This window comes from Osmia lignaria, unplaced genomic scaffold (genome assembly GCF_051020975.1).
Source record: "Osmia lignaria lignaria isolate PbOS001 unplaced genomic scaffold, iyOsmLign1 scaffold0005, whole genome shotgun sequence".
NCBI classification, from domain to species: domain Eukaryota; kingdom Metazoa; phylum Arthropoda; class Insecta; order Hymenoptera; family Megachilidae; genus Osmia; species Osmia lignaria.
The window spans coordinates 20,924,453-20,996,541 of record NW_027478162.1 but is presented as its reverse complement, the minus strand read 5'-3'; positions in this window follow the sequence as shown (position 1 = coordinate 20,996,541).

Genomic DNA, 72,089 nt, shown 5'->3' with positions numbered 1-72,089 from the left:
ATATTTTTTGATCAGATGCGTAGTTCTCGAGATATATCAAGATATTTAAAAGTTCCGAAGCTGCACCAACATAATAGAGGTACAGAAACACCGTGGCCTCTTTCTTTGAGATAACTCTGCACTATTGCGAGCTGCAAATGCCACTTCGAGCTTAGCTGTGCAGAAGAAGAACAACAAGAAGAAGAAATATCTCGAAATATGTCCGTCAGACCCCTTCCCTTGAGATGAATCTGCAAATATCTCGGAAACGAAGCGAGCTATGGCAAAATGTTAAGAGACCTTTTTTGTAGAGAATTAAGTTTCCTACCTTTTATGTTCTATGATATTTTTTGATCAGATGCGTAGTTCTCGAGATATATCAAGATATTTAAAAGTTCCGAAGCCGCACCAACATAATAGAGATACAGAAACACCGTGGCCCCTTTCTTTGAGATAACTCTGCACTATTGCGACCTGCAAATGCCACTTCCAGTTTAGCTGTGCAGAAGAAGAACAACAAGAAGAAGAAATATCTCGAAATATGTCCGTTAGGCCCCTTCCCTTGAGATAAATCTGCAAATATCTCGGAAACGAAGCGAGCTATGGCAAAATGTTAAGAGACCTTTTTTGTAGAGAATTATGTTTCCTACAATTTATGTTCTATGATATTTTTTGATCAGAAGCGTAGTTTTCGAGATATATCGAGATATTTAAAAGTTCCGAAGCCGCACCAACATAATAGAGATACAGAAACAGCGTGGCCCCTTTCTTTGGGATAACTCTGCACTATTGCGAGCTGGAAATGCCACTTCCAGTTTAGCTGTGCAGAAGAAGAAGAACAAGAAGAAGAAATATCTCGAAATATGTCCGTCAGGACCCCTCCCTTGAGATAAATCTGCAAATATCTCGGAAACGAAGCGAGCTATTGCAAAACGTTAAGAGACCTTTTTTGTAGAGAATTAGGTTTCCTACTTTTTATGTTCTATGATATTTTTTGATCAGATGCGTAGTTCTCGAGATATATCAAGATATTTAAAAGCTCCGAAGCTGCACCAACATAATAGAGGTACAGAAACACCGTGGCCCCTTTCTTTGAGATAACTCTGCACTAGTGCGAGCCGCAAATGCCACTTCCAGCTTAGCTGTGCAGAAGAAGAACAACAAGAAGAAGAAATATCTCGAAATATGTCCGTCAGGCCCCTTCCCTTGAGATAAATCTGCAAATATCTCGGAAACGAAGCGAGCTACGGCAAAATGTTCAGAGACCTTTTTTGTAGAAAATTAGGTTTCCCACTTTTTATGTTCTATGATATTTTTTGATCAGATGCGTAGTTCTCGAGATATATCAAGATATTTAAAAGTTCCGAAGCCGCACCAACATAATAGAGATACAGAAACACCGTGGCCCCTTTCTTTGCGATAACTCTGCACTATTGCGAGCTGCAAATGCCACTTCCAGCTTAGCTGTGCAGGAGAAGAACAACAAGAAGAAGAAATATCTCGAAATATGTCCGTCAGGCCCCTTCCCTTGAGATAAATCTGCAAATATCTCGGAAACGAAGCGAGCTATGCCAAAATGTTAAGAGACCTTTTTTGTAGAGAATTATGTTTCCTACAATTTCGGTTCTATGATATTTTTTGATCAGAAGCGTAGTTTTCGAGATATATCGAGATATTTAAAAGTTCCGAAGCCGCACCTTCATAATAGAGATACAGAAACACCGTGGCCCCTTTCTTTGAGATAACTCTGCACTATTGCGAGCTGCAAATGCCACTTCCAGCTTAGCTGTGCAGAAGAAGAACAACAAGAAGAAGAAATATCTCGAAATATGTCCGTCAGGCCCCTTCCCTTGAGATATATCTGCAAATATCTCGGAAACGAAGCGAGCTATGGCAAAATCTTAAGAGACCTTTTTTGTAGAGAATTATGTTTCCTACTTTTTATGTTCGATGATATTTTTTGATCAGATGCGTAGTTCTCGAGATATATCAAGATATTTAAAAGTTCCGAAGCCGCACCAACATAATAGAGATACAGAAACACCGTGGCCCCTTTCGTTGAGATAACTCTGCACTAGTGCGAGCCGCAAATGCCACTTCCAGCTTAGCTGTGCAGAAGAAGAACAACAAGAAGAAGAAATATCTCGAAATATGTCCGTCAGGCCCCTTCCCTTGAGATAAATCTGCAAATATCTCGGAAACGAAGAGAGCTATGGCAAAATGTTAAGAGACCTTTTTTGTAGAGAATTAAGTTTCCTACTTTTCATGTTCTATGATATTTTTTGATCAGATGCGTAGTTCTCGAGATATATCAAGATATTTAAAAGTTCCGAAGCCGCACCAACATAATAGAGATACAGAAACACCGTGGCCCCTTTCTTTGAGATAACTCTGCACTATTGCGAGCTGCAAATGCCACTTCCAGCTTAGCTGTGCAGAGGAAGAACAACAAGAAGAAGAAATATCTCGAAATATGTCCGTCAGGCCAGTTCCTTTGACCTGAATCTGCAAATATCTCGGAAACGAAGCGAGCTATGGCAAAATGTTAAGAGACGTTTTTTGTAGAGAATTATGTTTCCTACAATTTATGTTCTATGATAATTTTTGATCAGAAGCGTAGTTTTCGAGATATATCGAGATATTTAAAAGTTCCGAAGCCGCACCAACATAATAGGGATACAGAAACACCGTGGCCCCTTTCTTTGAGATAACTCTGCACTAGTGCGAGCCGCAAATGCCACTTCCAGCTTAGCTGTGCAGAAGAAGAACAACAAGAAGAAGAAATATCTCGAAATATGTCCGTCAGGCCCCTTCCCTTGAGATAAATCTGCAAATATCTCGGAAACGAAGCGAGCTATGGCAAAATGTTAAGAGACCTTTTTTGTAGAGAATTATGTTTTCTACAATTTATGTTCTATGATATTTTTTGATCAGAAGCGTAGTTTTCGAGATATATCGAGATATTTAAAAGTTCCGAAGCCGCACCAACATAATAGAGATACAGAAACACCGTGGCCCCTTTCTTTGAGATAACTCTGCACTAGTGCGAGCTGCAAATGCCACTTCCAGCTTAGCTGTGCAGAAGAAGAACAACAAGAAGAAGAAATATCTCGAAATATGTCCGTCAGGCCCCTTCCCTTGAGATAAATCTGCAAATATCTCGGAAACGAAGCGAGCTATGGATAAATGTTGAGAGACCTTTTTTGTAGAGAATTAAGTTTCCTACTTTTTATGTTCTATGATATTTTTTGATCAGATGCGTAGTTCTCGAGATATATCAAGATATTTAAAAGTTCCGAAGCCGCACCAACATAATAGAGATACAGAAACACCGTGGCCCCTTTCTTTGAGATAACTCTGCACTAGTGCGAGCTGCAAATGCCACTTCCAGCTTAGCTGTGCAGAAGAAGAACAACAAGAAGAAGAAATATCTCGAAATATGTCCGTCAGGCCCCTTCCCTTGAGATACATATGCAAATATCTCGGAAACGAAGCGAGCTATGGCAAAATGTTAAGAGACCTTTTTTGTAGAGAATTAAGTTTCCTACTTTCTATGTTCTATGATATTTTTTGATCAGATGCTTAGTTCTCGAGATATATCAAGATATTTAAAAGTTCCGAAGCCGCACCAACATAATAGAGATACAGAAACACCGTGGCCCCTTTCTGTGAGATAACTCTGCAATATTGCGAGCTGCAAATGCCACTTCCAGCTTAGCTGTGCAGAGGAAGAACAACAAGAAGAAGAAATATCTCGAAATATGTCCGTCAGGCCAGTTCCTTTGAGCTGAATCTGCAAATATCTCGGAAACGAAGCGAGCTATGGCAAAATGTTAAGAGACCTTTTTTGTAGAGAATTAAGTTTCCTACTTTTTATGTTCGATGATATTTTTTGATCAGATGCGTAGTTCTCGAGATATATCAAGATATTTAAAAGTTCCGAAGCTGCACCAACATAATAGAGGTACAGAAACACCGTGGCCTCTTTCTTTGAGATAACTCTGCACTATTGCGAGCTGCAAATGCCACTTCGAGCTTAGCTGTGCAGAAGAAGAACAACAAGAAGAAGAAATATCTCGAAATATGTCCGTCAGACCCCTTCCCTTGAGATGAATCTGCAAATATCTCGGAAACGAAGCGAGCTATGGCAAAATGTTAAGAGACCTTTTTTGTAGAGAATTAACTTTCCTACCTTTTATGTTCTATGATATTTTTTGATCAGATGCGTAGTTCTCGAGATATATCAAGATATTTAAAAGTTCCGAAGCCGCACCAACATAATAGAGATACAGAAACACCGTGGCCCCTTTCTTTGAGATAACTCTGCACTATTGCGAGCTGCAAATGCCACTTCCAGTTTAGCTGTGCAGAAGAAGAACAACAAGAAGAAGAAATATCTCGAAATATGTCCGTTAGGCCCCTTCCCTTGAGATAAATCTGCAAATATCTCGGAAACGAAGCGAGCTATGGCAAAATGTTAAGAGACCTTTTTTGTAGAGAATTATGTTTCCTACAATTTATGTTCTATGATATTTTTTGATCAGAAGCGTAGTTTTCGAGATATATCGAGATATTTAAAAGTTCCGAAGCCGCACCAACATAATAGAGATACAGAAACAGCGTGGCCCCTTTCTTTGGGATAACTCTGCACTATTGCGAGCTGGAAATGCCACTTCCAGTTTAGCTGTGCAGAAGAAGAAGAACAAGAAGAAGAAATATCTCGAAATATGTCCGTCAGGACCCCTCCCTTGAGATAAATCTGCAAATATCTCGGAAACGAAGCGAGCTATTGCAAAACGTTAAGAGACCTTTTTTGTAGAGAATTAGGTTTCCTACTTTTTATGTTCTATGATATTTTTTGATCAGATGCGTAGTTCTCGAGATATATCAAGATATTTAAAAGCTCCGAAGCTGCACCAACATAATAGAGGTACAGAAACACCGTGGCCCCTTTCTTTGAGATAACTCTGCACTAGTGCGAGCCGCAAATGCCACTTCCAGCTTAGCTGTGCAGAAGAAGAACAACAAGAAGAAGAAATATCTCGAAATATGTCCGTCAGGCCCCTTCCCTTGAGATAAATCTGCAAATATCTCGGAAACGAAGCGAGCTACGGCAAAATGTTCAGAGACCTTTTTTGTAGAAAATTAGGTTTCCTACTTTTTATGTTCTATGATATTTTTTGATCAGATGCGTAGTTCTCGAGATATATCAAGATATTTAAAAGTTCCGAAGCCGCACCAACATAATAGAGATACAGAAACACCGTGGCCCCTTTCTTTGCGATAACTCTGCACTATTGCGAGCTGCAAATGCCACTTCCAGCTTAGCTGTGCAGGAGAAGAACAACAAGAAGAAGAAATATCTCGAAATATGTCCGTCAGGCCCCTTCCCTTGAGATAAATCTGCAAATATCTCGGAAACGAAGCGAGCTATGCCAAAATGTTAAGAGACCTTATTTGTAGAGAATTAAGTTTCCTACTTTTTATGTTCTATGATATTTTTTGATCAGATGCGTAGTTCTCGGGATATATCGAGATATTTAAAAGTTCCGAAGCCGCACCAACATAATAGAGATACAGAAACACCGTGGCCCCTTTCTTTGAGATAACTCTGCACAATTGCGAGCTGCAAATGCCACTTCCAGCTTAGCTGTGCAGAAGAAGAACAACAAGAAGAAGAAATATCTCGAAATATGTCCGTCAGGCCCCTTCCCTTGAGATAAATCGGCAAGTATCTCGGAAACGAAGCGAGCTATGGCAAAATGTTAAGAGACCTTTTCTGTAGAGAATTAAGTTTTCTACTTTTTATGTTCCATGATATTTTTTGATCAGATGCGTAGTTCTCGAGATATATCAAGATATTTAAAAGTTCCGAAGCCGCACCAACATAATAGAGATACAGAAACACCGTGGCCCCTTTCTTTGAGATAACTCTGCACTATTGCGAGCTGCAAATGCCACTTCCAGCTTAGCTGTGCAGAAGGAGAACAACAAGAAGAAGAAATATCTCGAAATATGTCTGTCAGGCCCCTTCCCTTGAGATAAATCTGCAAATATCTCGGAAACGAAGCGAGCTATGGCAAAATGTTAAGAGACCTTTTTTGTAGAGAATTAAGTTTCCTACTTTTTATGTTCTATGATATTTTTTGATCAGATGCGTAGTTCTCGAGATATATCAAGATATTTAAAAGTTCCGAAGCCGCACCAACATAATAGAGATACAGAAACACCGTGGCCCCTTTCTTTGAGATAACTCTGCACTACTGCGAGCTGCAAATGCCACTTCCAGCTTAGCTGTGCAGAAGAAGAACAACAAGAAGAAGAAATATCTCGAAATATGTCCGTCAGACCCCTTCCCTTGAGATAAATCTGCAAATATCTCGGAAACGAAGCGAGCTATGGCAAAATGTTAAGAGACCTTTTTTGTAGAGAATTAAGTTTCCTACTTTTTATGTTCTATGATATTTTTTGATCAGATGCGTAGTTCTCGAGATATATCAAGATATTTAAAAGTTCCGAAGCCGCACCAACATAATAGAGATACAGAAACACCGTGGCCCCTTTCTTTGAGATAACTCTGCACTACTGCGAGCTGCAAATGCCACTTCCAGCTTAGCTGTGCAGAAGAAGAACAACAAGAAGAAGAAATATCTCGAAATATGTCCGTCAGACCCCTTCCCTTGAGATAAATCTGCAAATATCTCGGAAACGAAGCGAGCTATGGCAAAATGTTAAGAGACCTTTTTTGTAGAGAATTAAGTTTCCTACTTTTTATGTTCTATGATATTTTTTGATCAGATGCGTAGTTCTCGAGATATATCCAGATATTTAAAAGCTCCGAAGCGGCACCAACATAATAGAGATACAGAAACACCGTGGCCCCTTTCTTTGAGGTAACTCTGCACTATTGCGAGCTGCAAATGCCACTTCCAGCTTAGCTGTGCAGAAGAAGAACAACAAGAAGAAGAAATATCTCGAAATATGTCCGTCAGGCCCCTTCCCTTGAGATAAATATGCAAATATCTCGGAAACGAAGCGAGCTATGGCAAAATGTTAAGAGACCTTCTTTGTAGAGAATTAAGTTTCCTACTTTTTATGTTCTATGATCTTTTTTGATCAGATGCGTAGTTCTCGAGATATATCAAGATATTTAAAAGTTCCGAAGCCGCACCAACATAATAGAGATACAGAAACACCGTGGCCCCTTTCTTTGAGATAACTCTGCACCATTGCGAGCTGCAAATGCCACTTCCAGCTTAGCTGTGCAGAGCAAGAACAACAAGAAGAAGAAATATCTCGAAATATGTCCGTCAGGCCAGTTCCTTTGAGCTGAATCTGCAAATATCTCGGAAACGAAGCGAGCTATGGCAAAATGTTAAGAGACGTTTTTTGTAGAGAATTATGTTTCCTACAATTTATGTTCTATGATATTTTTTGATCAGAAGCGTAGTTTTCGAGATATATCGAGATACTTAAAAGTTCCGAAGCCGCACCAACATAATAGAGATACAGAAACACCGTGGCCCCTTTCTTTGAGATAACTGTGCGCTAGTGCGAGCCGCAAATGCCACTTCCAGCTTAGCTGTGCAGAAGAAGAACAACAAGAAGAAGAAATATCTCGAAATATGTCCGTCAGGCCCCTTCCCTTGAGATATATCTGCAAATATCTCGGAAACGAAGCGAGCTATGGCAAAATCTTAAGAGACCTTTTTTGTAGAGAATTATGTTTCCTACAATTTCGGTTCTATGATATTTTTTGATCAGAAGCGTAGTTTTCGAGATATATCGAGATATTTAAAAGTTCCGAAGCCGCACCTTCATAATAGAGATACAGAAACACCGTGGCCCCTTTCTTTGAGATAACTCTGCACTATTGCGAGCTGCAAATGCCACTTCCAGCTTAGCTGTGCAGAAGAAGAACAACAAGAAGAAGAAATATCTCGAAATATGTCCGTCAGGCCAGTTCCTTTGAGCTGAATCTGCAAATATCTCGGAAACGAAGCGAGCTATGGCAAAATGTTAAGAGACGTTTTTTGTAGAGAATTATGTTTCCTACAATTTATGTTCTATGATATTTTTTGATCAGAAGCGTAGTTTTCGAGATATATCGAGATATTTAAAAGTTCCGAAGACGCACCAACATAATAGAGATACAGAAACACCGTGGCCCCTTTCTTTGAGATAACTGTGCACTAGTGCGAGCCGCAAATGCCACTTCCAGCTTAGCTGTGCAGAAGAAGAACAACAAGAAGAAGAAATATCTCGAAATATGCCCGTCAGGCCCCTTCCCTTGAAATATATCTGCAAATATCTCGGAAACGAAGCGAGCTATGGCAAAATGTTAAGAGACCGTTTTTGTAGAGAATTAAGTTTCCTACTTTTTATGTTTTATGATATTTTTTGATCAGACGCGTAGTTCTCGAGATATATCAAGATATTTAAAAGTTCCGAAGCCGCACCAACATAATAGAGATACAGAAACACCGTGGCCCCTTTCGTTGAGATAACTGTGCACTAGTGCGAGCCGCAAATGCCACTTCCAGCTTAGCTGTGCAGAAGAAGAACAACAAGAAGAAGAAATATCTCGAAATATGTCCGTCAGGCCCCTTCCCTTGAGATAAATCTGCAAATATCTCGGAAACGAAGAGAGCTATGGCAAAATGTTAAGAGACCTTTTTTGTAGAGAATTAAGTTTCCTACTTTTCATGTTCTATGATATTTTTTGATCAGATGCGTAGTTCTCGAGATATATCAAGATATTTAATAGTTCCGAAGCCGCACCAACATAATAGAGATACAGAAACACCGTGGCCCCTTTCTTTGAGATAACTCTGAACTATTGCGAGCTGCAAATGCCACTTCCAGCTTAGCTGTGCAGAAGAAGAACAACAAGAAGAAGAAATATCTCGAAATATGTCCGCCAGGCCCCTTCCCTTGAGATAAATCTGCAAATATCTCGGAAACGAAGAGAGCTATGGCAAAATGTTAAGAGACCTGTTTTGTAGAGAATTAAGTTTCCTACTTTTCATGTTCTATGATATTTTTTGATCAGATGCGTAGTTCTCGAGATATATCAAGATATTTAAAAGTTCCGAAGCCGCACCAACATAATAGAGATACAGAAACACCGTGGCCCCTTTCTTTGAGATAACTCTGCACTGTTGCGAGCTGTAAATGCCACTTCCAGCTTAGCTGTGCAGAAGAAGAACAACAAGAAGAAGAAATATCTCGAAATATGTCCGTCAGGCCAGTTCCTTTGAGCTGAATCTGCAAATATCTCGGAAACGAAGCGAGCTATGGCAAAATGTTAAGAGACGTTTTTTGTAGAGAATTATGTTTCCTACAATTTATGTTCTATGATATTTTTTGATCAGAAGCGTAGTTTTCGAGATATATCGAGATATTTAAAAGTTCCGAAGCCGCACCAACATGATAGAGATACAGAAACACCGTGGCCCCTTTCTTTGAGATAACTCTGCACTAGTGCGAGGGGCAAATGCCACGTCCAGCTTAGCTGTGCAGAAGAAGAACAACAAGAAGAAGAAATATCTCCAAATATGTCCGTCAGGCCCCTTCCCTTGAGATAAATCTGCAAATATCTCGGAAACGAAGCGAGCTATGGCAAAATGTTAAGAGACCTTTTTTGTAGAGAATTAAGTTTCCTACTTTTTATGTTCTATGATATTTTTTGATCAGATGCGTAGTTCTCGAGATATATCAAGATATTTAAAAGTTCCGAAGCCGCACCAACATAATAGAGATACAGAAACACCGTGGCCCCTTTCTTTGAGATAACTCTGCACTATTGCGAGCTGCAAATGCCACTTCCAGCTTAGCTGTGCAGAGGAAGAACAACAAGAAGAAGAAATATCTCGAAATATGTCCGTCAGGCCAGTTCCTTTGAGCTGAATCTGCAAATATCTCGGAAACGAAGCGAGCTATGGCAAAATGTTAAGAGACGTTTTTTGTAGAGAATTATGTTTCCTACAATTTATGTTCTATGATAATTTTTGATCAGAAGCGTAGTTTTCGAGATATATCGAGATATTTAAAAGTTCCGAAGCCGCACCAACATAATAGGGATACAGAAACACCGTGGCCCCTTTCTTTGAGATAACTCTGCACTAGTGCGAGCCGCAAATGCCACTTCCAGCTTAGCTGTGCAGAAGAAGAACAACAAGAAGAAGAAATATCTCGAAATATGTCCGTCAGGCCCCTTCCCTTGAGATAAATCTGCAAATATCTCGGAAACGAAGCGAGCTATGGCAAAATGTTAAGAGACCTTTTTTGTAGAGAATTATGTTTTCTACAATTTATGTTCTATGATATCTTTTGATCAGAAGCGTAGTTTTCGAGATATATCGAGATATTTAAAAGTTCCGAAGCCGCACCAACATAATAGAGATACAGAAACACCGTGGCCCCTTTCTTTGAGATAACTCTGCACTAGTGCGAGCTGCAAATGCCACTTCCAGCTTAGCTGTGCAGAAGAAGAACAACAAGAAGAAGAAATATCTCGAAATATGTCCGTCAGGCCCCTTCCCTTGAGATAAATCTGCAAATATCTCGGAAACGAAGCGAGCTATGGATAAATGTTGATAGACCTTTTTTGTAGAGAATTAAGTTTCCTACTTTTTATGTTCTATGATATTTTTTGATCAGATGCGTAGTTCTCGAGATATATCAAGATATTTAAAAGTTCCGAAGCCGCACCAACATAATAGAGATACAGAAACACCGTGGCCCCTTTCTTTGAGATAACTCTGCACTAGTGCGAGCTGCAAATGCCACTTCCAGCTTAGCTGTGCAGAAGAAGAACAACAAGAAGAAGAAATATCTCGAAATATGTCCGTCAGGCCCCTTCCCTTGAGATACATATGCAAATATCTCGGAAACGAAGCGAGCTATGGCAAAATGTTAAGAGACCTTTTTTGTAGAGAATTAAGTTTCCTACTTTTTATGTTCTATGATATTTTTTGATCAGATGCTTAGTTCTCGAGATATATCAAGATATTTAAAAGTTCCGAAGCCGCACCAACATAATAGAGATACAGAAACACCGTGGCCCCTTTCTGTGAGATAACTCTGCACTAGTGCGAGCCGCAAATGCCACTTCCAGCTTAGCTGTGCAGAAGAAGAACAACAAGAAGAAGAAATATCTCGAAATATGTCCGTCAGGCCCCTTCCCTTGAGATATATCTGCAAATATCTCGGAAACGAAGCGAGCTATGGCAAAATGTTAAGAGACCTTTTTTGTAGAGAATTATGTTTCCTACAATTTATGTTCTATGATATTTTTTGATCAGAAGCGTAGTTTTCGAGATATATCGAGATATTTAAAAGTTCCGAAGCCGCACCAACATAATAGAGATACAGAAACACCGTGGCCCCTTTCTTTGAGATAACTCTGCACTAGTGCGAGCTGCAAATGCCACTTCCAGCTTAGCTGTGCAGAAGAAGAACAACAAGAAGAAGAAATATCTCGAAATATGTCCGTCAGGCCCCTTCCCTTGAGATAAATCTGCAAATATCTCGGAAACGAAGCGAGCTATGGATAAATGTTGATAGACCTTTTTTGTAGAGAATTAAGTTTCCTACTTTTTATGTTCTATGATATTTTTTGATCAGATGCGTAGTTCTCGAGATATATCAAGATATTTAAAAGTTCCGAAGCCGCACCAACATAATAGAGATACAGAAACACCGTGGCCCCTTTCTTTGAGATAACTCTGCACTAGTGCGAGCTGCAAATGCCACTTCCAGCTTAGCTGTGCAGAAGAAGAACAACAAGAAGAAGAAATATCTCGAAATATGTCCGTCAGGCCCCTTCCCTTGAGATACATATGCAAATATCTCGGAAACGAAGCGAGCTATGGCAAAATGTTAAGAGACCTTTTTTGTAGAGAATTAAGTTTCCTACTTTTTATGTTCTATGATATTTTTTGATCAGATGCTTAGTTCTCGAGATATATCAAGATATTTAAAAGTTCCGAAGCCGCACCAACATAATAGAGATACAGAAACACCGTGGCCCCTTTCTGTGAGATAACTCTGCACTAGTGCGAGCCGCAAATGCCACTTCCAGCTTAGCTGTGCAGAAGAAGAACAACAAGAAGAAGAAATATCTCGAAATATGTCCGTCAGGCCCCTTCCCTTGAGATATATCTGCAAATATCTCGGAAACGAAGCGAGCTATGGCAAAATGTTAAGAGACCTTTTTTGTAGAGAATTATGTTTCCTACAATTTATGTTCTATGATATTTTTTGATCAGAAGCGTAGTTTTCGAGATATATCGAGATATTTAAAAGTTCCGAAGCCGCACCAACATAATAGAGATACAGAAACACCGTGGCCCCTTTCTTTGAGATAACTCTGCACTAGTGCGAGCCGCAAATGCCACTTCCAGCTTAGCTGTGCAGAAGAAGAACAACAAGAAGAAGAAATATCTCGAAATATGTCCGTCAGGCCCCTTCCCTTGAGATAAATATGCAAATATCTCGGAAACGAAGCGAGCTATGGCAAAATGTTAAGAGACCTTTTTTGTAGAGAATTAGGTTTCCTACTTTTTATGTTCTATGATATTTTTTGATCAGATGCGTAGTTCTCGAGATATATCAAGATATTTAAAAGTTCCGAAGCCGCACCAACATAATAGAGATACAGAAACACCGTGGCCCCTTTCTTTGAGATAACTCTGCACTAGTGCGAGCCGCAAATGCCACTTCCAGCTTAGCTGTGCAGAAGAAGAACAACAAGAAGAAGAAATATCTCGAAATATGTCCGTCAGGCCCCTTCCCTTGAGATAAATATGCAAATATCTCGGAAACGAAGCGAGCTATGGCAAAATGTTAAGAGACCTTTTTTGTAGAGAATTAAGTTTCCTACTTTTTATGTTCTATGATATTTTTTGATCAGATGCGTAGTTCTCGAGATATATCAAGATATTTAAAAGTTCCGAAGCCGCACCAACATAATAGAGATACAGAAACACCGTGGCCCCTTTCTTTGAGATAACTCTGCACTAGCGCGAGCCGCAAATGCCACTTCCAGCTTAGCTGTGCAGAAGAAGAACAACAAGAAGAAGAAATATCTCGAAATATGTCCGTCAGGCCCCTTCCCTTGAGATAAATATGCAAATATCTCGGAAACGAAGCGAGCTATGGCAAAATGTTAAGAGACCTTTTTTGTAGAGAATTAAGTTTCCTACTTTTTATGTTCTATGATATTTTTTGATCAGATGCGTAGTTCTCGAGATATATCAAGATATTTAAAAGTTCCGAAGCCGCACCAACATAATAAAGATACAGAAACACCGTGGCCCCTTTCTTTGAGATAACTCTGCACTATTGCGAGCTGCAAATGCCACTTCCAGCTTAGCTGTGCAGAGGAAGAACAACAATCAGAAGAAATATCTCGAAATATGTCCGTCAGGCCCCTTCCCTTGAGATAAATCTGCAAATATCTCGGAAACGAAGCGAGCTATGGCAAAATGTTAAGAGACCTTTTTTGTAGAGAATTATGTTTCCTACTTTTTATGTTCTATGATATTTTTTGATCAGACCCGTAGTTCTCGAGATATATCAAGATATTTAAAAGTTCCGAAGCCGCACCAACATAATAGAGATACAGAAACACCGTGGCCCCTTTCTTTGAGATATCTCTGCACTATTGCGAGCTGCAAATGCCACTTCCAGCTTAGCTGTGCAGAAGAAGAACAACAAGAAGAAGAAATATCTCGAAATATGTCCGTCAGACCCCTTCCCTTGACATAAATCTGCAAATATCTCGGAAACGAAGCGAGCTATGGCAAAATCTTAAGAGACCTTATTTGTAGAGAATTAAGTTTCCTACTTTTTACGTTCTATGATATTTTTTGATCAGATGCGTAGTTCTCGAGATATATCAAGATATTTAAAAGTTCCGAAACCGCACCAACATAATAGAGATACAGAAACACCGTGGCCCCTTTCTTTGAGATATCTCTGCACTATTGCGAGCTGCAAATGCCACTTCCAGCTTAGCTGTGCAGAAGAAGAACAACAAGAAGAAGAAATATCTCGAAATATGAGCGTCAGGCCCCTTCCCTTGAGATAAATATGCAAATATCTCGGAAACGAAGCGAGCTATGGCAAAATGTTAAGAGACCTTTTTTGTAGAGAATTAAGTTTCCTACTTTTTATGTTCTATGATATTTTTTGATCAGATGCGTAGTTCTCGAGATATATCAAGATATTTAAAAGTTCCGAAGCCGCACCAACATAATAGAGATACAGAAACACCGTGGCCCCTTTCTTTGAGATAACTCTGCACTAGTGCGAGCCGCAAATGCCACTTCCAGCTTAGCTGTGCAGAAGAAGAACAACAAGAAGAAGAAATATCTCGAAATATGTCCGTCAGGCCCCTTCCCTTGAGATAAATATGCAAATATCTCGGAAACGAAGCGAGCTATGGCAAAATGTTAAGAGACCTTTTTTGTAGAGAATTAAGTTTCCTACTTTTTATGTTCTATGATATTTTTTGATCAGATGCGTAGTTCTCGAGATATATCAAGATATTTAAAAGTTCCGAAGCCGCACCAACATAATAAAGATACAGAAACACCGTGGCCCCTTTCTTTGAGATAACTCTGCACTATTGCGAGCTGCAAATGCCACTTCCAGCTTAGCTGTGCAGAGGAAGAACAACAATCAGAAGAAATATCTCGAAATATGTCCGTCAGGCCCCTTCCCTTGAGATAAATCTGCAAATATCTCGGAAACGAAGCGAGCTATGGCAAAATGTTAAGAGACCTTTTTTGTAGAGAATTATGTTTCCTACTTTTTATGTTCTATGATATTTTTTGATCAGACCCGTAGTTCTCGAGATATATCAAGATATTTAAAAGTTCCGAAGCCGCACCAACATAATAGAGATACAGAAACACCGTGGCCCCTTTCTTTGAGATATCTCTGCACTATTGCGAGCTGCAAATGCCACTTCCAGCTTAGCTGTGCAGAAGAAGAACAACAAGAAGAAGAAATATCTCGAAATATGTCCGTCAGACCCCTTCCCTTGACATAAATCTGCAAATATCTCGGAAACGAAGCGAGCTATGGCAAAATCTTAAGAGACCTTATTTGTAGAGAATTAAGTTTCCTACTTTTTACGTTCTATGATATTTTTTGATCAGATGCGTAGTTCTCGAGATATATCAAGATATTTAAAAGTTCCGAAACCGCACCAACATAATAGAGATACAGAAACACCGTGGCCCCTTTCTTTGAGATATCTCTGCACTATTGCGAGCTGCAAATGCCACTTCCAGCTTAGCTGTGCAGAAGAAGAACAACAAGAAGAAGAAATATCTCGAAATATGAGCGTCAGGCCCCTTCCCTTGAGATAAATATGCAAATATCTCGGAAACGAAGCGAGCTATGGCAAAATGTTAAGAGACCTTTTTTGTAGAGAATTAAGTTTCCTACTTTTTATGTTCTATGATATTTTTTGATCAGATGCGTAGTTCTCGAGATATATCAAGATATTTAAAAGTTCCGAAGCCGCACCAACATAATAGAGATACAGAAACACCGTGGCCCCTTTCTTTGAGATAACTCTGCACTAGTGCGAGCCGCAAATGCCACTTCCAGCTTAGCTGTGCAGAAGAAGAACAACAAGAAGAAGAAATATCTCGAAATATGTCCGTCAGGCCCCTTCCCTTGAGATAAATCTGCAAATATCTCGGAAACCAAGCGAGCTATGGCAAAATGTTAAGAGACCTTTTTTGTAGAGAATTAAGTTTCCTACTTTTTATGTTCTATGATATTTTTTGATCAGATGCGTAGTTCTCGAGATATATCAAGATATTTAAAAGTTCCGAAGCCGCACCAACATAATAGAGATACAGAAACACCGTGGCCCCTTTCTTTGAGATAACTCTGCACTATTGCGAGCTGCAAATGCCACTTCCAGCTTAGCTGTGCAGAGGAAGAACAACAAGAAGAAGAAATATCTCGAAATATGTCCGTCAGGCCCCTTCCCTTGAGATATATCTGCAAATATCTCGGAAACGAAGCGAGCTATGGCAAAATGTTAAGAGACCTTTTTTGTAGAGAATTATGTTTCCTACAATTTATGTTCTATGATATTTTTTGATCAGAAGCGTAGTTTTCGAGATACATCGAGATATTTAAAAGTTCCGAAGCCGCACCAACATAATAGAGATACAGAAACACCGTGGCCCCTTTCTTTGAGATAACTCTGCACTAGTGCGAGCCGCAAATGCCACTTCCAGCTTAGCTGTGCAGAAGAAGAACAACAAGAAGAAGAAATATATCGAAATATGAGCGTCAGGCCCCTTCCCTTGAGATAAATATGCAAATATCTCGGAAACGAAGCGAGCTATGGCAAAATGTTAAGAGACCTTTTTTGTAGAGAATTAAGTTTCCTACTTTTTATGTTCTATGATATTTTTTGATCAGATGCGTAGTTCTCGAGATATATCAAGATATTTAAAAGTTCCGAAGCCGCACCAACATAATAGAGATACAGAAACACCGTGGCCCCTTTCTTTGAGATAACTCTGCACTAGTGCGAGCCGCAAATGCCACTTCCAGCTTAGCTGTGCAGAAGAAGAACAACAAGAAGAAGAAATATCTCGAAATATGTCCGTCAGGCCCCTTCCCTTGAGATAAATCTGCAAATATCTCGGAAACGAAGCGAGCTATGGCAAAATGTTAAGAGACCTTTTTTGTAGAGAATTAAGTTTCCTACTTTTTATGTTCTATGATATTTTTTGATCAGATGCGTAGTTCTCGAGATATATCAAGATATTTAAAAGTTCCGAAGCCGCACCAACATAATAGAGATACAGAAACACCGTGGCCCCTTTCTTTGAGATAACTCTGCACTATTGCGAGCTGTAAATGCCACTTCCAGCTTAGCTGTGCAGAAGAAGAACAACAAGAAGAAGAAATATCTCGAAATATGTCCGTCAGGCCCCTTCCCTTGAGATATATCTGCAAATATCTCGGAAACGAAGCGAGCTATGGCAAAATGTTAAGAGACCTTTTTTGTAGAGAATTATGTTTCCTACAATTTATGTTCTATGATATTTGTTGGTCAGAAGCGTAGTTTTCGAGATATATCGAGATATTTAAAAGTTCCAAAGCCGCACCAACATAATAGAGATACAGAAACACCGTGGCCCCTTTCTTTGAGATAACTCTGCACTAGTGCGAGCCGCAAATGCCACTTCCAGCCTAGCTGTGCAGAAGAAGAACAACAAGAAGAAGAAATATCTCGAAATATGTCCGTCAGGCCCCTTCCCTTGAGATAAATCTGCAAATATCTCGGAAACGAAGCGAGCTATGGCAAAATGTTAAGAGACCTTTTTTGTAGAGAATTAAGTTTCGTACTTTTTATGTTCTATGATATTTTTTGATCAGATGCGTAGTTCTCGAGATATATCAAGATATTTAAAAGTTCCGAAGCCGCACCAACATAATAGAGATACAGAAACACCGTGGCCCCTTTCTTTGAGATAACTCTGCACTATTGCGAGCTGCAAATGCCACTTCCAGCTTAGCTGTGCAGAAGAAGAACAACAAGAAGTAGAAATATCTCGAAATATGTCCGTCAGGCCCCTTCCCTTGAGATAAATCTGCAAATATCTCGGAAACGAAGAGAGCTATGGCAAAATGTTAAGAGACCTTTTTTGTAGAGAATTAAGTTTCCTACTTTTTATGTTCTATGATATTTTTTGATCAGATGCGTAGTTCTCGAGATATATCAAGATATTTAAAAGTTCCGAAGCCGCACCAACATAATAGAGATACAGAAACACCGTGGCCCCTTTCTTTCAGATAACTATGCACTATTGCGAGCTGCAAATGCCACTTCCAGTTTAGCTGTGCAGAAGAAGAACAACAAGAAGAAGAAATATCTCGAAATATGTCCGTCAGGCCCCTTCCCTTGAGATAAATCTGCAAATATCTCGGAAACGAAGAGAGCTATGGCAAAATGTTAAGAGACATTTTTTGTAGAGAATTAAGTTTCCTACTTTTTATGTTCTATGATATTTTTTGATCTGATGCGTAGTTCTCGAGATATATCAAGATATTTAAAAGTTCCGAAGCCGCACCAATATAATAGAGATACAGAAACACCGTGGCCCCTTTCTTTGAGATAACTCTGCACTATTGCGAGCTGCAAATGCCACTTCCAGCTTAGCTGTGCAGAAGAAGAACAACAAGAAGAAGAAATTTCTCGAAATATGTCCGTCAGGCCCCTTCCCTTGAGATATATCAGCAAATATCTCGGAAACGAAGCGAGCTATGGCAAAATGTTAAGAGACCTTTTTTGTAGAGAATTATGTTTCCTACAATTTATGTTCTATGATATTTTTTGATCAGAAGCGTAGTTTTCGAGATACATCGAGATATTTAAAAGTTCCGAAGCCGCACCAACATAATAGAGATACAGAAACACCGTGGCCCCTTTCTTTGAGATAACTCTGCACTAGTGCGAGCCGCAAATGCCACTTCCAGCTTAGCTGTGCAGAAGAAGAACAACAAGAAGAAGAAATATCTCGAAATATGAGCGTCAGGCCCCTTCCCTTGAGATAAATATGCAAATATCTCGGAAACGAAGCGAGCTATGGCAAAATGTTAAGAGACCTTTTTTGTAGAGAATTAAGTTTCCTACTTTTTATGTTCTATGATATTTTTTGATCAGATGCGTAGTTCTCGAGATATATCAAGATATTTAAAAGTTCCGAAGCCGCACCAACATAATAGAGATACAGAAACACCGTGGCCCCTTTCTTTGAGATAACTCTGCACTAGTGCGAGCCGCAAATGCCACTTCCAGCTTAGCTGTGCAGAAGAAGAACAACAAGAAGAAGAAATATCTCGAAATATGTCCGTCAGGCCCCTTCCCTTGAGATAAATCTGCAAATATCTCGGAAACGAAGCGAGCTATGGCAAAATGTTAAGAGACCTTTTTTGTAGAGAATTAAGTTTCCTACTTTTTATGTTCTATGATATTTTTTGATCAGATGCGTAGTTCTCGAGATATATCAAGATATTTAAAAGTTCCGAAGCCGCACCAACATAATAGAGATACCGAAACGCCGTGGCCCCTCTCTTTGAGATAACTCTGCACTATTGCGAGCTGGAAATGCCACTTCCAGTTTAGTTGTGCAGAAGAAGAACAACAAGAAGCAAAAATATCTCGAAATATGTCCGTTAGGCCCCTTCCCTTGAGATAAATCTGCAAATATCTCGGAAACGAAGCGAGCTATGGCAAAATGTTAAGAGACCTTTTTTGTAGAGAATTAAGTTTCCTACTTTTTATGTTCTATGATATTTTTTGATCAGATGCATAGTTCTCGAGATATATCAAGATATTTAAAAGTTCCGAAGCCGCACCAACATAATAGAGATACAGAAACACCGTGGCCCCTTTCTTTGAGATAACTCTGCACTATTGCGAGCTGTAAATGCCACTTCCAGCTTAGCTGTGCAGAAGAAGAACAACAAGAAGAAGAAATATCTCGAAATCTGTCCGTCAGGCCCCTTCCCTTGAGATATATCTGCAAATATCTCGGAAACGAAGCGAGCTATGGCAAAATGTTAAGAGACCTTTTTTGTAGAGAATTATGTTTCCTACAATTTATGTTCTATGATATTTGTTGGTCAGAAGCGTAGTTTTCGAGATATATCGAGATATTTAAAAGTTCCAAAGCCGCACCAACATAATAGAGATACAGAAACACCGTGGCCCCTTTCTTTGAGATAACTCTGCACTAGTGCGAGCCGCAAATGCCACTTCCAGCCTAGCTGTGCAGAAGAAGAACAACAAGAAGAAGAAATATCTCGAAATATGTCCGTCAGGCCCCTTCCCTTGAGATAAATCTGCAAATATCTCGGAAACGAAGCGAGCTATGGCAAAATGTTAAGAGACCTTTTTTGTAGAGAATTAAGTTTCCTACTTTTTATGTTCTATGATATTTTTTGATCAGATGCGTAGTTCTCGAGATATATCAAGATATTTAAAAGTTCCGAAGCCGCACCAACATAATAGAGATACAGAAACACCGTGGCCCCTTTCTTTGAGATAACTCTGCACTATTGCGAGCTGCAAATGCCACTTCCAGCTTAGCTGTGCAGAAGAAGAACAACAAGAAGTAGAAATATCTCGAAATATGTCCGTCAGGCCCCTTCCCTTGAGATAAATCTGCAAATATCTCGGAAACGAAGAGAGCTATGGCAAAATGTTAAGAGACCTTTTTTGTAGAGAATTAAGTTTCCTACTTTTTATGTTCTATGATATTTTTTGATCAGATGCGTAGTTCTCGAGATATATCAAGATATTTAAAAGTTCCGAAGCCGCACCAACATAATAGAGATACAGAAACACCGTGGCCCCTTTCTTTGAGATAACTCTGCATTAGTGCGAGCCGCAAATGCCACTTCCAGCTTAGCTGTGCAGAAGAAGAACAACAAGAAGAAGAAATATCTCGAAATATGAGCGTCAGGCCCCTTCCCTTGAGATAAATATGCAAATATCTCGGAAACGAAGCGAGCTATGGCAAAATGTTAAGAGACCTTTTTTGTAGAGAATTAAGTTTCCTACTTTTTATGTTCTATGATATTTTTTGATCAGATGCGTAGTTCTCGAGATATATCAAGATATTTAAAAGTTCCGAAGCCGCACCAACATAATAGAGATACAGAAACACCGTGGCCCCTTTCTTTGAGATAACTCTGCACTAGTGCGAGCCGCAAATGCCACTTCCAGCTTAGCTGTGCAGAAGAAGAACAACAAGAAGAAGAAATATCTCGAAATATGTCCGTCAGGCCCCTTCCCTTGAGATAAATCTGCAAATATCTCGGAAACGAAGCGAGCTATGGCAAAATGTTAAGAGACCTTTTTTGTAGAGAATTAAGTTTCCTACTTTTTATGTTCTATGATATTTTTTGATCAGATGCGTAGTTCTCGAGATATATCAAGATATTTAAAAGTTCCGAAGCCGCACCAACATAATAGAGATACAGAAACGCCGTGGCCCCTCTCTTTGAGATAACTCTGCACTATTGCGAGCTGGAAATGCCACTTCCAGTTTAGCTGTGCAGAAGAAGAACAACAAGAAGCAAAAATATCTCGAAATATGTCCGTTAGGCCCCTTCCCTTGAGATAAATCTGCAAATATCTCGGAAACGAAGCGAGCTATGGCAAAATGTTAAGAGACCTTTTTTGTAGAGAATTAAGTTTCCTACTTTTTATGTTCTATGATATTTTTTGATCAGATGCGTAGTTCTCGAGATATATCAAGATATTTAAAAGTTCCGAAGCCGCACCAACATAATAGAGATACAGAAACACCGTGGCCCCTTTCTTTGAGATAACTCTGCACTATTGCGAGCTGTAAATGCCACTTCCAGCTTAGCTGTGCAGAAGAAGAACAACAAGAAGAAGAAATATCTCGAAATATGTCCGTCAGGCCCCTTCCCTTGAGATATATCTGCAAATATCTCGGAAACGAAGCGAGCTATGGCAAAATGTTAAGAGACCTTTTTTGTAGAGAATTATGTTTCCTACAATTTATGTTCTATGATATTTGTTGGTCAGAAGCGTAGTTTTCGAGATATATCGAGATATTTAAAAGTTCCAAAGCCGCACCAACATAATAGAGATACAGAAACACCGTGGCCCCTTTCTTTGAGATAACTCTGCACTAGTGCGAGCCGCAAATGCCACTTCCAGCCTAGCTGTGCAGAAGAAGAACAACAAGAAGAAGAAATATCTCGAAATATGTCCGTCAGGCCCCTTCCCTTGAGATAAATCTGCAAATATCTCGGAAACGAAGCGAGCTATGGCAAAATGTTAAGAGACCTTTTTTGTAGAGAATTAAGTTTCCTACTTTTTATGTTCTATGATATTTTTTGATCAGATGCGTAGTTCTCGAGATATATCAAGATATTTAAAAGTTCCGAAGCCGCACCAACATAATAGAGATACAGAAACACCGTGGCCCCTTTCTTTGAGATAACTCTGCACTATTGCGAGCTGCAAATGCCACTTCCAGCTTAGCTGTGCAGAAGAAGAACAACAAGAAGTAGAAATATCTCGAAATATGTCCGTCAGGCCCCTTCCCTTGAGATAAATCTGCAAATATCTCGGAAACGAAGAGAGCTATGGCAAAATGTTAAGAGACCTTTTTTGTTGAGAATTAAGTTTCCTACTTTTTATGTTCTATGATATTTTTTGATCAGATGCGTAGTTCTCGAGATATATCAAGATATTTAAAAGTTCCGAAGCCGCACCAACATAATAGAGATACAGAAACACCGTGGCCCCTTTCTTTCAGATAACTATGCACTATTGCGAGCTGCAAATGCCACTTCCAGCTTAGCTGTGCAGAAGAACAACAAGAAGAAGAAATATCTCGAAATATGTCCGTCAGGCCCCTTCCCTTGAGATAAATCTGCAAATATCTCGGAAACGAAGAGAGCTATGGCAAAATGTTAAGAGATATTTTTTGTAGAGAATTAAGTTTCCTACTTTTTATGTTCTACGATATTTTTTGATCTGATGCGTAGTTCTCGAGATATATCAAGATATTTAAAAGTTCCGAAGCCGCACCAATATAATAGAGATACAGAAACACCGTGGCCCCTTTCTTTGAGATAACTCTGCACTATTGCGAGCTGGAAATGCCACTTCCAGCTTAGCTGTGCAGAAGAAGAACAACAAGAAGAAGAAATATCTCGAAATATGTCCGTCAGGCCCCTTCCCTTGAGATATATCAGCAAATATCTCGGAAACGAAGCGAGCTATGGCAAAATGTTAAGAGACCTTTTTTGTAGAGAATTATGTTTCCTACAATTTATGTTCTATGATATTTTTTGATCAGAAGCGTAGTTTTCGAGATACATCGAGATATTTAAAAGTTCCGAAGCCGCACCAACATAATAGAGATACAGAAACACCGTGGCCCCTTTCTTTGAGATAACTCTGCACTAGTGCGAGCCGCAAATGCCACTTCCAGCTTAGCTGTGCAGGAGAAGAACAACAAGAAGAAGAAATATCTCGAAATATGAGCGTCAGGCCCCTTCCCTTGAGATAAATATGCAAATATCTCGGAAACGAAGCGAGCTATGGCAAAATGTTAAGAGACCTTTTTTGTAGAGAATTAAGTTTCCTACTTTTTATGTTCTATGATATTTTTTGATCAGATGCGTAGTTCTCGAGATATATCAAGATATTTAAAAGTTCCGAAGCCGCACCAACATAATAGAGATACAGAAACGCCGTGGCCCCTCTCTTTGAGATAACTCTGCACTATTGCGAGCTGGAAATGCCACTTCCAGTTTAGCTGTGCAGAAGAAGAACAACAAGAAGCAAAAATATCTCGAAATATGTCCGTTAGGCCCCTTCCCTTGAGATAAATCTGCAAATATCTCGGAAACGAAGCGAGCTATGGCAAAATGTTAAGAGACCTTTTTTGTAGAGAATTATGTTTCCTACTTTTTATGTTCTATGATATTTTTTGATCAGACCCGTAGTTCTCGAGATATATCAAGATATTTAAAAGTTCCGAAGCCGCACCAACATAATAGAGATACAGAAACACCGTGGCCCCTTTCTTTGAGATAACTCTGCACTAGTGCGAGCCGCAAATGCCACTTCCAGCTTAGCTGTGCAGAAGAAGAACAACAAGAAGAAGAAATATCTCGAAATATGTCCGTCAGGCCCCTTCCCTTGAGATAAATCTGCAAATATCTCGGAAACGAAGAGAGCTATGGCAAAATGTTAAGAGACCTTTTTTGTAGAGAATTAAGTTTCCTACTTTTTATGTTCTATGATATTTTTTGATCAGATGCGTAGTTCTCGAGATATATCAAGATATTTAAAAGTTCCGAAGCCGCACCAACATAATAGAGATACAGAAACGCCGTGGCCCCTCTCTTTGAGATAACTCTGCACTATTGCGAGCTGGAAATGCCACTTCCAGTTTAGCTGTGCAGAAGAAGAACAACAAGAAGAAGAAATATCTCGAAATATGTCCGTCAGGCCCCTTCCCTTGAGATAAATCTGCAGATATCTCGGAAACGAAGAGAGCTATGGCAAAATGTTAAGAGACATTTTTTGTAGAGAATTAAGTTTCCTACTTTTTATGTTCTATGATATTTTTTGATCTGATGCGTAGTTCTCGAGATATATCAAGATATTTAAAAGTTCCGAAGCCGCACCAATATAATAGAGATACAGAAACACCGTGGCCCCTTTCTTTGAGATAACTCTGCACTATTGCGAGCTGGAAATGCCACTTCCAGCTTAGCTGTGCAGAAGAAGAACAACAAGAAGAAGAAATTTCTCGAAATATGTCCGTCAGGCCCCTTCCCTTGAGATATATCAGCAAATATCTCGGAAACGAAGCGAGCTATGGCAAAATGTTAAGAGACCTTTTTTGTAGAGAATTATGTTTCCTACAATTTATGTTCTATGATATTTTTTGATCAGAAGCGTAGTTTTCGAGATACATCGAGATATTTAAAAGTTCCGAAGCCGCACCAACATAATAGAGATACAGAAACACCGTGGCCCCTTTCTTTGAGATAACTCTGCACTAGTGCGAGCCGCAAATGCCACTTCCAGCTTAGCTGTGCAGAAGAAGAACAACAAGAAGAAGAAATATCTCGAAATATGAGCGTCAGGCCCCTTCCCTTGAGATAAATATGCAAATATCTCGGAAACGAAGCGAGCTATGGCAAAATGTTAAGAGACCTTTTTTGTAGAGAATTAAGTTTCCTACTTTTTATGTTCTATGATATTTTTTGATCAGATGCGTAGTTCTCGAGATATATCAAGATATTTAAAAGTTCCGAAGCCGCACCAACATAATAGAGATACAGAAACACCGTGGCCCCTTTCTTTGAGATAACTCTGCACTAGTGCGAGCCGCAAATGCCACTTCCAGCTTAGCTGTGCAGAAGAAGAACAACAAGAAGAAGAAATATCTCGAAATATGTCCGTCAGGCCCCTTCCCTTGAGATAAATCTGCAAATATCTCGGAAACGAAGAGAGCTATGGCAAAATGTTAAGAGACCTTTTTTGTAGAGAATTAAGTTTCCTACTTTTTATGTTCTATGATATTTTTTGATCAGATGCGTAGTTCTCGAGATATATCAAGATATTTAAAAGTTCCGAAGCCGCACCAACATAATAGAGATACAGAAACGCCGTGGCCCCTCTCTTTGAGATAACTCTGCACTATTGCGAGCTGGAAATGCCACTTCCAGTTTAGCTGTGCAGAAGAAGAACAACGAGAAGCAAAAATATCTCGAAATATGTCCGTTAGGCCCCTTCCCTTGAGATAAATCTGCAAATATCTCGGAAACGAAGCGAGCTATGGCAAAATGTTAAGAGACCTTTTTTGTAGAGAATTAAGTTTCCTACTTTCTATGTTCTATGATATTTTTTGATCAGATGCGTAGTTCTCGAAGATATATCAAGATATTTAAAAGTTCCGAAGCCGCACCAACATAATAGAGATACAGAAACACCGTGGCCCCTTTCTTTGAGATAACTCTGCACTATTGCGAGCTGTAAATGCCACTTCCAGCTTAGCTGTGCAGAAGAAGAACAACAAGAAGAAGAAATATATCGAAATATGAGCGTCAGGCCCCTTCCCTTGAGATAAATATGCAAATATCTCGGAAACGAAGCGAGCTATGGCAAAATGTTAAGAGACCTTTTTTGTAGAGAATTAAGTTTCCTACTTTTTATGTTCTATGATATTTTTTGATCAGATGCGTAGTTCTCGAGATATATCAAGATATTTAAAAGTTCCGAAGCCGCACCAACATAATAGAGATACAGAAACACCGTGGCCCCTTTCTTTGAGATAACTCTGCACTAGTGCGAGCCGCAAATGCCACTTCCAGCCTAGCTGTGCAGAAGAAGAACAACAAGAAGAAGAAATATCTCGAAATATGTCCGTCAGGCCCCTTCCCTTGAGATAAATCTGCAAATATCTCGGAAACGAAGCGAGCTATGGCAAAATGTTAAGAGACCTTTTTTGTAGAGAATTAAGTTTCCTACTTTTTATGTTCTATGATATTTTTTGATCAGATGCGTAGTTCTCGAGATATATCAAGATATTTAAAAGTTCCGAAGCCGCACCAACATAATAGAGATACAGAAACACCGTGGCCCCTTTCTTTGAGATAACTCTGCACTATTGCGAGCTGCAAATGCCACTTCCAGCTTAGCTGTGCAGTAGAAGAACAACAAGAAGTAGAAATATCTCGAAATATGTCCGTCAGGCCCCTTCCCTTGAGATAAATCTGCAAATATCTCGGAAACAAAGAGAGCTATGGCAAAATGTTAAGAGACCTTTTTTGTAGAGAATTAAGTTTCCTACTTTTTATGTTCTATGATATTTTTTGATCAGATGCGTAGTTCTCGAGATATATCAAGATATTTAAAAGTTCCGAAGCCGCACCAACATAATAGAGATACAGAAACACCGTGGCCCCTTTCTTTCAGATAACTATGCACTATTGCGAGCTGCAAATGCCACTTCCAGCTTAGCTGTGCAGAAGAACAACAAGAAGAAGAAATATCTCGAAATATGTCCGTCAGGCCCCTTCCCTTGAGATAAATCTGCAAATATCTCGGAAACGAAGAGAGCTATGGCAAAATGTTAAGAGATATTTTTTGTAGAGAATTAAGTTTCCTACTTTTTATGTTCTATGATATTTTTTGATCTGATGCGTAGTTCTCGAGATATATCAAGATATTTAAAAGTTCCGAAGCCGCACCAATATAATAGAGATACAGAAACACCGTGGCCCCTTTCTTTGAGATAACTCTGCACTATTGCGAGCTGGAAATGCCACTTCCAGCTTAGCTGTGCAGAAGAAGAACAACAAGAAGAAGAAATATCTCGAAATATGTCCGTCAGGCCCCTTCCCTTGAGATATATCAGCAAATATCTCGGAAACGAAGCGAGCTATGGCAAAATGTTAAGAGACCTTTTTTGTAGAGAATTATGTTTCCTACAATTTATGTTCTATGATATTTTTTGATCAGAAGCGTAGTTTTCGAGATACATCGAGATATTTAAAAGTTCCGAAGCCGCACCAACATAATAGAGATACAGAAACACCGTGGCCCCTTTCTTTGAGATAACTCTGCACTAGTGCGAGCCGCAAATGCCACTTCCAGCTTAGCTGTGCAGAAGAAGAACAACAAGAAGAAGAAATATCTCGAAATATGAGCGTCAGGCCCCTTCCCTTGAGATAAATATGCAAATATCTCGGAAACAAAGCGAGCTATGGCAAAATGTTAAGAGACCTTTTTTGTAGAGAATTAAGTTTCCTACTTTTTATGTTCTATGATATTTTTTGATCAGATGCGTAGTTCTCGAGATATATCAAGATATTTAAAAGTTCCGAAGCCGCACCAACATAATAGAGATACAGAAACGCCGTGGCCCCTCTCTTTGAGATAACTCTGCACTATTGCGAGCTGGAAATGCCACTTCCAGTTTAGCTGTGCAGAAGAAGAACAACAAGAAGCAAAAATATCTCGAAATATGTCCGTTAGGCCCCTTCCCTTGAGATAAATCTGCAAATATCTCGGAAACGAAGCGAGCTATGGCAAAATGTTAAGAGACCTTTTTTGTAGAGAATTAAGTTTCCTACTTTTTATGTTCTATGATATTTTTTGATCAGATGCGTAGTTCTCAAGATATATCAAGATATTTAAAAGTTCCGAAGCCGCACCAACATAATAGAGATACAGAAACACCGTGGCCCCTTTCTTTGAGATAACTCTGCACTAGTGCGAGCCGCAAATGCCACTTCCAGCTTAGCTGTGCAGAAGAAGAACAACAAGAAGAAGAAATATCTCGAAATATGTCCGTCAGGCCCCTTCCCTTGGGATAAATCTGCAAATATCTCGGAAACGAAGCGAGCTATGGCAAAATGTTAAGAGACCTTTTTTGTAGAGAATTATGTTTCCTACTTTTTATGTTCTATGATATTTTTTGATCAGATGCGTAGTTCTCGAGATATATCAAGATATTTAAAAGTTCCGAAGCCGCACCAACATAATAGAGATACAGAAACGCCGTGGCCCCTCTCTTTGAGATAACTCTGCACTATTGCGAGCTGGAAATGCCACTTCCAGTTTAGCTGTGCAGAAGAAGAACAACAAGAAGCAAAAATATCTCGAAATATGTCCGTTAGGCCCCTTCCCTTGAGATAAATCTGCAAATATCTCGGAAACGAAGCGAGCTATGGCAAAATGTTAAGAGACCTCTTTTGTAGAGAATTAAGTTTCCTACTTTTTATGTTCTATGATATTTTTTGATCAGATGCGTAGTTCTCGAGATATATCAAGATATTTAAAAGTTCCGAAGCCGCACCAACATAATAGAGATACAGAAACACCGTGGCCCCTTTCTTTGAGATAACTCTGCACTATTGCGAGCGGTAAATGCCACTTCCAGCTTAGCTGTGCAGAAGAAGAACAACAAGAAGAAGAAATATCTCGAAATATGTCCGTCAGGCCCCTTCCCTTGAGATATATCTGCAAATATCTCGGAAACGAAGCGAGCTATGGCAAAATGTTAAGAGACCTTTTTTGTAGAGAATTATGTTTCCTACAATTTATGTTCTATGATATTTGTTGGTCAGAAGCGTAGTTTTCGAGATATATCGAGATATTTAAAAGTTCCAAAGCCGCACCAACATAATAGAGATACAGAAACACCGTGGCCCCTTTCTTTGAGATAACTCTGCACTAGTGCGAGCCGCAAATGCCACTTCCAGCTTAGCTGTGCAGAAGAAGAACAACAAGAAGAAGAAATATCTCGAAATATGTCCGTCAGGCCCCTTCCCTTGAGATAAATCTGCAAATATCTCGGAAACGAAGCGAGCTATGGCAAAATGTTAAGAGACCTTTTTTGTAGAGAATTAAGTTTCCTACTTTTTATGTTCTATGATATTTTTTGATCAGATGCGTAGTTCTCGAGATATATCAAGATATTTAAAAGTTCCGAAGCCGCACCAACATAATAGAGATACAGAAACACCGTGGCCCCTTTCTTTCAGATAACTATGCACTATTGCGAGCTGCAAATGCCACTTCCAGCTTAGCTGTGCAGAAGAACAACAAGAAGAAGAAATATCTCGAAATATGTCCGTCAGGCCCCTTCCCTTGAGATAAATCTGCAAATATCTCGGAAACGAAGAGAGCTATGGCAAAATGTTAAGAGACATTTTTTGTAGAGAATTAAGTTTCCTACTTTTTATGTTGTATGATATTTTTTGATCTGATGCGTAGTTCTCGAGATATATCAAGATATTTAAAAGTTCCGAAGCCGCACCAACATAATAGAGATACAGAAACACCGTGGCCCCTTTCTTTGAGATAACTCTGCACTATTGCGAGCGGTAAATGCCACTTCCAGCTTAGCTGTGCAGAAGAAGAACAACAAGAAGAAGAAATATCTCGAAATATGTCCGTCAGGCCCCTTCCCTTGAGATATATCTGCAAATATCTCGGAAACGAAGCGAGCTATGGCAAAATGTTAAGAGACCTTTTTTGTAGAGAATTATGTTTCCTACAATTTATGTTCTATGATATTTGTTGGTCAGAAGCGTAGTTTTCGAGATATATCGAGATATTTAAAAGTTCCAAAGCCGCACCAACATAATAGAGATACAGAAACACCGTGGCCCCTTTCTTTGAGATAACTCTGCACTATTGCGAGCTGCAAATGCCACTTCCAGCTTAGCTGTGCAGAAGAAGAACAACAAGAAGAAGAAATATCTCGAAATATGTCCGTCAGGCCCCTTCCCTTGAGATAAATCTGCAAATATCTCGGAAACGAAGAGAGCTATGGTAAAATGTTAAGAGACCTTTTTTGTAGAGAATTAAGTTTCCTACTTTTCATGTTCTATGATATTTTTTGATCAGATGCGTAGTTCTCGAGATATATCAAGATATTTAAAAGTTCCGAAGCCGCACCAACATAATAGAGATACAGAAACACCGTGGCCCCTTTCTTTGAGATAACTCTGCACTAGTGCGAGCCGCAAATGCCACTTCCAGCTTAGCTGTGCAGAAGAAGAACAACAAGAAGAAGAAATATCTCGAAATATGTCCGTCAGGCCCCTTCCCTTGGGATAAATCTGCAAATATCTCGGAAACGAAGCGAGCTATGGCAAAATGTTAAGAGACCTTTTTTGTAGAGAATTATGTTTCCTACTTTTTATGTTCTATGATATTTTTTGATCAGACCCGTAGTTCTCGAGATATATCAAGATATTTAAAAGTTCCGAAGCCGCACCAACATAATAGAGATACAGAAACACCGTGGCCCCTTTCTTTGAGATAACTCTGCACTAGTGCGAGCCGCAAATGCCACTTCCAGCTTAGCTGTGCAGAAGAAGAACAACAAGAAGAAGAAATATCTCGAAATATGTCCGTCAGGCCCCTTCCCTTGAGATAAATCTGCAAATATCTCGGAAACGAAGCGAGCTATGGCAAAATGTTAAGAGACCTTTTTTGTAGAGAATTAAGTTTCCTACTTTTTATGTTCTATGATATTTTTTGATCAGATGCGTAGTTCTCGAGATATATCAAGATATTTAAAAGTTCCGAAGCCGCACCAACATAATAGAGATACAGAAACGCCGTGGCCCCTCTCTTTGAGATAACTCTGCACTATTGCGAGCTGGAAATGCCACTTCCAGTTTAGCTGTGCAGAAGAAGAACAACAAGAAGCAAAAATATCTCGAAATATGTCCGTTAGGCCCCTTCCCTTGAGATATATCTGCAAATATCTCGGAAACGAAGCGAGCTATGGCAAAATGTTAAGAGACCTTTTTTGTAGAGAATTATGTTTCCTACAATTTATGTTCTATGATATTTGTTGGTCAGAAGCGTAGTTTTCGAGATATATCGAGATATTTAAAAGTTCCAAAGCCGCACCAACATAATAGAGATACAGAAACACCGTGGCCCCTTTCTTTGAGATAACTCTGCACTAGTGCGAGCCGCAAATGCCACTTCCAGCATAGCTGTGCAGAAGAAGAACAACAAGAAGAAGAAATATCTCGAAATATGTCCGTCAGGCCCCTTCCCTTGAGATAAATCTGCAAATATCTCGGAAACGAAGCGAGCTATGGCAAAATGTTAAGAGACCTTTTTTGTAGAGAATTAAGTTTCCTACTTTTTATGTTCTATGATATTTTTTGATCAGATGCGTAGTTCTCGAGATATATCAAGATATTTAAAAGTTCCGAAGCCGCACCAACATAATAGAGATACAGAAACGCCGTGGCCCCTCTCTTTGAGATAACTCTGCACTATTGCGAGCTGGAAATGCCACTTCCAGTTTAGCTGTGCAGAAGAAGAACAACAAGAAGCAAAAATATCTCGAAATATGTCCGTTAGGCCCCTTCCCTTGAGATAAATCTGCAAATATCTCGGAAACGAAGCGAGCTATGGCAAAATGTTAAGAGACCTCTTTTGTAGAGAATTAAGTTTCCTACTTTTTATGTTCTATGATATTTTTTGATCAGATGCGTAGTTCTCGAGATATATCAAGATATTTAAAAGTTCTGAAGCCGCACCAACATAATAGAGATACAGAAACACCGTGGCCCCTTTCTTTGAGATAACTCTGCACTATTGCGAGCCGCAAATGCCACTTCCAGCTTAGCTGTGCAGAAGAAGAACAACAAGAAGAAGAAATATCTCGAAATATGTCCGTCAGGCCCCTTCCCTTGAGATAAATCTGCAAATATCTCGGAAACGAAGCGAGCTATGGCAAAATGTTAAGAGACCTTTTTTGTAGAGAATTAAGTTTCCTACTTTTTATGTTCTATGATATTTTTTGATCAGATGCGTAGTTCTCGAGATATATCAAGATATTTAAAAGTTCCGAAGCCGCACCAACATAATAGAGATACAGAAACACCGTGGCCCCTTTCTTTCAGATAACTATGCACTATTGCGAGCTGCAAATGCCACTTCCAGCTTAGCTGTGCAGAAGAACAACAAGAAGAAGAAATATCTCGAAATATGTCCGTCAGGCCCCTTCCCTTGAGATAAATCTGCAAATATCTCGGAAACGAAGAGAGCTATGGCAAAATGTTAAGAGACATTTTTTGTAGAGAATTAAGTTTCCTACTTTTTATGTTCTATGATATTTTTTGATCTGATGCGTAGTTCTCGTGATATATCAAGATATTTAAAAGTTCCGAAGCCGCACCAATATAATAGAGATACAGAAACACCGTGGCCCCTTTCTTTGCGATAACTCTGCACTATTGCGAGCTGGAAATGCCACTTCCAGCTTAGCTGTGCAGAAGAAGAACAACAAGCAGAAGAAATATCTCGAAATATGTCCGTCAGGCCCCTTCCCTTGAGATATATCAGCAAATATCTCGGAAACGAAGCGAGCTATGGCAAAATGTTAAGAGACCTTTTTTGTAGAGAATTATGTTTCCTACAATTTATGTTCTATGATATTTTTTGATCAGAAGCGTAGTTTTCGAGATACATCGAGATATTTAAAAGTTCCGAAGCCGCACCAACATAATAGAGATACAGAAACACCGTGGCCCCTTTCTTTGAGATAACTCTGCACTAGTACGAGCCGCAAATGCCACTTCCAGCTTAGCTGTGCAGAAGAAGAACAACAAGAAGAAGAAATATCTCGAAATATGTCCGTCAGGCCCCTTCCCTTGAGATAAATCTGCAAATATCTCGGAAACGAAGCGAGCTATGGCAAAATGTTAAGAGACCTTTTTTGTAGAGAATTAAGTTTCCTACTTTTTATGTTCTATGATATTTTTTGATCAGATGCGTAGTTCTCGAGATATATCAAGATATTTAAAAGTTCCGAAGCCGCACCAACATAATAGAGATACAGAAACACCGTGGCCCCTTTCTTTGAGATAACTCTGCACTATTGCGAGCTGCAAATGCCACTTCCAGCTTAGCTGTGCAGAGGAAGAACAACAAGAAGAAGAAATATCTCGAAATATGTCCGTCAGGCCAGTTCCTTTGAGCTGAATCTGCAAATATCTCGGAAACGAAGCGAGCTATGACAAAATGTTAAGAGACGTTTTTTATAGAGAATTATGTTTCCTACAATTTATGTTCTATGACATTTTTTGATCAGAAGCGTAGTTTTCGAGATATATCGAGATATTTAAAAGTTCCGAAGCCGCACCAACATAATAGGGATACAGAAACACCGTGGCCCCTTTCTTTGAGATAACTCTGCACTATTGCGAGCTGGAAATGCCACTTCCAGCTTAGCTGTGCAGAACAAGAACAACAAGAAGAAGAAATATCTCGAAATATGTCCGTCAGGCCCCTTCCCTTGAGATATATCAGCAAATATCTCGGAAACGAAGCGAGCTATGGCAAAATGTTAAGAGACCTTTTTTGTAGGGAATTATGTTTCCTACAATTTATGTTCTATGATATTTTTTGATCAGAAGCGTAGTTTTCGAGATACATCGAGATATTTAAAAGTTCCAAAGCCGCACCAACATAATAGGGATACAGAAACACCGTGGCCCCTTTCTTTGAGATAACTCTGCACTAGTGCGAGCCGCAAATGCCACTTCCAGCTTAGCTGTGCAGAAGAAGAACAACAAGAAGAAGAAATATCTCGAAATATGTCCGTCAGGCCCCTTCCCTTGAGATAAATCTGCAAATATCTCGGAAACGAAGCGAGCTATGGCAAAATGTTAAGAGACCTTTTTTGTAGAGAATTAAGTTTCCTACTTTTTATGTTCTATGATATTTTTTGATCAGATGCGTAGTTCTCGAGATATATCAAGATATTTAAAAGTTCCGAAGCCGCACCAACATAATAGAGATACAGAAACACCGTGGCCCCTTTCTTTGAGATAACTCTGCACTATTGCGAGCTGCAAATGCCACTTCCAGCTTAGCTGTGCAGAGGAAGAACAACAAGAAGAAGAAATATCTCGAAATATGTCCGTCAGGCCAGTTCCTTTGAGCTGAATCTGCAAATATCTCGGAAACGAAGCGAGCTATGGCAAAATGTTAAGAGACGTTTTTTATAGAGAATTATGTTTCCTACAATTTATGTTCTATGATATTTTTTGATCAGAAGCGTAGTTTTCGAGATATATCGAGATATTTAAAAGTTCCGATGCCGCACCAACATAATAGGGATACAGAAACACCGTGGCCCCTTTCTTTGAGATAACTCTGCACTAGTGCGAGCCGCAAATGCCACTTCCAGCTTAGCTGTGCAGAAGAAGAACAACAAGAAGAAGAAATATCTCGAAATATGTCCGTCAGGGCCCTTCCCTTGAGATAAATCTGCAAATATCTCGGAAACGAAGCGAGCTATGGCAAAATGTTAAGAGACCTTTTTTGTAGAGAATTAAGTTTCCTACTTTTTATGTTCTATGATATTTTTTGATCAGATGCGTAGTTCTCGAGATATATCAAGATATTTAAAAGTTCCGAAGCCGCACCAACATAATAGAGATACAGAAACACCGTGGCCCCTTTCTTTGAGATAACTCTGCACTATTGCGAGCTGCAAATGCCACTTCCAGCTTAGCTGTGCAGAAGAAGAACAACAAGAAGAAGAAATATCTCGAAATATGTCCGTCAGGCCCCTTCCCTTGAGATATATCAGCAAATATCTCGGAAACGAAGCGAGCTATGGCAAAATGTTAAGAGACCTTTTTTGTAGAGAATTATGTTTCCTACAATTTATGTTCTATGATATTTTTTGATCAGAAGCGTAGTTTTCGAGATACATCGAGATATTTAAAAGTTCCGAAGCCGCACCAACATAATAGAGATACAGAAACACCGTGGCGCCTTTCTTTGAGATAACTCTGCACTAGTGCGAGCCGCAAATGCCACTTCCAGCTTAGCTGTGCAGAAGAAGAACAACAAGAAGAAGAAATATCTCGAAATATGTCCGTTAGGCCCCTTCCCGTGAGATAAATCTGCAAATATCTCGGAAACGAAGCGAGCTATGGCAAAATGTTAAGAGACCTCTTTTGTAGAGAATTAAGTTTCCTACTTTTTATGTTCTATGATATTTTTTGATCAGATGCGTAGTTCTCGAGATATATCAAGATATTTAAGAGTTCCGAAGCCGCACCAACATAATAGAGATACAGAAACACCGTGGCCCCTTTCTTTGAGATAACTCTGCACTATTGCGAGCTGCAAATGCCACTTCCAGCTTAGCTGTGCAGAAGAAGAACAACAAGAAGAAGAAATATCTCGAAATATGTCCGTCAGGCCCCTTCCCTTGAGATAAATCTGCAAATATCTCGGAAACGAAGAGAGCTATTGCAAAATGTTAAGAGACCTTTTTTGTAGAGAATTAAGTTTCCTACTTTTTATGTTCTATGATATTTTTTGATCAGATGCGTAGTTCTCGAGATATATCAAGATATTTAAAAGTTCCGAAGCCGCACCAACATAATAGAGATACAGAAACACCGTGGCCCCTTTCTTTCAGATAACTATGCACTATTGCGAGCTGCAAATGCCACTTCCAGCTTAGCTGTGCAGAAGAACAACAAGAAGAAGAAATATCTCGAAATATGTCCGTCAGGCCCCTTCCCTTGAGATAAATCTGCAAATATCTCGGAAACGAAGAGAGCTATGGCAAAATGTTAAGAGACCTTTTTTGTAGAGAATTATGTTTCCTACAATTTATGTTCTATGATATTTTTTGATCAGAAGCGTAGTTTTCGAGATACATCGAGATATTTAAAAGTTCCGAAGCTGCACCAACATAATAGAGATACAGAAACACCGTGGCCCCTTTCTTTGAGATAACTCTGCACTAGTGCGAGCCGCAAATGCCACTTCCAGCTTAGCTGTGCAGAAGAAGAACAACAAGAAGAAGAAATATCTCGAAATATGTCCGTCAGGCCCCTTCCCTTGAGATAAATCTGCAAATATCTCGGAAACGAAGCGAGCTATGGCAAAATGTTAAGAGACCTTTTTTGTAGAGAATTAAGTTTCCTACTTTTTATGTTCTATGATATTTTTTGATCAGATGCGTAGTTCTCGAGATATATCAAGATATTTAAAAGTTCCGAAGCCGCACCAACATAATAGAGATACAGAAACACCGTGGCCCCTTTCTTTGAGATAACTCTGCACTATTGCGAGCTGCAAATGCCACTTCCAGCTTAGCTGTGCAGAGGAAGAACAACAAGAAGAAGAAATATCTCGAAATATGTCCGTCAGGCCAGTTCCTTTGAGCTGAATCTGCAAATATCTCGGAAACGAAGCGAGCTATGACAAAATGTTAAGAGACGTTTTTTATAGAGAATTATGTTTCCTACAATTTATGTTCTATGATATTTTTTGATCAGAAGCGTAGTTTTCGAGATATATCGAGATATTTAAAAGTTCCGAAGCCGCACCAACATAATAGAGATACAGAAACACCGTGGCCCCTTTCTTTGAGATAACTCTGCACTAGTGCGAGCCGCAAATGCCACTTCCAGCTTAGCTGTGCAGAAGAAGAACAACAAGAAGAAGAAATATCTCGAAATATGTCCGTCAGGCCCCTTCCCTTGAGATAAATCTGCACTTATCTCGGAAACGAAGCGAGCTATGGCAAAATGTGAAGAGACCTTTTGTGTAGAGAATTAAGTTTCCTACTTTTTATGTTCTATGATATTTTTTGATCAGATGCGTAGTTCTCGAGATATATCAAGATATTTAAGAGTTCCGAAGTCGCACCAACATAATAGAGATACAGAAACACCGTGGCCCCTTTCTTTGAGATAACTCTGCACTATTGCGAGCCGCAAATGCCACTTCCAGCTTAGCTGTGCAGAAGAAGAACAACAAGAAGAAGAAATATCTCGAAATATGTCCGTCAGGCCCCTTCCCTTGAGATAAATCTGCAAATATCTCGGAAACGAAGCGAGCTATGGCAAAATGTTTAGAGACCTTTTTTGTAGAGAATTAAGTTTCCTACTTTTTATGTTCTATGATATTTTTTGATCAGATGCGTAGTTCTCGAGATATATCAAGATATTTAAAAGTTCCGAAGCCGCACCAACATAATAGAGATACAGAAACACCGTGGCCCCTTTCTTTGAGATAACTCTGCACTATTGCGAGCCGCAAATGCCACTTCCAGCTTAGCTGTGCAGAAGAAGAACAACAAGAAGAAGAAATATCTCGAAATATGTCCGTCAGGCCCCTTCCCTTGAGATAAATCTGCAAATATCTCGGAAACGAAGCGAGCTATGGCAAAATGTTTAGAGACCTTTTTTGTAGAGAATTAAGTTTCCTACTTTTTATGTTCTATGATATTTTTTGATCAGATGCGTAGTTCTCGAGATATATCAAGATATTTAAAAGTTCCGAAGCCGCACCAACATAATAGAGATACAGAAACACCGTGGCCCCTTTCTTTGAGATAACTCTGCACTAGTGCGAGCCGCAAATGCCACTTCCAGCTTAGCTGTGCAGAAGAAGAACAACAAGAAGAAGAAATATCTCGAAATATGTCCGTCAGGCCCCTTCCCTTGAGATAAATCTGCAAATATCTCGGAAACGAAGCGAGCTATGGCAAAATGTTAAGAGACCTTTTTTGTAGAGAATTAAGTTTCCTACTTTTTAGGTTCTATGATATTTTTTGATCTGATGCGTAGTTCTCGAGATATATCAAGATATTTAAAAGTTCCGAAGCCGCACCAACATAATAGAGATACAGAAACACCGTGGCCCCTTTCTTTGAGATAACTCTGCACTATTGCGAGCTGTAAATGCCACTTCCAGCTTAGCTGTGCAGAAGAAGAACAACAAGAAGAAGAAATATCTCGAAATATGTCCGTCAGGCCCCTTCCCTTGAGATATATCTGCAAATATCTCGGAAACGAAGCGAGCTATGGCAAAATGTTAAGAGACCTTTGTTGTAGAGAATTATGTTTCCTACAATTTATGTACTATGATATTTTTTGATCAGAAGCGTAGTTTTCGAGATACATCGAGATATTTAAAAGTTCCGAAGCCGCACCAACATAATAGAGTTACAGAAACACCGTGGCCCCTTTCTTTGAGATAACTCTGCACTAGTGCGAGCCGCAAATGCCACTTCCAGCTTAGCTGTGCAGAAGAAGAACAACAAGAAGAAGAAATATCTCGAAATATGTCCGTCAGGCCCCTTCCCTTGAGATAAATCTGCAAATATCTCGGAAACGAAGAGAGCGATGGCAAAATGTTAAGAGACCTTTTTTGTAGAGAATTATGTTTCCTACAATTTATGTTCTATGATATTTTTTGATCAGAAGCGTAGTTTTCGAGATACATCGAGATATTTAAAAGTTCCGAAGCCGCACCAACATAATAGAGTTACAGAAACACCGTGGCCCCTTTCTTTGAGATAACTCTGCACTAGTGCGAGCCGCAAATGCCACTTCCAGCTTAGCTGTGCAGAAGAAGAACAACAAGAAGAAGAAATATCTCGAAATATGTCCGTCAGGCCCCTTCCCTTGAGATAAATCTGCAAATATCTCGGAAACGAAGAGAGCTATGGCAAAATGTTAAGAGACCTTTTTTGTAGAGAATTAAGTTTCCTACAATTTATGTTCTATGATATTTTTTGATCAGAAGCGTAGTTTTCGAGATACATCGAGATATTTAAAAGTTCCGAAGCTGCACCAACATAATAGAGATACAGAAACACCGTGGCCCCTTTCTTTGAGATAACTCTGCACTAGTGCGAGCCGCAAATGCCACTTCCAGCTTAGCTGTGCAGAAGAAGAACAACAAGAAGAAGAAATATCTCGAAATATGTCCGTCAGGCCCCTTCCCTTGAGATAAATCTGCAAATATCTCGGAAACGAAGCGAGCTATGGCAAAATGTTAAGAGACCTTTTTTGTAGAGAATTAAGTTTCCTACTTTTTATGTTCTATGATATTTTTTGATCAGATGCGTAGTTCTCGAGATATATCAAGATATTTAAAAGTTCCGAAGCCGCACCAACATAATAGAGATACAGAAACACCGTGGCCCCTTTCTTTGAGATAACTCTGCACTATTGCGAGCTGCAAATGCCACTTCCAGCTTAGCTGTGCAGAGGAAGAACAACAAGAAGAAGAAATATCTCGAAATATGTCCGTCAGGCCAGTTCCTTTGAGCTGAATCTGCAAATATCTCGGAAACGAAGCGAGCTATGACAAAATGTTAAGAGACGTTTTTTATAGAGAATTATGTTTCCTACAATTTATGTTCTATGATATTTTTTGATCAGAAGCGTAGTTTTCGAGATATATCGAGATATTTAAAAGTTCCGAAGCCGCACCAACATAATAGAGATACAGAAACACCGTGGCCCCTTTCTTTGAGATAACTCTGCACTAGTGCGAGCCGCAAATGCCACTTCCAGCTTAGCTGTGCAGAAGAAGAACAACAAGAAGAAGAAATATCTCGAAATATGTCCGTCAGGCCCCTTCCCTTGAGATAAATCTGCACTTATCTCGGAAACGAAGCGAGCTATGGCAAAATGTGAAGAGAGCTTTTGTGTAGAGAATTAAGTTTCCTACTTTTTATCTTCTATGATATTTTTTGATCAGATGCGTAGTTCTCGAGATATATCAAGATATTTAAAAGTTCCGAAGCCGCACCAACATAATAGAGATACAGAAACACCGTGGCCCCTCTCTTTGAGATAACTCTGCACTATTGCGAGCTGGAAATGCCACTTCCAGTTTAGCTGTGCAGAAGAAGAACAACAAGAAGAAGAAATATCTCGAAATATGTCCGTCAGACCCCTTCCCTTGAGATGAATCTGCAAATATCTCGGAAACGAAGCGAGCTATGGCAAAATGTTAAGAGACCTTTTTTGTAGAGAATAATGTTTCCTACAATTTACGTTCTATGATATTTTTTGATCAGAAGCGTAGTTCTCGAGATATATCAAGATATTTAAAAGTTCCGAAGCCGCACCAACATAATAGAGATACAGAAACACCGTGGCCCCTTTCTTTGAGATAACTCTGCACTAGTGCGAGCCGCAAATGCCACTTCCAGCTTAGCTGTGCAGAAGAAGAACAACAAGAAGAAGAAATATCTCGAAATATGTCCGTCAGGCCCCTTCCCTTGAGATAAATCTGCAAATATCTCGGAAACGAAGCGAGCTATGGCAAAATGTTAAGAGACCTTTTTTGTAGAGAATTATGTTTCCTACAATTTATGTTCTATGATATTTGTTGGTCAGAAGCGTAGTTTTCGAGATATATCGAGATATTTAAAAGTTCCAAAGCCGCACCAACATAATAGAGATACAGAAACACCGTGGCCCCTTTCTTTGAGATAACTCTGCACTAGTGCGAGCCGCAAATGCCACTTCCAGCCTAGCTGTGCAGAAGAAGAACAACAAGAAGAAGAAATATCTCGAAATATGTCCGTCAGGCCCCTTCCCTTGAGATAAATCTGCAAATATCTCGGAAACGAAGAGAGCTATGGCAAAATGTTAAGAGACCTTTTTTGTAGAGAATTAAGTTTCCTACTTTTTATGTTCTATGATATTTTTTGATCAGATGCGTAGTTCTCGAGATATATCAAGATATTTAAAAGTTCCGAAGCCGCACCAACATAATAGAGATACAGAAACACCGTGGCCCCTCTCTTTGAGATAACTCTGCACTATTGCGAGCTGGAAATGCCACTTCCAGTTTAGCTGTGCAGAAGAAGAACAACAAGAAGAAGAAATATCTCGAAATATGTCCGTTAGGCCAGTTCCTTTGAGCTGAATCTGCAAATATCTCGGAAACGAAGCGAGCTATGGCAAAATGTTATGAGACGTTTTTTATAGAGAATTATGTTTCCTACAATTTATGTTCTATGATATTTTTTGATCAGAAGCGTAGTTTTCGAGATATATCGAGATATTTAAAAGTTCCGAAGCCGCACCAACATAATAGGGATACAGAAACACCGTGGCCCCTTTCTTTGAGATAACTCTGCACTATTGCGAGCTGGAAATGCCACTTCCAGTTTAGCTGTGCAGAAGAAGAACAACAAGAAGAAGAAATATCTCGAAATATGTCCGTTAGGCCCCTTCCCGTGAGATAAATCTGCAAATATCTCGGAAACGAAGCGAGCTATGGCAAAATGTTAAGAGACCTCTTTTGTAGAGAATTAAGTTTCCTACTTTTTATGTTCTATGATATTTTTTGATCAGCTGCGTAGTTCTCGAGATATATCAAGATATTTAAGAGTTCCGAAGCCGCACCAACATAATAGAGATACAGAAACACCGTGGCCCCTTTCTTTGAGATAACTCTGCACTATTGCGAGCTGCAAATGCCACTTCCAGCTTAGCTGTGCAGAAGAAGAACAACAAGAAGAAGAAATATCTCGAAATATGTCCGTCAGGCCCCTTCCCTTGAGATATATCTGCAAATATCTCGAGTAGTTGTTCTATGCGGATTCTAAATCACTGGCGTCAGCATTTTTTTTGCTGACTCAGCAGTAATTTGACACCATCAGCAGAAATATGATACCCCCCTCCCCGCCCCCTCTCCCCACCCCATGACCTTGAACTGAAATTTGACACCACCGTCAGCAGAAATATGATACGTCCTCGACAACCCCCACCCCATAACCACCCCTCCCCTCCCCTCTCCCCACCCCCATGACCTTGAACTGAAATTTGACACCACTGTCAGCAGAAATATGATACGTCCTCGACAACCCCCACCCCATAACCACCCCACCCCATAACCCGCCCCTCCACCCCACCCCATGACCTTGAACTAAAATTAGGCGCCACCGTCAGCAGAAATATGATACGTCCTGACCTTGAACTGAAATTTGACACCCCATGACAACCCCCACCCCCACCCCATGACCTTGAACTATTTTTGTCTTATCGGAAGACGGCTCAAGGCCCCCAAGTGGAAATGAGATTTTTTGTTGGCGCAGCAAATCTGACGCTGCAATTCGCGACTATAGAAGGTAGAGGTTTTGCTCATGACCTTGAACGAATTTTTCTACGTCTTGGAAATGCGGTTTTTTTGTTGACGCTGCAGAGTGAACAGCAATTAAACACTTTCGTCAATGACAGCCCCACTTTAATAAAATGGGAGAAAATTGGCAATGTGTGTCATATGTAGTTTGACAATTAGAAGTGCAAGGATACTTAACGCGTTTGTGGAAAAGAGAAATGGAGGCCACGTTACTGCAGGAACTCGAACGCATCACCGAATTATTGGCGCAGCGGGCGATAAACATCAATACTGAAGATGAGCGTTGCGATTGCTTGATGCGATGTGATCAGTGCATCGAATTGATAGACGAACGATTACAAATGGGAGACGATTTATCAGTCGAAGGATGGCGAGACATAGAAGCATACAAAGAAAGAATCGACGCCTTGCGCAGAATATTGTATCGTGACAATGATCATCCTAGTGGTCAAAAGGCAATATTACTAAACGAACTTGCTTGTATAGAACAACTTTTGACACAACGTATTGCAGCCATAAGTAGTAACGACGACCGAAACGCATGTCTGGTGCAATGCAATCAATGCATTGATTTAATGATAGAGCGATTGCAACTGGAAAAGGACTTATCAACTGGTTTGAAAAATAGTTTAACAGCCAGGATAGCGAGATTTAAATCGTTAAGAGCAGAGTTACACGGATCTGTAAAAATAGGCGAAGGTCAAAGGAGAACAGATGCTGAATCACATGCATCATCATCATCTCTTATCTGGGAGGATGTAGAATCAGCTTTCCATAGCCGGATAACTACAGGAATTATAATCAACACCGAGCATATTGAACCACGAAACTTTTTGGAAGATGCTAGAAAAATAGTATTCCAACGTCTAGCGGAAGTTTTCCAAAATCATTCATGCATAAAAGTGAATACGGTGTTGTATGGGGAGTTTACCGCTAATAATAAAACTGATGTGAAAAGTTTCAGTGTGAGAAATAAACAATTATTTTCTACATCAAACTTGAACGATTGGTATGACAAATACGTTGTGAACTCAACTTTAACACTGATGGAAGAATTTCAGGAACGGGATAGTGGTTGGGCAATATCGAAAATTCTGCATTTGATGTTAAATATCAATAAATGCAATCCGATGCATGTTGGTTGTTACACCGACATACCAAAAACAATCATGGACAAAAGAGCGGTAGTAAATGTGGAAGTTGACGATGATACATGTTTTGTCAGATCGATAGTTGCAGCATTATATCCCGCCCATGTGAATGCAAATCGGCCATCATCGTATCCCAACTATGACACCGTTTTAAATTTGGAGGGCATCGCATTTCCAATAACGCTTAATCAAATACCAAAATTTGAGCGCCAAAACGATGTTTCGATAAACGTTTATTTCTGGGACATGAGTGTGAAAAGGTGTGCTCCGCTCCAACTCACCACTAACAAAAGATTTCGTCACGTTAACCTGCTGATGCTTGAAACGCCCAACCGTAATGTGCGCCACTTTGCATGGATTAAAAATCTTTCCCGGCTTGTTTCAAACCAGCTCAGTGCACATAAGAGTAAAACTTATATTTGTGACAGGTTTGTATCACGCCATTACCATCTATTTTAGTGTATGCGTTTGTTCTTTTGTACTAATGCAGTTACTTTGTTTATATGCAGATGCCTTCATTACTTTTATGTGGAAGAAAAGTTATTGAAACATACGAAGGACTGCATGAAGATGAACGATTGCGCAATCATTCTACCATCGAGTGAGGATAAAATAATAAAGTTTGATAATTTTTGTCACCGAGAACGTCATCCATTCATCGTGTACGCCGATTTCGAATGCATGCTTAAGAAGATTAACAGTAACATCAATCAAGGACACTGCAATGCATACCAGCAGCACGAAGCATACAGTGTGGGATATTATTTTCACTGTTCGTACAACGCATCGGTGTGTGAGTATCGCGCGTATCGGGGTCCTGACTGTGCGGAATGGTTCGCGAATGAACTTGAGAACCTTGTAAGAAAAATTGCACCATTATTTAATACGATTGTGCCCATGACAAATTTGACGGATGATGAAAGAGAAAATTATATGAATGCAACGCATTGTTATATTTGCGAAAAACCGTTCGACATCGACGAAATAAAAGTTCGAGATCATTGCCATTTCACTGGTCGTTACCGAGGACCTGCTCATCAGGGATGTAATTTAAATTATAAAAATAAACGTTTTATACCAATAGTGTTTCATAACTTATCGGGATACGATGCCCATTTTGTAATAAAAGAATTGGTAACGATTATCGAAGGCTCGACATCAGTCTTGCCAATTACAAAAGAAAAATATATTTCATTTTCAACGAATTTAAAACGTTACAAAATTTCGCTTCGATTTATAGATTCATTCAAATTTTTAAATTCAAGTTTAGATAAATTGAGTTCATATTTAGGGAAAGACGATATGACGATTTTACGGTCACAATTTAATTTTTTGAACGAGATAAGATTTGATTTGCTTACACGAAAAGGCATCTTTCCATACGATTATGTTACCGACTACATGAAACTGAACGAGACGACATTGCCAACATGTGACAAATTTTATAATCAACTAAGCGACTGTGCCGTTTCACAGCAGGATTATGACCACGCGATAAAAGTCTGGTGCAGTTTTAATATAAAAACACTTGGCGAATATAGCGATTTATATCTAAAAACAGACGTTTTATTATTGGCCGACATTTTTGAAAATTTTCGTAGCAGCTGTTTGAGAAGTTACAAATTGGATCCTGCATATTACTATACTTTACCAGGTTTTACGTGGGATGCAATGCTGAAGCACACGCGTATCGAATTAGAATTATTGACAGATATCGATATGCTACTTTTCATAGAGCGCGGCATACGCGGTGGTTTAAGTCAATGTTCTAATCGATATGCAAAGGCCAATAATAAATACATGGATTCGTACAATTCCGAAGAACCATCGCGATATTTAGTATATTTCGACGTTAATAATTTGTATGGATGGGCAATGTCGCAGTATCTACCTTACGGCGAGTTTAAGTGGTTAGACGATAATGAAATTAAAACTTTTAACATTCATGCAATATCCGAAAATTCGAACATTGGATATATTTTGGAAGTCGATTTGAAATACCCGCTAGAATTACACGATAAGCACGCAGATTTACCTTTTTGCCCAATACGCGAGAAGCCTCCTAATGCCAAACATGAGAAACTACTCGCTACAGTTCAGGATAAGCAACGTTACATCATCCATTACGGCAATCTTCAACAATGCATAAATCATGGCTTAGAAGTTTCTGTAATTCATCGCGTTTTAGAATTTAAACAATCTCCATGGCTTCGCGAATACATTAATTTAAACACACAACTTAGAACTGTAGCTAAAAATGATTTTGAAAAGAACTTATTTAAATTAATGAATAATGCAGTCTTTGGTAAAACTATGGAGAACGTTAGAAATCATGTAGACGTTAAATTAGTTACAAAATGGGAAGGCAGATACGGGGCTGAGGCCCTGATAGCAAAACCAAATTTTCATAGCAGATCAATATTTTCGGAACATTTGGTTGCAATAGAGATGCGAAAGTTGGAAATTAAATTTAGAAAACCCATTTATGTTGGTATGTGCATTCTGGATATATCAAAAACACGTTTGTACGAATTCCATCATGATTATGTTTGGCCGAAATTTAAACATCTTTGTAAAATATTATACACAGACACAGACAGTCTTATATACGAACTGGAATGTGATGACATATACGATGTAATGAAACGCGATATACATCGGTTTGACACGAGCGACTATACCGAGGACAATGTTTACAGTATGCCACGAGTAAATAAAAAAGTACCAGGATTAATGAAGGATGAGAATAATGGGTGTATAATGACTGAGTTTGTCGGACTTCGGTCGAAAATGTATGCTTTGCGCGTAGAGGGCAAACGGGACACGAAAAAAGTGAAGGGCGTCAAAAGTAACGTAGTTAGGAAAACTATTTCCTTCGATGATTATATACGTTGCTTGTATGATCGTTTAGAAGTGCATCGTGAACAGAGATGTATTCGTTCAAAATTGCACAATGTATATTCTATATGTGAAGAAAAGAAGGTGCTTAGTCCCTACGATGATAAACGATTCATAATTCCACAATCCACAAGAACATTGCCTTGGGGACATTATAAAATAAATAATTATTCGTAAAAAACATAATTTATTCTTTGCTCCACGAGTATCTTTATAAGCCTGTAGGGTTCCGAGTTCATGCAAACCTTGCAATTTCATGAAAGAGAGACCGGAGTTCTTACTCATCTCAGGACTTAGAGTTTGGAGGGGATGTTTTCTCAGTGCTTTATAAACCGACGCGCGTTCGTTTTACTATTCATTATTTGCGGATAACAATGAGCGTGCCACGGCTGGAGAATCTGGCGTTTATGGCCATTATGGGGCATAATCGTAAGTAGTCTTCAACAATTACCCGTAGTGTGTAAATTTTATTTATTTTTAACTAGTTGTTTTTTCATTTTAACAGCAAAAATGATGCGGCGATTTGGAATAATGCGGTGGGAGAAGGTCGCGGCGCTGCACGCAAAGTGCAAGGAGCGGCAGGAGCGGCGCCGCGAATTTGAATCGCGGTGGGCGGCGGGATGGACGGAGGTCGATTTATTCGACCTCCGATATTTGTTTGGGGAGGAAATCGATGTAAGTTGCCAATCCGTTTTTATTCTTGATTTATTAGATTTTACTGTGTATTAATGTGTATTTTATCTGTTATAGCCGGACTGGTGGTAGATATTCCCCCAGCCACCATCAAAAGTATTCGGCCTCCGATATTTGTTTGGGGAGGAAATCGATGTAAGTTGCCAATCCGTTTTTATTTTGATTTATTAGATTTTACTGTGTATTAATGTGTATTTTATCTGTTATAGCCGGACTGGTGGTAGATATTCCATCCCCCGCCACCATCGTAGTTTATACTTTTAGTTTATACTTTTAGTTTATACTTTTAGTTTATAACATATATTCCTAGTTGATACTCTTAGTTTATAACACGTATATTCCTAGTTTATAACACATATACAATTATATATAACCGTTATTAGTGTAATTGATTCTTTACCTCACCCTTCCCCATACTTCATTAATGTAATATAATATGAAAATAAAAATTATATAACCGTTATTAATGTAATTTATCTTGCCTGACCCTTCCCAATAATATAATCTATGAAAATAAAATTATATAATCGTGATTAATGTAATTTATTTTGCCTGACCCTTCCCAATAATATAATCTATAAGAACATGTCCTGACTGACCCGTCAACGCCCAGCCCAAACCCCCGAACTTAGAAACATTGTGCAAATCGGGATTCAAATTCTCGAAGTTTTTTATTTATAAGAGCGGGCGAAGCTGCGAATGCATGAAGGCTTTGTATTCACTAACTCGCACGTGTTCGCTGATCAAAGTATCTTTATACGCATGCAGGGTTTCGAGTTCTTGCAAACCTTTTAATTTCATGTCGATTCCGAGGTGTTACAAACATGTAAGATATCTGGCAGATTATTCTCAGAATGTGTCAGCTGTTTTCATTGTTAGAAGTGGAGGGAGATGATTCCTCTTTGCTTTATAAACGCATCAACGCGGCGTTTATACCACTACAATGGAAAAAATAACAAGTTCACAAATTCTTGCATTAGAGGCGTTCATCGCCTCTCAGCGTAAGTAGTTTTTCAATAATTACTTTTAGTGCATAGATTTTATTTGTTTTTAATTCGTTTTTTTTGTTAACAGCCGCTGCCCTGCGATCGATGGGCTATGTGCATAGAAGCAATTTCCCAAATATTCGCCGGGAGCGAATAGAGAGGCGGCGAAATTGTGTGAAAATATGGGCGGAGGCAAATTTTTACTTGCCGCAGTTGTTCCGGGAGTAGTTGGACGTGAGTTACTTGCCCGTTTTTTTTGTTTTATTAGATTTTTACTATGTATTAATCGATATTTTATTTTATCTGTTATAGCCGAAGGCGGGGAAGATGATGATTATAATAATATAATAATAATAATATAATATAATAATATAATATAAAAATATAATAAATTATATATATAACCACTATCGATGTAATTTAGTTTCGCCACACCCTTTCCCATACTTCCTTTAATAAGTTATAAAATATCGGTGAGAAAATAAATATATAGTAATGATAAAATAAAAGAATTTTTTTTGTCACACCCTTCCCCATACTTATTTTAATAATATAGTAAAGTTATAAAGATAAAATAAAGTATATAATCATTATCAATGTAATTTATTTTGCCACACCCATCCCCGTACTTGTAACAATATAATAAAATAAATAATATGACAAAGTTATATAATCGTTATTACTGTAATTTATTCTTTGCCTCACCCTTCCCCCTACTTCATTAATGTAATATGAAAATAAAATTGTAAAATCGTTAATGCGATATTAAAATTATTCTTTGCAATGTTCAAGTTCTTGCGAACCTTGCAATTTCATGTGAGAGAGAAAGAGGCGCCCGATTCGGAGTTCTTGCAAATTTGCAGTTTCGCGAGATGCTGAATGTCTAGTGTTTGGATGTATTAGGATTGGAGGGGGTATTTTCTCGGTGTTTTATAAACCGATGAGTTTTCATTATCCACTATTCATTTCGTTATCCGCTGCTCGTTTCGCGTTATTCAGTCTACGATGGCCACCGTTCCGCGACTTGAACTACTTGCCTTTAAGGCACTTATTGAGCAGTACTGTAAGTAGTCTTTAACGATTACTTGTCTTGGTGTGTTAATTTTATTTTTAACTAGGTGTTTGTTAAAAGCTGAAAGGTTAGGATTAGTGCCAATAAAAAGATTCATCGAAGTGCGCCGGAAGCGAGCAGACCATCGGTTCAGCCAGATGTTAATGTGGGCCGAAGGTTGGAATCCAAATCATGAAGGCTTATTCGATTTGAGGGCTCTGTTTGATGAGGAAATAGATGAGGGCCCTATTTGGGGAGATATTGATGTGTATCACCATGTCTACCATACGCGGAAAATTTAAGTGGTCAATAAATGCAATCCGATGCCAGTTGGAGGAGATGCTGATGTGAGTTGCCCGTCCGTTTATGTCTTTAATTTATTAGATTTTACCTAATGCGAGTTTTATTTTGTCTGTTATAGCCTCCACCCCCCAGCGAATTGTATATAATGTATTATTGTGTTGTATTATGTATTATGTATTAAAAAGTATTCAAAATTATCAATATAATTTATTCTTAGACCAACCTCCATTCATTTATAAAATAACATTCCCCTGTAATAAAGTAAACACAGAATAAAGCCGAAAAATTATTTATTCACATAATCTGCATAATTACAAACATTTTTAAATATAGATTACAAAATATTGTTCGCTCCTATCCATGAATTGTGTGTAGAATCAAACCCCAACCATTTGACGAAAACTTTATTTCCCTTTCGTTGTAGAACCTTCTCCACTAAGTATACATCGCGATTTTTTACTTTTTGTAGCTCATATTCGTAGAACCCGCCAACCAACGGTTGTTTTTGCATATCTTGCAAGAGATACGTTACAGGATTTGTTCGTTGAATTTTAATAATTGTGAAAATTTCAGTTGTCCAATTCGGCGTATAACCCTTTGCGAATAAGGTTTTGTATCTACTAACTCGCACGTGATCGCCGACCTTATACTTGGCCGGAGCTGCAATCTTTATGTTAGAATATACGGACGATAAGAGTTTGTCTGCATGTTCCGGTGTTACGTCGACGGGGCGCATTCTAATCGTACGATGCCTTCTATTATTATAATCTGAGACCAGCCTCGGTAAGACGGTTGTCCACGCGTAGTTTCCATTAAGCGTGAACTTTTTCCACATTTCGTTTTTCAACGTCCTATTCCAACGTTCTATTATCGATGCTTTCATTACACTGTGCGTAGAGTAATGATTTATATCGTATTCTTTCATAAGATTTTGGAATTCTGTATTATAAAATTCCTTTCCCTTATCCGTTTGAAGATTTTTCGGTTTTCTTCCATCATTCAAAACGTTTAAAAATGCATCCGTAACGTTTTTTCCATTTTTCGTTTTCACTGCTACGGCCCAAGCGTATTTAGATAAGACATCGATGACGGTGAGTATGTAATTGTGGCCATTGTTGATTCGTGCATACTGTCGCATCTCTACAAGATCCGCTTGCCAGAGATCATCGTAACCCCGTACAATGACTCGTCTACGTCTAAAGTTACGTCTCGCTGGCGCATGCAACTCGTTGACCAGCTGTATCTTCTCGTCCGTGATATGATTGCTCTTCACCTTCTTCATGTTTGTACACTAACATCATGCTTTACGAACGTGTCAATTTATAATCAACCCGGCTTCTCGAAGTTCTTCGATAATAGAAACGATCTCGTTGTCATGCCCCGTATGTCCTGCGGATTTCGAGGATACGAGAAGACGTAATCTATCGACGAGCTCGTTTGGGTCATTCCAGTGCACGTAGTCCACCGCGTTATCGTTAGCCACCATATCGAACGGTATCAGATTGCCGCCACGCCGCTCGCTCTTAAGCAATTTTGCAATGATATATTTATACTTGTAACCCTTGTTACTTTTCACAAGCCCCGACGAGATATGGCTGCGTCTATGAGCGTTCGACGACTTTAATATTTCCGCGTATTTGTGTAAATCAGCATCGTTGAACAAGGTGTCATCAGGCATTCTCATAAATAGTAATTCGTACAAACCAGTTGTTCCTCTGTACCTCACTCCATTAATAATCACATCGTCGTTTTTGTTTACGTCGAAAACTGAACTTCCAAGCATTAATTTGTTGCGTTGTACGTATACTCCATACACGTCATCTATCTTCTTCTCACGATCGGTAAAGAGTAATTGAATGTATTTAGCCGCCAACGGCCCCAAATTTTCCGTGAAATGGCTACGTATGTTTTCGCTAGGATTGTCCAAAATTCGCTGCATAGAAACATTAAGATTCTCGTCGCTGTCGCCGTACGTATCAACGGCATGTATCGATTCTTCACGATGAAAATCGGGGCGATCTTTCGTCACATCCACCGACCGTTCACTCGAAGATGTGCCAGGTTCGGAATAAATGCGTGCTCTTGCAGTTTGTGTGCTTTGAGGGTTAAGAAAAGGAGTTGACGTCAATTTTTGTGGTTCTTTAATATTAAAAGTTGGGAATGTCGACTCGGATTTTATATCGATCGTGTCTGAATGTGGCAATTCCGCGGACATATTCTCGATAATTCGTTCCAGCGGTTCTACCACGGGTCTCAATCGTTTTTCGATGACTCTCTCTTCGTCGATGCTCTCCGATTTGAGAGCTCTGCGTTTTTTGCGTATAGCATCGCTTGTTTTAGCTATAGCATTCGCAACTTTACTCGATTCTTTATTATTACTATTATCCATTGCAAAGAGAAGACGTCTACTCGCTAAGCGTTCTATCGAAGGACTAAATGTTTCAGAAAACGGCAAATTCGTTAAATCCTTTTCTGTAACGACCACGTTCCATCGAGCTATCCTTGTCGATTATTACGAAACCATACTTCTGTTCCCAACACTGTGTGCACAATTTACAAAAATTTTCGTACGACATATCTGTATTTACATGATCATTATAAATGTGGCGTAGATTCGTGCCATCTTGTTTGAACACGATCAAAAGGTTGGCATTGTCGCGAATTAGGTGTTTCGGTATTCTCGCGTAAGTCTGACAGAGATAAAAACAGTCCACGCGCGAGTGCCTGCCCATAGCGAAATATTCTCTTATCACGTCTTGCTTGTCGCATGCAACGTCATCGAATATAAACACCGAATCGGGCAGCGCCTCGTTCGGTGGCACGACTTCGGTATTATTTGAAAATGAAAAGTATCCGATTTCAGGAACGTTTGTCAAAATTCGTTCAAGATATTTGTACTTTGGTTGTTGCAATGATTTTGAGTATACATATACGTTATTGAATCTTACACCGTTCGGGCTCTCGATCAGACTGATTACGACGTTCGTTTTACCGCAGTTCGATGGACCGCAAATTATACCACGTATCGTATTCGGCAAGAGGGGTCCGTGTCGTTGCCGACGATCGTCCATGCGTGTTGTCCTCTCGTCTACATCGAGAATAATGATAGACAGGGGCTGCTTTGCGAAACGCATATCGTCTATATAATAACCATATATTTAATGATTCAGCCTCTTTATAGGTTGTGGAAAAGCTGCTTGCCCGCGTCGTGAACGCGCTTTAGCCGCGGCCATAGACGAGCTTTAATCGCGATTAACCCTTCTTCTCCGCGGCGATAACGCGCTTTAACCGCGATTAACCCTTTTTCTCCGCGGCGATAACGCGCTTTAACCGCGATTAACCCTTTTTGTCCGCGGCGGGGCGGCGGCGGCGGGGCGGCGGCGGGGCGGCGGCGGCGGCGGCGGCGCGCGGCGTTGGCGGGCACGCGGTGGTGGCGGGCACGTGGAATGCAATTCGTGACCGAGCCATCAAATACGCATCCAAGCAACAACGTGACCAAAAGTCTGTCTCGGCGATGCTCTCTCTATCTGTGCCAGATTGCACATCGACACGTGTCTGCATGTAAACATAGATTTCGCCCTACTCCCTCGTGTCTTTGAAATAGAAGAACATTCCTTTGTATCTCCTACATTGGAATATGAAACATAAACGTTACACATACAATCGTTCTAGGTAAAACAACATTAAGACGCATAAAGTATATTTTTACTAAATAGATTTTATTATTTTACAGTAATGAACAAAATTAATAAATGATATTAAATGTTTCGTGTTTTAAGACAAATGTAACAATTTTTCTTTTTCGGTGGAGGTCCATCTATGTGCGTGTCATCCCCCGGCCGGTTATAATGTTCCATACACAGCTCTTCATCTTCCTCCTTCCTTTTTTTTAACCACCATTCTTTTAATATCGATACGTTTCTCATAGCACATGCTCCGTTGTGCGCGATGCATGCCATATGTTTATCCATCCATCCATCCTGAATATGCCGGCTCTTGGTTGGCAAATTCGGTAGATCGTCATCTTTGTTCAAAACCTCTATATTGATTGGACTGACTGAAGGATAAAGTTTCTTCAGCCATTTTTCTTTCTCAATGCTCTTGACGTATACAGATCCATGAATACTATCTTTCAAACACGAAGCGGCACACTCTTGAAGGCGTGAATACGGCACGGTACCATCGTCCCACTCAAAACCATGATGATTTTGCGTCAACCATTTTATTTGTCTTAATTCTGCTTTCGACAATTTTCTCTTAGCAAATGGAGGCGCAAAGATGAAACATTGTACACGATTCCCATTCTGGAAGATGGCAAGTTCCTTTACGAATAACTCGTTCGTATCGCTTTTGAAGCCTTGAATGTCCACGAATGTTGGTACGTTCATTTTGATTAGTTGAATTTGTAGCGAAAAATGACTGGTTTTGCTGTGGAATAATCTCATATAAACCCTCTTCCACTTAAGAGAGTTTGCGCACTACATTGGTCAGTGGATTGTACTGCACGATACGATCGTGAATGATCAAACAGTAAGCGCTAGTATTTTCAGGAACGTTTTCACTACACTCAAAATCGATTCTTACATCGATTGTAGCGCTTTTTATCGATTCGTTCTGATGCGAGCAATCAATGACAACGAATGGGCCGTAGCCAAAAAAGAGTATTTTATCGTATAGAGCTCCGTCATCATCATTACTGCACATTGCTCCGTAATATGACTTTCTGAATTTTGCATACATGTCGTAAAGGACAGAGTATCTATTTTTATTAAAGTCAAGATTCAAATTGTCATACGGATATGAATCCGAATTTAAATACAATCGAAAATTGGTGAGTTTGCAGTCATCAAATTTGGTGATATGTCTATTGAGCCTATTTTTTTTATCCGTTTGTAATGCAAATATTACATATCGTGGTTTTTCTAATTGCGTAGCTGCTTTAATGCTCCATGTATGTTTAGTGGTTGCTTGTAACATTGGATACTCGTATAAGTCCCAGGAACGGTAACTCATAATTATCGTTTGACCGTTTTCAAGGATGCGCAACAATGAAAGTTTGTGCCTTTCTTCGAGCGTGACATGTGGCATCCTCCACTGTACTTTGTATAGTTGCAGCGTGTATTTTGCACCATCTGTTCCAAAAATAGCGTTTTTGTCGTCTCGCGACCGAATCAGAATCAATTCATGATGCGCATTAATCACTATTCGTTTGTAATCTTCGCAGAAACCGAGCAGCATATTTAGAGGAACACAAAAGTCAAAGTAGCCTCCTGCATTGGGTATGTCTATCCAGCCAGCGTTTTCAAGCATTTTCGATCTTGTCGTTGTCAACGATACTCCATTTTTTATCATAGTTGTTATTCCAACGTTTTTACAACGATCAATCTCCACGCCGTTTAATTCATATCGAATTTCATCAAACATAAATGCGGCGCAATTCATTTCTAGTCCAACTGAAGTTCCTGCAACATTGTCATCGTTGAGAATGAGTTTTCCTTCGACGTAAAGGTAACTCTCACTAGGAAACGTGTACAAATCTTGTTGTTGAATGGGAATTCGTATTTCATCATTGTTTCCGAACGTTGTGTTGGCGTATGGGCCGTAACTATGTAATTCGATCTTTGTAATTCGATCATCAGAAATCGGTAAACTAGCAATGTTCAATGGATCCATCATTTTTGTTTCTTAATCACAAAACCCAACGATTGCAGAAATTGCGCGTTTTTGTCGCTCAAATCTTGCGATGTGTTCAGTTTGGAGATATTGTCCTTACTAAATGATTGTAAAGAGTCATCACCGTTTAATACATGATTATCATTCCTGTAACCGTGGCAATTGCTGCAGCAAGTACAGTTTGTGCGTTTGTGATTGAAGTTCTGGTTCCATCCATTTTCTAACGATCCTTTTAGCAACTCGTTCAACGGGGCGCCCAATAATGCATTCGGAGGATTGTTGATCGGTTGAGTTTTAGCATCTGTGTACAACAGCATTATTTCTAGTAATGTTTGGCATAAGTGCTGCTTGTTCTCTTGAAAGGCTATTAAATGAATGGATATTTAACGTATATTAAACGGCCGCGTCGTCGGAGCGTTCAACGATGTGCTCTTGCGATGTGTCCGATTTGGATATATTTCCTCTACTGAATGATTGTATAATTGTCATCGTTTTTACATCATTATCCTTACTGCGGCTGTCGTAAAATGTTCAGCATGCCATTCGAGCCGTTCGAGCCGTTCAGCGGACCGTTCGAGCCGTTCAGTGGGCCGTTCGAGCCGTTCAGTGAGCCGTTCGAGCCGTTCAACGAGCCGTTCGAGCCGTTCAACGAGCCGTTCGAGCCGTTCAGCGGGCCGTTCGAGCCGTTCAACGGGCCGTTCGAGCCGTTCAACGGGCCGTTCGAGCCGTTCAACGGGCCGTTCGAGCCGTTCGAGCCGTTCAACGGAAAGCCGTTCGAGCCGTTCAGCGGGCCGTTCGAGCCGTTCGAGCCGTTCAACGGAAAGCCGTTCGAGCCGTTTAGCGAGCCGTTCGAGCCGTTCAACGGGCCGTTCGAGCCGTTCAACGGGCCGTTCGAGCCGTTCGAGCCGTTCAACGGAAAGCCGTTCGAGCCGTTCAGCGGGCCGTTCGAGCCGTTCAATGAGCCGTTCGAGCCGTTCAACGGGCCGTTCGAGCCGTTCAACGGGCCGTTCGAGCCGTTCAAGCGGGCCGTTCGAGCCGTTCAACGGGCCGTTCGAGCCGTTCGAGCCGTTCAACGGAAAGCCGTTCGAGCCGTTCAGCGGGCCGTTCGAGCCGTTCAACGGGCCGTTCGAGCCGTTCAACGGAAAGCCGTTCGAGCCGTTCAGCGGGCCGTTCGAGCCGTTCGAGCCGTTCAACGGAAAGCCGTTCGAGCCGTTCGGCGGGCCGTTCGCGGGCCGTTCAAGCCGTTCGAGCCGTGCAACGGCAAGCCGTTTGAGCCGTTCAACGAGCCGTTCGCGGGCCGTTCGAGCCGTTCGCGGGCCATTCGAGCCGTTCGAGCCGTTCAACAGGCCGTCGATTATGTTTATATTCATGTTATTTTTTACACCGCCTAATGTGAAGCCTCACTGTCACTTCTTCTCCACGGAAATTTATCAGATTATTGTTTTGATCGGTAATGCGTATACTAAGGTGATCAATGGCTCTCACGATAACTGGAAGATAAATGACGTTCGTAGGACTTTCCGAAATTTTATATCCTGGCGGCACGCGCGGTGAAAACTCATGAATGGTATGAACACATTGACCGTTGCTATATGCACCAGTTGTAATATTACATTCGATCCTCAGCACATTTACTTTCATAATATTTACCGGTATATCCGACTCGTGCCATTGCCCCGGCGGTAATATGCGATATGTAGAAAACCCGAGAAGCGATCCAATATTATTTGGTTTGGTAAAATCAATTGTATAATCACTATATATTTCACTTTTCAAAGTGCTGTTATTTGTACGAAATAAAATGATTTTTGTCTTGTCCATTATTTTCTCTTGCATGTATTTATTTAGCGCTTCGAGTTCGTACGAACCATCCGGTATCGTGATCTCACCATCGGCATCAAAGTAAAATTTATTGTTTGTAAAGTCAACGTTCGGTATTGTGTTGAAAGCTTGAAAATCAACGAGTCCGAGTTCGTAATTATCATCCTTCAAGTCTATAGGTGGAAAGTAATCAGTGCTAAGCACAGAATTTTTTCCGCTTAACGTAAACGTCAACGACATCTTTGCAACTGTGAAGACTATGTGCATCGAAACTATTTTATACATTTCCGGCTAAAAAATGCAAGCAGAGTTGTCCGCATACACTCGTATTGAATTTTTGATACTGCGCGTGATTGTATAAAATCGTTGCATGGTTTCCGAAGTAGTTTATTAACTCTGTCGGTGGCCTCAGATTTCCAAAAGAGTCGAAATATTTAACACAATTACCTCGCTTTACGTAAGCTACCCAGTGTGTACCAGGACCTTCCGATTTATCTAAATTCACGATACCGCATTCGTTTAAGAACGATTTAGAGGGCAAATTTGTACGCATGAAAACGCCTCGAAAATATGGAAAGTTCAACTTTCGTGCAAAGTTATATAATTGCACATTTGTCATTGCGTCCTGTGGAAGCGTTACAGTTTGCCGAAGCGCTTCTTTTTTTTTTTTTCTTTAATTCCTTTTCCCCGTTTATATGGTGCAAGGTAAAGTCCATGTCCTTCCATAACACGATTGTGCCGTTTCACTTCCTCCAGTGTTTTCCGTGCTGCAGATGCATCGTTGACTGCCTTGGCGATACCTGCTGCACCGCCGGCCACCGTGCCCAAAGCTGAAAGGCCTGCAAAAATAGGTACAAGTGCTGGAAGAAATCCCCCACGTTTTGCAACTGGAAGTTTGCGCAATTTCGTCTTCTTCTTGTTACTTTTCCGCGGTGCCATTACTTTCTTCTTCTTTGGCTAACTCTTTGGCTAACAATATTCCAGCAACGCGCGCAGACAAAAGTGTTTTCCAATCTGGTGCGAATTCTTTTTGTGCTAATTCGAAGATCAAATGTGCATATGCACATCGTACGACTATCGTATAGGAAGTGAAATTTTTTCCTGGGATGTTTGGGTTTATATAGGTAGAGAGAGAAGTTGTAAATGATGCAATACATTATGATTTATTAAAGTATAATTTCTAACATAATTTGTAACATAATTCTTTTTCTCTGTTAAGATGCTGCTGATGCGGCTGTTATTATTGCCTGAATACCTAAAGCTACTAATTCGCAATCAATAATTGAATTTGGATCATAAATATCAGTTTCTTTGATATGCCGCACAACCTCTGCAGGCACTTTTACATCCCCGTATCCCCGAACTAATGCAACAAACTCTTTAAATTTTTGTTCCACCGAATACAGATTATCATATAATGCATTATGCATTTCAACTATACAATCATTTAAAATTACCATTTTCTCAAATGTTTTTTTCATCATGCACATACACATATCATTGCTAATCAATTTAATTACTTTTTCACCATATAGCACTCCAAATTCAACACTTATATTATTAAAATTAATACTGTCGCGTGTATCTTTTGAATCGTCAAAGAAGCTGCATACGTTGTCTGCTTCGGCTACTATCAGCGACCATGTGACTATGCTCAGCTCCAGGCGGTTGTTTCGGCTGTCTGATAATACGAGTTGCGGGTAGAAATTGTCGCCAAGTATATTTATGCCGATTTCCAAATACTTTGTACAGGAATCCGTCAATGGATATTTTCGGCCCAAAATTCTGCATGATAATTGTGTTGCGATTCTAGAACAAATAAATACCGTTTAAGTATGTTATTAGAACAAATACCGACAGCGTTAAATGAAATGTGTTTCGAACACTTACTTCACGTCATTCTGATGTTTTGTCATTTTTTTGCGTGCCTCTTCTTCTTGAGTAGAACTTGCGGGGCGCTTCCTTTGGCAAAAAAACTCTTTGAAACTTTGAGAATACATATTTCACTTTTCACAATACAATCTCGCGAACGATGCGCTTGCGGTGATGGTCAATTTGGTTTTGCGTGTGCTTGAAACTTTAGCAAACCCCCTACCTTCTATAGTCACGAATTGCAGTGTCAGATTTGCTGCGTCAACAAAAAACTCATTTCCAAGACGTAGAAAAAATCATTTCCAAGACGTAGAAAAAGTGGTCTTCCGATAAGAACAAACAGTTCAAGGTCACGGAGGGTGTTATATTTCTGCCGACGGTGGTGTAAAATTTCAGTTCAAGGTCATGGGGTGGGGGTGGGGGTTGTCATGGGGTGTCAAATTTCAGTTCAAGGTCAGGACGTATCATATTTCTGCTGACGGTGGCGTCTAATTTTAGTTCAAGGTCATGGGGTGGGTGCGGGTCCACTTGGGGGCCTTGTGCCGTCTTCCGATAAGACAAAAATAGTTCAAGGTCATGGGGTGGGGGTGGGGGTTGTCATGGGGTGTCAAATTTCAGTTCAAGGTCAGGACGTATCATATTTCTGCTGACGGTGGCGCCTAATTTTAGTTCAAGGTCATGAGGTGGGGTGGAGGGGTGGGTTATGGGGTGGGTGCGGGTGGGGGGGGGGGGGGGGGGGGGTGGTTATAGGGTGGGGGTTGTCGAGGACGTATCATATTTCTGCTGACGGTGGTGTCAAATTTCAGTTCAAGGTTATGGGGTGTGGAGAGGGGAGGGGAGGTGTGGTTATAGGGTGGGGGTTGTCGAGGACGTATCATATTTCTGCTGACGGTGGTGTCAAATTTCAGTTCAAGGTCATGGGGTGGGGAGAGGGGGCGGGGAGGGGGGGGGTATCATATTTCTGCTGATGGTGTCAAATTACTGCTGAGTCAGCAAAAAAAATGCTGACGCCAGTGATTTAGAATCCGCATAGAACAACTACTTTTCTGTATCTCTATTATGTTGGTGCGGCTTTGGAACTTTTAAATATCTCGATATATCTCGAAAACTACGCTTCTGACCAAAAAATATCATAGAACATAAATTGTAGGAAACATAATTCTCTACAAAAAAGGTCTCTTAACATTTTGCCATAGCTCGCTTCGTTTCCGAGATATTTGCAGATTTATCTCAAGGGAAGGGGCCTAACGGACATATTTCGAGATATTTCTTCTTCTTGTTGTTCTTCTTCTGCACAGCTAAGCTGGAAGTGGCATTTGCGGCTCGCACTAGTGCAGAGTTATCTCAACGAAAGGGGCCACGGTGTTTCTGTATCTCTATTATGTTGGTGCGGCTTCGGAACTTTTAAATATCTTGATATATCTCGAGAACTACGCATCAGATCAAAAAATATCATAGAACATAAAAAGTAGGAAACTTAATTCTCTACAAAAAAGGTCTCTTAACATTTTGCCATAGCTCTCTTCGTTTCCGAGATATTTGCAGATTTATCTCAAGGGAAGGGGCCTGACGGACATATTTCGAGATATTTCTTCTTCTTGATGTTCTTCTTCTGCACAGCTAAGCTGGAAGTGGCATTTGCAGCTCGCAATAGTGCAGAGTTATCTCAAAGAAAGGGGCCACGGTGTTTCTGTATCTCTATTATGTTGGTGCGGCTTCGGATCTTTTAAATATCTTGATATATCTCGAGAACTACGCATCAGATCAAAAAATATCATAGAACATAAAAAGTAGGAAACTTAATTCTCTACAAAAAAGGTCTCTTAACATTTTGCCATAGCTCTCTTCGTTTCCGAGATATTTGCAGATTTATCTCAAGGGAAGGGGCCTGACGGACATATTTCGAGATATTTCTTCTTCTTGTTGTTCTTCTTCTGCACAGCTAAGCTGGAAGTGGCATTTACAGCTCGCAATACTGCAGAGTTATCTCAAAGAAAGGGGCCACGGTGTTTCTGTATCCCTATTATGTTGGTGCGGCTTCGGAACTTTTAAATATCTCGATATATCTCGAAAACTACGCTTCTGATCAAAAAATATCATAGAACATAAATTGTAGGAAACATAATTCTCTACAAAAAACGTCTCTTAACATTTTGCCATAGCTCGCTTCGTTTCCGAGATATTTGCAGATTCAGCTCAAAGGAACTGGCCTGACGGACATATTTCGAGATATTTCTTCTTCTTGTTGTTCTTCCTCTGCACAGCTAAGCTGGAAGTGGCATTTGCAGCTCGCAATAGTGCAGAGTTATCTCAAAGAAAGGGGCCACGGTGTTTGTGTATCTCTATTATGTTGGTGCGGCTTCGGAACTTTTAAATATCTTGATATATCTCGAGAACTACGCATCTGATCAAAAAATATCATAGAACATAAAAAGTAGGAAACTTAATTCTCTACAAAAAAGGTCTCTTAACATTTTACCATAGCTCGCTTCGTTTCCGAGATATTTGCAGATTTATCTCAAGGGAAGGGGTCTGACGGACATATTTCGAGATATTTCTTCTTCTTGTTGTTCTTCTTCTGCACAGCTAAGCTGGAAGTGGCATTTACAGCTCGCAATAGTGCAGAGTTATCTCAAAGAAAGGGGCCACGGTGTTTCTGTATCTCTATTATGTTGGTGCGGCTTCGGAACTTTTAAATATCTTGATATATCTCGAGAACTACGCATCAGATCAAAAAATATCATAGAACATAAAAAGTAGGAAACTTAATTCTCTACACAAAAGGTCTCTTAACATTTTGCCATAGCTCTCTTCGTTTCCGAGATATTTGCAGATTTATCTCAAGGGAAGGGGCCTGACGGACATATTTCGAGATATTTCTTCTTCTTGTTGTTCTTCTTCTGCACAGCTAAGCTGGAAGTGGCATTTACAGCTCGCTATACTGCAGAGTTATCTCAAAGAAAGGGGCCACGGTGTTTCTGTATCTCTATTATGTTGGTGCGGCTTCGGAACTTTTAAATATCTCGATATATCTCGAAAACTACGCTTCTGATCAAAAAATATCATAGAACATAAATTGTAGGAAACATAATTCTCTACAAAAAAGGTCTCTTAACATTTTGCCATAGCTCGCTTCGTTTCCGAGATATTTGCAGATTTATCTCAAGGGAAGGGGCCTAACGGACATATTTCGAGATATTTCTTCTTCTTGTTGTTCTTCTTCTGCACAGCTAAACTGGAAGTGGCATTTCCAGCTCGCAATAGTGCAGAGTTATCTCAAAGAAAGGGGCCACGGTGTTTCTGTATCTCTATTATGTTGGTGCGGCTTCGGAACTTTTAAATATCTTGATATATCTCGAGAACTACGCATCTGATCAGAAAATATTATAGAAGATAAAAAGTAGGAAACTTAATTCTCTACAAAAAAGGTCTCTTAACATTTTGCCATAGCTCGCTTCGTTTCCGAGATATTTGCAGATTTATCTCAAGGGAAGGGGCCTAACGGACATATTTCGAGATATCTCTTCTTCTTGTTGTTCTTCCTCTGCACAGCTAAGCTGGAAGTGGCATTTGCAGCTCGCAATAGTGCAGAGTTATCTCAAAGAAAGGGGCCACGGTGTTTCTGTATCTCTATTATGTTGGTGCGGCTTCGGAACTTTTAAATATCTCGATATATCTCGAAAACTACGCATCTGATCAAAAAATATCATAGAACATAAAAAGTAGGAAACATAATTCTCTACAAAAAAGGTCTCTTAACATTTTGCCATAGCTCGCTTCGTTTCCGAGATAATTGCAGATATATCTCAAGGGAAGGTGCCTGACGGACACATTTCGAGATATTTCTTCTTCTTGTTGTTCTTCTCCTGCACAGCTAAGCTGGAAGTGGCATTTACAGCTCGCAATACTGCAGAGTTATCTCAAAGAAAGGGGCCACGGTGTTTCTGTATCTCTATTATGTTGGTGCGGCTTCGGAACTTCTAAATATCTCGATATATCTCGAAAACTACGCTTCTGATCAAAAAATATCATAGAACATGAATTGTAGGAAACATAATTCTCTACAAAAAACGTCTCTTAACATTTTGCCATAGCTCGCTTCGTTTCCGAGATATTTGCAGATTCAGCTCAAAGGAACTGGCCTGACGGACATATTTCGAGATATTTCTTCTTCTTGTTGTTCTTCCTCTGCACAGCTAAGCTGGAAGTGGCATTTGCAGCTCGCAATAGTGCAGAGTTATCTCAAAGAAAGGGGCCACGGTGTTTCTGTATCTCTATTATGTTGGTGCGGCTTCGGAACTTTTAAATATCTCGATTTATCTCGAAAACTACGCTTCTGATCAAAAAATATCATAGAACATAAATTGTAGGAAACATAATTCTCTACAAAAAAGGTCTCTTAACATTTTGCCATAGCTCGCTTCGTTTCCGAGATATTTGCAGATTTATCTCAAGGGAAGGAGCCTGACGGACATATTTCGAGATATTTCTTCTTCTTGTTGTTCTTCTTCTGCACAGCTAAACTGGAAGTGGCATTTCCAGCTCGCAATAGTGCAGAGTTATCTCAAAGAGAGGGGCCACGGTGTTTCTGTATCTCTATTATGTTGGTGCGGCTTCGGAACTTTTAAATATCTTGATATATCTCGAGAACTACGCATCTGATCAAAAAATATCATAGAACATAAAAAGTAGGAAACTTAATTCTCTACAAAAAAGGTCTCTCAACATTTTGCCATAGCTCGCTTCGTTTCCGAGATATTTGCAGATTTATCTCAAGGGAAGGGGCCTGACGGACATATTTCGAGATATTTCTTCTTCTTGTTGTTCTTCTTCTGCACAGCTAAGCTGGAAGTGGCATTTACAGCTCGCAATAGTGCAGAGTTATCTCAAAGAAAGGGGCCACGGTGTTTCTGCATCTCTATTATGTTGGTGCGGCTTCGGAACTTTTAAATATCTTGATATATCTCGAGAACTACGCATCTGATCAAAAAATATCATAGAACATAAAAAGTAGGAAACATAATTCTCTACAAAAAAGGTCTCTTAACATTTTGCCATAGCTCGCTTCGTTTCCGAGATATTTGCAGATTTATCTCAAGGGAAGGGGCCTGACGGACATATTTCGAGATATTTCTTCTTCTTGTTGTTCTTCTTCTGCACAGCTAAGCTGGAAGTGGCATTTGCGGCAAGCACTAGTGCAGAGTTATCTCAAAGAAAGGGGCCACGGTGTTTCTGTATCCCTATTATGTTGGTGCGGCTTCGGAACTTCTAAATATCTCGATATATCTCGAAAACTACGCTTCTGATCAAAAAATATCATAGAACATAAATTGTAGGAAACATAATTGTCTACAAAAAACGTCCCTTAACATTTTGCCATAGCTCGCTTCGTTTCCGAGATATTTGCAGATTCAGCTCAAAGGAACTGGCCTGACGGACATATTTCGAGATATTTCTTCTTCTTGTTGTTCTTCCTCTGCACAGCTAAGCTGGAAGTGGCATTTGCAGCTCGCAATAGTGCAGAGTTATCTCAAAGAAAGGGGCCACGGTGTTTCTGTATCTCTATTATGTTGGTGCGGCTTCGGAACTTTCAAATATCTCGATATATCTCGAGAACTACGCATCTGATCAAAAAATATCATAGAACAAAAAAAGTAGGAAACTTAATTCTCTACAAAAAAGGTCTCTCAACATTTTGCCATAGCTCGCTTCGTTTCCGAGATATTTGCAGATTTATCTCAAGGGAAGGGGCCTGACGGACATATTTCGAGATATTTCTTCTTCTTGTTGTTCTTCTTCTGCACAGCTAAGCTGGAAGTGGCATTTGCGGCTCGCAATAGTGCAGAGATATCTCAAAGAGAGGGGCCACGGTGTTTCTGTATCTCTATTATGTTGGTGCGGCTTCGGAACTTTTAAATATCTTGATATATCTCGAGAACTACGCATCTGATCAAAAAATATCATAGAACAAAAAAAGTAGGAAACTTAATTCTCTACAAAAAAGGTCTCTCAACATTTTGCCATAGCTCGCTTCGTTTCCGAGATATTTGCAGATTTATCTCAAGGGAAGGGGCCTGACGGACATATTTCGAGATATTTCTTCTTCTTGTTGTTCTTCTTCTGCACAGCTAAGCTGGAAGTGGCATTTGCGGCTCGCACTAGTGCAGAGTTATCTCAAAGAAAGGGGCCACGGTGTTTCTGTATCTCTATTATGTTAGTGCGGCTTTGGAACTTTTAAATATCTCGATATATCTCGAAAACTACGCTTCTGATCAAAAAATATCATAGAAGATAAATTGTAGGAAACATAATTCTCTACAAAAAACGTCTCTTAACATTTTGCCATAGCTTGCTTCGTTTCCGAGATATTTGCAGATATATCTCAAGGGAAGGGGCCTGACGGACATATTTCGAGATATTTCTTCTTCTTGTTGTTCTTCTCCTGCACAGCTAAGCTGGAAGTGGCATTTACAGCTCGCAATACTGCAGAGTTATCTCAAAGAAAGGGGCCACGGTGTTTCTGTATCTCTATTATGTTGGTGCGGCTTCGGAACTTTTAAATATCTTGATATATCTCGAGAACTACGCATCTGATCAAAAAATATCATAGAACATAAAAAGTAGGAAACTTAATTCTCTACAAAAAAGGTCTCTTAACATTTTGCCATAGCTCGCTTCGTTTCCGAGATATTTGCAGATTTATCTCAAGGGAAGGGGCCTGACGGACATATTTCGAGATATTTCTTCTTCTTGTTGTTCTTCTTCTGCACAGCTAAGCTGGAAGTGGCATTTGCGGCAAGCACTAGTGCAGAGTTATCTCAAAGAAAGGGGCCACGGTGTTTCTGTATCCCTATTATGTTGGTGCGGCTTCGGAACTTTTAAATATCTCGATATATCTCGAAAACTACGCTTCTGATCAAAAAATATCATAGAACATAAATTGTAGGAAACATAATTCTCTACAAAAAACGTCTCTTAACATTTTGCCATAGCTCGCTTCGTTTCCGAGATATTTGCAGATTCAGCTCAAAGGAACTGGCCTGACGGACATATTTCGAGATATTTCTTCTTCTTGTTGTTCTTCCTCTGCACAGCTAAGCTGGAAGTGGCATTTGCAGCTCGCAATAGTGCAGAGTTATCTCAAAGAAAGGGGCCACGGTGTTTCTGTATCTCTATTATGTTGGTGCGGCTTCGGAACTTTTAAATATCTTGATATATCTCGAGAACTACGCATCTGATCAAAAAATATCATAGAACATAAAAAGTAGGAAACTTAATTCTCTACAAAAAAGGTCTCTTAACATTTTGCCATAGCTCTCTTCGTTTCCGAGATATTTGCAGATTTATCTCAAGGGAAGGGGCCTGACGGACATATTTCGAGATATTTCTTCTTCTTGTTGTTCTTCTTCTGCACAGCTAAGCTGGAAGTGGCATTTACAGCTCGCTATACTGCAGAGTTATCTCAAAGAAAGGGGCCACGGTGTTTCTGTATCTCTATTATGTTGGTGCGGCTTCGGAACTTTTAAATATCTCGATATATCTCGAGAACTACGCATCTGATCAAAAAATATCATAGAACATAAAAAGTAGGAAACTTAATTCTCTACAAAAAAGGTCTCTCAACATTTTGCCATAGCTCGCTTCGTTTCCGAGATATTTGCAGATTTATCTCAAGGGAAGGGGCCTGACGGACATATTTCGAGATATTTCTTCTTCTTGTTGTTCTTCTTCTGCACAGCTAAGCTGGAAGTGGCATTTACAGCTCGCAATAGTGCAGAGTTATCTCAAAGAAAGGGGCCACGGTGTTTCTGTATCTCTATTATGTTGGTGCGGCTTCGGAACTTTTAAATATCTTGATATATCTCGAGAACTACGCATCTGATCAAAAAATATCATAGAACATAAAAAGTAGGAAACATAATTCTCTACAAAAAAGGTCTCTTAACATTTTGCCATAGCTCGCTTCGTTTCCGAGATAATTGCAGATATATCTCAAGGGAAGGTGCCTGACGGACATATTTCGAGATATTTCTTCTTCTTGTTGTTCTTCTCCTGCACAGCTAAGCTGGAAGTGGCATTTACAGCTCGCAATACTGCAGAGTTATCTCAAAGAAAGGGGCCACGGTGTTTCTGTATCTCTATTATGTTGGTGCGGCTTCGGAACTTCTAAATATCTCGATATATCTCGAAAACTACGCTTCTGATCAAAAAATATCATAGAACATGAATTGTAGGAAACATAATTCTCTACAAAAAACGTCTCTTAACATTTTGCCATAGCTCGCTTCGTTTCCGAGATATTTGCAGATTCAGCTCAAAGGAACTGGCCTGACGGACATATTTCGAGATATTTCTTCTTCTTGTTGTTCTTCCTCTGCACAGCTAAGCTGGAAGTGGCATTTGCAGCTCGCAATAGTGCAGAGTTATCTCAAAGAAAGGGGCCACGGTGTTTCTGTATCTCTATTATGTTGGTGCGGCTTCGGAACTTTTAAATATCTCGATATATCTCGAAAACTACGCTTCTGATCAAAAAATATCATAGAACATAAATTGTAGGAAACATAATTCTCTACAAAAAAGGTCTCTTAACATTTTGCCATAGCTCGCTTCGTTTCCGAGATATTTGCAGATTTATCTCAAGGGAAGGAGCCTGACGGACATATTTCGAGATATTTCTTCTTCTTGTTGTTCTTCTTCTGCACAGCTAAACTGGAAGTGGCATTTCCAGCTCGCAATAGTGCAGAGTTATCTCAAAGAGAGGGGCCACGGTGTTTCTGTATCTCTATTATGTTGGTGCGGCTTCGGAACTTTTAAATATCTTGATATATCTCGAGAACTACGCATCTGATCAAAAAATATCATAGAACATAAAAAGTAGGAAACTTAATTCTCTACAAAAAAGGTCTCTCAACATTTTGCCATAGCTCGCTTCGTTTCCGAGATATTTGCAGATTTATCTCAAGGGAAGGGGCCTGACGGACATATTTCGAGATATTTCTTCTTCTTGTTGTTCTTCTTCTGCACAGCTAAGCTGGAAGTGGCATTTACAGCTCGCAATAGTGCAGAGTTATCTCAAAGAAAGGGGCCACGGTGTTTCTGCATCTCTATTATGTTGGTGCGGCTTCGGAACTTTTAAATATCTTGATATATCTCGAGAACTACGCATCTGATCAAAAAATATCATAGAACATAAAAAGTAGGAAACATAATTCTCTACAAAAAAGGTCTCTTAACATTTTGCCATAGCTCGCTTCGTTTCCGAGATATTTGCAGATATATCTCAAGGGAAGGGGCCTGACGGACATATTTCGAGATATTTCTTCTTCTTGTTGTTCTTCTCCTGCACAGCTAAGCTGGAAGTGGCATTTACAGCTCGCAATACTGCAGAGTTATCTCAAAGAAAGGGGCCACGGTGTTTCTGTATCTCTATTATGTTGGTGCGGCTTCGGAACTTTTAAATATCTCGATATATCTCGAGAACTACGCATCTGATCAAAAAATATCATAGAACATAAAAAGTAGGAAACTTAATTCTCTACAAAAAAGGTCTCTTAACATTTTGCCATAGCTCGCTTCGTTTCCGAGATATTTGCAGATTTATCTCAAGGGAAGGGGCCTGACGGACATATTTCGAGATATTTCTTCTTCTTGTTGCTCTTCTTCTGCACAGCTAAGCTGGAAGTGGCATTTGCGGCAAGCACTAGTGCAGAGTTATCTCAAAGAAAGGGGCCACGGTGTTTCTGTATCCCTATTATGTTGGTGCGGCTTCGGAACTTCTAAATATCTCGATATATCTCGAAAACTACGCTTCTGATCAAAAAATATCATAGAACATAAATTGTAGGAAACATAATTGTCTACAAAAAACGTCCCTTAACATTTTGCCATAGCTCGCTTCGTTTCCGAGATATTTGCAGATTCAGCTCAAAGGAACTGGCCTGACGGACATATTTCGAGATATTTCTTCTTCTTGTTGTTCTTCCTCTGCACAGCTAAGCTGGAAGTGGCATTTGCAGCTCGCAATAGTGCAGAGTTATCTCAAAGAAAGGGGCCACGGTGTTTCTGTATCTCTATTATGTTGGTGCGGCTTCGGAACTTTCAAATATCTCGATATATCTCGAGAACTACGCATCTGATCAAAAAATATCATAGAACATAAAAAGTAGGAAACTTAATTCTCTACAAAAAAGGTCTCTTAACATTTTGCCATAGCTCGCTTCGTTTCCGAGATATTTGCAGATTTATCTCAAGGGAAGGGGCCTGACGGACATATTTCGAGATATTTCTTCTTCTTGTTGTTCTTCTTCTGCACAGCTAAACTGGAAGTGGCATTTCCAGCTCGCAATAGTGCAGAGATATCTCAAAGAGAGGGGCCACGGTGTTTCTGTATCTCTATTATGTTGGTGCGGCTTCGGAACTTTTAAATATCTTGATATATCTCGAGAACTACGCATCTGATCAAAAAATATCATAGAACAAAAAAAGTAGGAAACTTAATTCTCTACAAAAAAGGTCTCTCAACATTTTGCCATAGCTCGCTTCGTTTCCGAGATATTTGCAGATTTATCTCAAGGGAAGGGGCCTGACGGACATATTTCGAGATATTTCTTCTTCTTGTTGTTCTTCTTCTGCACAGCTAAGCTGGAAGTGGCATTTGCGGCTCGCACTAGTGCAGAGTTATCTCAAAGAAAGGGGCCACGGTGTTTCTGTATCTCTATTATGTTAGTGCGGCTTCGGAACTTTTAAATATCTCGATATATCTCGAAAACTACGCTTCTGATCAAAAAATATCATAGAACATAAATTGTAGGAAACATAATTCTCTACAAAAAACGTCTCTTAACATTTTGCCATAGCTCGCTTCGTTTCCGAGATATTTGCAGATTCAGCTCAAAGGAACTGGCCTGACGGACATATTTCGAGATATTTCTTCTTCTTGTTGTTCTTCCTCTGCACAGCTAAGCTGGAAGTGGCATTTGCAGCTCGCAATAGTGCAGAGTTATCTCAAAGAAAGGGGCCACGGTGTTTCTGTATCTCTATTATGTTGGTGCGGCTTCGGAACTTTTAAATATCTTGATATATCTCGAGAACTACGCATCTGATCAAAAAATATCATAGAACATAAAAAGTAGGAAACTTAATTCTCTACAAAAAAGGTCTCTTAACATTTTACCATAGCTCGCTTCGTTTCCGAGATATTTGCAGATTTATCTCAAGGGAAGGGGCCTGACGGACATATTTCGAGATATTTCTCCTTCTTGTTGTTCTTCTTCTGCACAGCTAAGCTGGAAGTGGCATTTGCGGCTCGCACTAGTGCAGAGTTATCTCAAAGAAAGGGGCCACGGTGTTTCTGTATCTCTAATATGTTGGTGCGGCTTCGGAACTTTTAAATATCTCGATATATCTCGAAAACTGCGCTTCTGATCAAAAAATATCATAGAACATAAATTGTAGGAAACATAATTCTCTACAAAAAAGGTCTCTTAACATTTTGCCATAGCTCGCTTCGTTTCCGAGATATTTGTAGATTTATCTCAAGGGAAGGGGCCTAACGGACATATTTCGAGATATTTCTTCTTCTTGTTGTTCTTCTTCTGCACAGCTAAACTGGAAGTGGCATTTCCAGCTCGCAATAGTGCAGAGTTATCTCAAAGAGAGGGGCCACGGTGTTTCTGTATCTCTATTATGTTGGTGCGGCTTCGGAACTTTTAAATATCTTGATATATCTCGAGAGCTACGCGTCTGATCAAAAAATATCATAGAACATAAAAAGTAGGAAACATAATTCTCTACAAAAAAGGTCTCTTAACATTTTGCCATAGCTCGCTTCGTTTCCGAGATATTTGCAGATTTATCTCAAGGGAAGGGGCCTGACGGACATATTTCGAGATATTTCTTCTTCTTGTTGTTCTTCTTCTGCACAGCTAAGCTGGAAGTGGCATTTGCGGCAAGCACTAGTGCAGAGTTATCTCAAAGAAAGGGGCCACGGTGTTTCTGTATCCCTATTATGTTGGTGCGGCTTCGGAACTTCTAAATATCTCGATATATCTCGAAAACTACGCTTCTGATCAAAAAATATCATAGAACATAAATTGTAGGAAACATAATTGTCTACAAAAAACGTCCCTTAACATTTTGCCATAGCTCGCTTCGTTTCCGAGATATTTGCAGATTCAGCTCAAAGGAACTGGCCTGACGGACATATTTCGAGATATTTCTTCTTCTTGTTGTTCTTCCTCTGCACAGCTAAGCTGGAAGTGGCATTTGCAGCTCGCAATAGTGCAGAGTTATCTCAAAGAAAGGGGCCACGGTGTTTCTGTATCTCTATTATGTTGGTGCGGCTTCGGAACTTTCAAATATCTCGATATATCTCGAGAACTACGCATCTGATCATAAAATATCATAGAACATAAAAAGTAGGAAACTTAATTCTCTACAAAAAAGGTCTCTTAACATTTTGCCATAGCTCGCTTCGTTTCCGAGATATTTGCAGATTTATCTCAAGGGAAGGGGCCTGACGGACATATTTCGAGATATTTCTTCTTCTTGTTGTTCTTCTTCTGCACAGCTAAACTGGAAGTGGCATTTCCAGCTCGCAATAGTGCAGAGATATCTCAAAGAGAGGGGCCACGGTGTTTCTGTATCTCTATTATGTTGGTGCGGCTTCGGAACTTTTAAATATCTTGATATATCTCGAGAACTACGCATCTGATCAAAAAATATCATAGAACAAAAAAAGTAGGAAACTTAATTCTCTACAAAAAAGGTCTCTCAACATTTTGCCATAGCTCGCTTCGTTTCCGAGATATTTGCAGATTTATCTCAAGGGAAGGGGCCTGACGGACATATTTCGAGATATTTCTTCTTCTTGTTGTTCTTCTTCTGCACAGCTAAGCTGGAAGTGGCATTTGCGGCTCGCACTAGTGCAGAGTTATCTCAAAGAAAGGGGCCACGGTGTTTCTGTATCTCTATTATGTTAGTGCGGCTTCGGAACTTTTAAATATCTCGATATATCTCGAAAACTACGCTTCTGATCAAAAAATATCATAGAACATAAATTGTAGGAAACATAATTCTCTACAAAAAACGTCTCTTAACATTTTGCCATAGCTCGCTTCGTTTCCGAGATATTTGCAGATTCAGCTCAAAGGAACTGGCCTGACGGACATATTTCGAGATATTTCTTCTTCTTGTTGTTCTTCCTCTGCACAGCTAAGCTGGAAGTGGCATTTGCAGCTCGCAATAGTGCAGAGTTATCTCAAAGAAAGGGGCCACGGTGTTTCTGTATCTCTATTATGTTGGTGCGGCTTCGGAACTTTTAAATATCTTGATATATCTCGAGAACTACGCATCTGATCAAAAAATATCATAGAACATAAAAAGTAGGAAACTTAATTCTCTACAAAAAAGGTCTCTTAACATTTTACCATAGCTCGCTTCGTTTCCGAGATATTTGCAGATTTATCTCAAGGGAAGGGGCCTGACGGACATATTTCGAGATATTTCTCCTTCTTGTTGTTCTTCTTCTGCACAGCTAAGCTGGAAGTGGCATTTGCGGCTCGCACTAGTGCAGAGTTATCTCAAAGAAAGGGGCCACGGTGTTTCTGTATCTCTAATATGTTGGTGCGGCTTCGGAA